At 35.0% G+C, this 72,089-nt stretch overlaps 5 protein-coding genes across 10 annotated transcripts; 3 read left to right on the top strand and 2 right to left on the bottom strand.

The window, feature by feature from the left end:
- The first annotated feature begins 24,433 nt into the window (after positions 1–24,433).
- LOC122599967 (long chain acyl-CoA synthetase 6, peroxisomal-like) lies at positions 24,434–36,714 on the top strand. Its single transcript, XM_043772592.1, has 23 exons — positions 24,434–24,798; positions 27,050–27,110; positions 27,182–27,259; positions 27,751–27,822; positions 27,918–27,999; positions 28,370–28,475; positions 28,559–28,635; positions 29,450–29,494; positions 29,592–29,678; positions 29,775–29,864; positions 29,949–30,028; positions 30,139–30,232; positions 31,488–31,576; positions 31,662–31,750; positions 32,613–32,742; positions 32,850–32,968; positions 34,094–34,217; positions 34,685–34,771; positions 34,874–34,977; positions 35,401–35,486; positions 35,707–35,793; positions 36,317–36,403; positions 36,533–36,714. The coding sequence occupies exons 1-23, from the start codon at positions 24,678–24,680 to the stop codon at positions 36,608–36,610; spliced, it is 2,073 nt and encodes a 690-aa protein (XP_043628527.1). The 5' UTR covers positions 24,434–24,677; the 3' UTR covers positions 36,611–36,714.
- Positions 36,715–42,262: 5,548 nt separating this feature from the next.
- LOC122601210 lies at positions 42,263–43,487 on the top strand. The gene is made up of 3 exons (XM_043773974.1): positions 42,263–42,459; positions 42,564–42,894; positions 43,011–43,487. Exons 1-3 carry the CDS (start codon positions 42,263–42,265, stop codon positions 43,485–43,487), a joined length of 1,005 nt encoding a protein of 334 aa, XP_043629909.1.
- Positions 43,488–44,033: 546 nt separating this feature from the next.
- LOC122601209 lies at positions 44,034–44,756 on the bottom strand. The gene has a single exon (XM_043773973.1). It carries the CDS (start codon positions 44,754–44,756, stop codon positions 44,034–44,036), a length of 723 nt encoding a protein of 240 aa, XP_043629908.1.
- Positions 44,757–46,856: 2,100 nt separating this feature from the next.
- On the top strand, positions 46,857–57,699 carry LOC122601990 (ATP-dependent DNA helicase Q-like SIM). 3 transcript variants are annotated; one of them, XM_043774721.1, is made up of 16 exons: positions 46,857–47,041; positions 47,338–47,830; positions 48,450–48,669; positions 48,763–48,873; positions 49,140–49,329; positions 49,439–49,715; positions 50,474–50,673; positions 50,902–50,958; positions 51,814–51,894; positions 53,674–53,737; positions 54,694–54,793; positions 54,880–54,963; positions 55,247–55,334; positions 55,972–56,085; positions 56,581–56,673; positions 57,180–57,699. In XM_043774721.1, exons 2-16 carry the CDS (start codon positions 47,362–47,364, stop codon positions 57,474–57,476), a joined length of 2,445 nt encoding a protein of 814 aa, XP_043630656.1. In that variant the 5' UTR covers positions 46,857–47,041; positions 47,338–47,361; the 3' UTR covers positions 57,477–57,699. The 3 variants fall into 3 exon arrangements, with proteins under 3 accessions (XP_043630656.1, XP_043630658.1, XP_043630657.1); XM_043774723.1 differs by having other exon boundaries at positions 46,857–47,051; XM_043774722.1 differs by having other exon boundaries at positions 46,857–47,051; positions 47,329–47,830.
- Positions 57,700–59,534: 1,835 nt separating this feature from the next.
- Positions 59,535–63,090, bottom strand: LOC122599779 (urease accessory protein F). 4 transcript variants are annotated; one of them, XR_006323945.1, is made up of 4 exons: positions 62,901–63,090; positions 62,400–62,767; positions 61,429–62,297; positions 59,535–59,776 (listed from the first exon to the last, which is right to left on the bottom strand). XR_006323945.1 is itself a non-coding variant. In XM_043772353.1 (3 exons), the coding sequence occupies exon 3, from the start codon at positions 62,294–62,296 to the stop codon at positions 61,556–61,558; it is 741 nt and encodes a 246-aa protein (XP_043628288.1). In that variant the 5' UTR covers position 62,297; positions 62,400–62,767; positions 62,901–63,090; the 3' UTR covers positions 61,341–61,555. The 4 variants fall into 4 exon arrangements, 3 of the variants coding, with proteins under 3 accessions (XP_043628288.1, XP_043628290.1, XP_043628289.1); XM_043772353.1 differs by lacking the exon at positions 59,535–59,776 and having other exon boundaries at positions 61,341–62,297; XM_043772355.1 differs by lacking the exon at positions 59,535–59,776 and having other exon boundaries at positions 61,341–62,297; positions 62,400–62,468.
- Positions 63,091–72,089: the final 8,999 nt, after the last annotated feature.

Here is a 72,089-nt window from a genome sequence, read left to right as displayed (position 1 = left end):
AGAGAAAGATCATTGGTAAGAAGAATACCATAGATTGGCTGACCTCGATTCAAAATTACAAAACATGATTCTCTTTGTTGTCCCTGAAAGCTTAAAACCCACTCTTGTTTTACTTGACAATTCAAAATTAATGTGGGAAGAGTTATTGACTCAGTTTGAAGGTACAAAGGAAACCATCGTCACAAGAAAAGTTTCTTTAAATAAAAAGTATGAAGTCTTCTTTGCATTACCAAATGAAAGTTTAACAAACATATATTTGAGATTTACAAATTTGGTTAATCAACTGAAAGCTCTTGGTGTTTCAAAGGATAAAGAAATTTTGTTAGAAAAATTTTGTGATATTTTACCTTCTAAATGGGAAAATCTGATCATGGTGTTAAGACAAGGAAAAACCCTTCACAGCCACACTTTAGCCTCTTTATATGGTGCATTTAGATATACTAAGGAAAACAAAGCTGAGAGAGCCATGGCTGAGCAAGATGTCAAAAATCATGTTTCTACCAGTTCAACATTGGTTCATTATTCTGAACCACAAGACACGGCCCTACTATCTTCTGAGAGTGATCATTCTGACTCTGTAAAGAAGATGGTAGCTGAATTAATGAAAATTGGTATTTCTGATTATGCATCACATGAATGTGATGAGGATGATGGTGATGATCTTGTTGCAATGATTGCCAAAACTTTCGTTTCAAATTCAAATCTCAAAGAAATGGCAAACAATTTTCTTCAAACAATTCTGTTGATAAGTTCAATTTGGAATGTTTTAAATGTGGAAAGAAAGGACATTTTATGAAGGAATGCAGATCATCGCAACCCTCTTCATCACAAACTGCCCCTAACCATTCTATCTTTCAGAAAAATGATGATGGGTACAAAGCAAAATACAAAAAGTTAAAAGCCCACATTGCAATGATGGCACAAGAAGAATCCAACAAAAATAGCTGCATGGTGGCAGACTCTGAGAAATGGGAGGATTCTAATGTGTCCTCTGATGATGAAGAAGAAGTTAGGGACATGTGTTTCATGCCTTGTGAAGATCAAGGCCATGTTGTGAAAGCTGATGTGGAATCTGATCGATGGGTAGACATAATAATGAAGAAAGTTAGTGCTTTTGGTTTTGAGAAAGATGAGGAACAAAAATTGGATCTTTTAGTTCTGATAGAGGCCGACATTTCTTATGTTGAAACTGTGCGTTCAGAAAGCATTAAAATGTTTGAAATATTCATCTGAACTGAACGCCAGTCAGGCAAGGCTAAAAGAACTAAAAGATGTTCAACTGGCTTTGAAAAGTTATCAATCTCTTGTTTCCAAGCTTCAATTAGAAAAGGAAGAATTAAAGATTATTTTGGAAAAAGAACAAAAAATAATTAAATCTTGGATGAAATCACCTTTTCCTGAAGCTGCCATTAAGAAAACTTTTGAAAATCAAAGAATCGCATATGGCACTGGTGATCTTCATCTCGCATCTGTTATAACTGATTTAGATGCTTTTCCTAAAGAAATGAGGCTTGAAATTATTTTCAAAGAAATTGGTAAACAAAAGATTGTAACTGAACAAGCCCAGGAACAACCTGAGAATAAATCTGAGGCACGCCAGACCAGTGCTTCAGAAAAGAAAGCTAAGACCAAGAACTCTTCCCCTCAGTCTTCATCTAAGGTTTCTAAAAACAATCAGAAGAAGAAAACTGTCTCCCCTATTGAGCCTTCTACCTCAGATTCTGGTAGGGCTCAGGTGTCTAATGAAGAGTCTATTTTGTTAAGGATAGAAAATCAATTTCAAATGCTAGCCAGGCAAGTGCAAAGTTGTAATGCACGTTTGAAGAATGTTGAAAGCACTCCTATGAATCCTAAACAAAACCCAAAACCTTTTTCAAAGAAAGTCAAACAAAACAAAGACAAATCTGAGAAGAAAAAGGTTGAAGAAATCATTAAACCAACTATTTTTATCTCATCTGAGATCATGACCGACATCTCCTTTGATCCTTCTATTCCATATGTACCAAAGAAATCTGAGGCTTCTAAGGGAGAGCTTAGTGGACCCATCAAGAGATGGGTTCCCAAAAGGAACTAATCTTTGTGTATGTGCAGGGAGACCGCAAAAAGAATATATGGTTTCTGGACAGTGCTGCTGGCAAAACCATGACTGGTCACCAAACCCTACTAGAGGAATATAGGGTGCAATAGGAGCCCTCGATAACATTTGGAAATGATGAAAATGGACAAACTGAGGGATATGGTGTAGTGGATAATGGTCAAGTTAAATTCACAAAAGTTGCATATGTGAGTGGTTTGAAATATAACCAGATCAGTGTCAGCCAACTTTGTGATGATGGCTTCAAGGTATTATTTGATATTTCACAAGGCACCATATTCAACAGAGATTGGAAGGTAGTGATGATTGCTCCAAGGAAGGGAAACATTTACATAGTAGACATGAAAAGTGCTACCTCTGAACAATGTTTCTACACAAAGGCAGATGAGGACACCAACTTGTTATGGCACTAAAGGTTATCCCATCTCAATTTCAAAAATATTAATAAGTTGTCATGAAAACAACTTGTTGATGGGATACCAGCAATGTCTTTCAACAAAGACAAGCCATGTCCAAGGTGTGAAATGGGAAAAAAGAAGAGAGCATCTTTCAAGACCAAGCAAAATTTCAGCATCACTGAACCACTTCATATGCTTCATATGGATCTTTTTGGTCCTGTGAATGTGCAGGCAAGAGCTGGGAAGAAATACTCCCTTGTGGTAGTCGATGAATATTCAAGATATTGTTGGGTGATCTTCCTCAGAACCAAAAGTGAAGCTGCTGCTGAAATTATTGTACTCATCAAACAAATTGAACTCAAGCACAAGCGAAAAGTTCGTCAGCTCAGAAGTGATAATGGAACTGAATTCAGAAATTCCACTCTGGAAACTTTCTGCACTGACACTGGCATATCTTAGAACTTCTCCTCAGCACACACAACAGAACAGAATGGTGTTGTAGAAAGAAAGAATTGAACGCTAATAGAAGCTGCCAGAAGTATGTTGAATGAATCAGGTCTTCCAAAATGTTTTTGGGCTGAAGCTGTTACAACAGCTTGCTACACCCAGAAATAGAAAACCGAATATTAGATATCTCCATGTATTTGGATGTCCTGTACACATTCTAAATGATTCTAGCAAATTGGGCAAGTTTGATGCCAAGGCTGATGAAGGTTACTTCTTAGGATATTCAACAATTCGTAAAGCCTTTAGAGTTTATAACAAAAGACTTGAAAAGGTTGATGAGTCAATTCATGTTACCTTTGATGAATCAAATTCTGCAATCTTTAATAAACCAGTCTCTGAACCACCCTCAGAAAGTCCAATCAGTTTTGGTGAATCTGATCACAATGATAAATCTGATCAGTCACCTGAACGAGTTTCTGATCATCTCAGTTCAGAACCAATTAATAATAAGCAAAGCAACACTCCATATTATCCTTCTGTCACTTTCAAGCTACCTTCAGAAATGACTATTGGATCAGATGTGCGTGTTGCTACTCCTCAGATATAAGCCTCCACTGAAGTACCTCAGAATGAAGAATTTCATGATGCAAATCGTGATTTACAAGATGATGAAGATGATGAAACTGAAATAGTTTATTCTGAACCATCTCCGGAAGTAAGCCAGAGGAGTTCTTGCACTAATATCATTGTTCATCCTGGTCATTACTCTAAATGGACACGATCACATCCAATTGATCAAGTTATTGGCGATCCAAGTAGAGGGGTTCATACCAGAAGAGCCACAAGCGATCAATGCTTATATGTCAGCTTCTTATCACTGATAGAACCAAAGAAGATTGACGAGGCTATGAAAGATCCAAGTTGGGTTGAAGCCATGCAAGAAGAGCTTAACCAATTTGAAAGGAACAATGTTTGGGAGCTTGTTCCATGTCCCAACAATCTGAAGAAAGAACCAATTGGGACAAGATGGGTCTTTCGTAACAAGGTGGATGAAGATGGCCATGTAATTAGAAACAAGGCAAGACTTGTTGCAAAGGGTTACTCACAAGAAGAAGGAGTTGATTTTGATGAAACATTTACACCAGTTGCTAGACTTGAAGCTATCAGAATTTTCTTAGCTTTTGCTGCACATCATGCTTTCAAAGTCTATCAAATGGATGTCAAAAGTGCGTTTCTGAATAGAGAACTGGAAGAGACAGTATATGTGCATCAACCATCAGGGTTCATTAATAAAGAAAAACCCCACTGGGTGTACAGATTGAACAAAGCTTTGTATGGTCTGAGACAAGCACCTAGAGCCTGGTATGATACTCTTACTAAACATCTTCTGAAGAATGGTTTTATTAGAGGTACAATAGATAACACTTTATTCATCTTACATGATAAAGGTGATATCTTGCTTGTACAAATTTATGCTGATGATATTGTGTTTGGGTCTACAAATGATAAAATGTGTGATAAGTTTTCTAAAATCATGTCTTCTGAGTATGAAATGAGTATGATGGGTGAACTGACATACTTTCTGGGTCATCAAGTGAAACAAACCAGAGATGGTATTTTTATAAATCAAGAAAAGTATGTCAGAGATCTTTTAAAGAAATATAAAATTGATTCAGTTTCATCCAAAGATACTCCTATTTCGGCACCACTTTCTATTGACTCAGATCCAAATGGAAAACAAGTGGATCCCACACTTTATCGTGGTATGGTGGGATCCCTCATGTACTTAACTGCAAGTAGACTTGACATAATGTTTGTGACATGCCTTTGTGCAAGATTTCAGTCTGATTCCAGAGATTCACATCTAAAAGCTGTGAATAGGATTTTTTGATACCTGAAAGGTGTCCCCAAACTTGGGTATTTGGTATCCCAAAGGCTCAAGTCTAGATCTAATGGGTTATTCAGACTCTGACCATGCAGGTTATAAGATAGATAGGAAAAGTACCACAGGTGGTTGTCATTTCCTTGGTGGCAAATTGGTTAGTTGGACAAGCAAGAAACAGACGGCAGTATCACTATCCACTACAGAGGCCGAATACATTTCTGCAGCCAGTTGTTGTGCTCAGATTTTGTGGATGAAAAACCAACTAACTGATTATGGTGTTAGTTATACAAAGACTCCAATCTTTTGTGATAACACAAGTGCCATTGCAATCTCTCACAATCCTGTCATGCACTCTAAGACCAAGCACATTGATCTCAGGTATCATTTCATCAGAGACCATATTATTAAAGGTGATATTGAGTTATATTTTATTCCCACTGACAAACAACTAGCTAATATTTTTACAAAACCCTTGGATGTTAAAACTTTTAGACATCTCATCAGCGAGTTAGGAATTTTAAATCCTGTGTAGCATTCAGGGGGAATTGACAAAAATATTTTTACAAGTAAAGAAAATTTTTCTCTGAGGGGGAATTTTTGCCTTAGAAAATATTTTGTCTGAAATAGCTCAGAATCTGAGAGGACCCCAGAACTTTAGAAAATGAGAAGGTTCAGATTGCACTTACTAAACCTCTCTCAGAATTAAATAAATCAAATCTGAAGTCAATCAGAAACTTTTGTTTTATAAGTGATATTTGGTTTGCAAGTGGACACAAAATTTTACTGTATAAAGATACCTTTTTACTTAAGTGTCATACCACTTGCGCCGTAAAGAAAAATGATCATTGCTTTTGCATTAAACAAGGTTGAATACTTTTGGAAAATGTGGGGTCATGGTCGTTGTTGCATTAAATGCGGACGTGTAACCAAAAATTATTTCCAATTTCAAACCCAATCAAAATTACCTGTCAATAAAATATTATTTCTTTTAATTGGGTTTGAATTTCAAAATTCTTTTTATTTTATTTTCTTTGGAAATCCTTGGTATTCCCTTCGAAATTATAAATACTCTTTCCAAAAATCATTCCTTCATTTACTTCATTTTTCATTTACTCCTAATCATTCATCCTCTCTCATTTTCTATTCCTTCAAATGCTCAAACCCTAAAGCACATTCTTTCCATCTTCACCTTTCCTCAATCAAATCATCATGGCAAAACAACCATCCCAAGCCAAATCTCTCATCACTTTCGAATATAATCCTCCAAATCCTGCAGTCAAGGCCAGTTCAAATTGGCCAGAGAAGTTTGAAGCCAAGGCCATTCGTTTTAATATGAACAATTTTAAAGTCGCCCTCAATGCCAAAAATAAAACTCTCATGGGTCGAATAAATAAATTTCTTGAGGAATGTCCTCTTTCTTTTGTCTTGACTGTAGATCCAGAGATTCTTTTCCATAGATATCTCTTAGAATTCTGGTACACAGCCGAAGTAAGCAAGGATGATAAGTCCATTGCTTTCACTCTCAAGGATGGCACGAAGAAATGTGTCATCACTTTGGATGGATTCATAGAGGCTCTCTATCTAAATTATTTGCAAGAATCCGCCGTCTTTGTAAAGAGGTTGAAAGGTGTAAACTTCAGGGAAGTATTGGTGGAGATGGGGCATGATAATATGGTTGACAGTGAAGGAAATTTGAAAACCTCAGGGCATATTTTCATCTCGGGGTTTAGAAATTGTTAGAGATTTTTCTGGACTCACATAGTTGAGTGCCTAGGTGGTAATTATGGTGGCCTGGATTAGATCTCATTGATCCAAGTGGAGATTGGTTATTATTTATGGAATGTGATCACTGTGGACTATGCTGAGATGCTTTTCTCTCAGCTGGTGGCTAAATTGAAAGGAAAGAGAAGTCCACATATCTCATTTTCCAGATTTCTGAGCGTCTGCTTTATCCATATTCTGGGAGACACGTATATCTAGAAGGAGGACCTGAGCAGTCAGCCTAGAGTTTTGCAAGGATCTATCAAGGCTTTCTACATCTGATCCAAAACCTAAACTTTTTGCTGCAGGTATTTACTAAAACTGACACAGCATGACCGGCTGACTCAGAAAGGTCACTGGGCGGGTCGCAAAAGAATGCGAGACCCACCGGTGCACCTGGTGACAAATTATTGAGGTTGGTTAAACCCAAACCAGCCTCAACCACCCAGTCACAACCTTCATCCAATGACCAACCTAAGGATCTCCCAAAAGATCCCTCAAGATCTCCAAAGGGCGTTTTAAAACGACGAAAACTTAAGAAGTCCTCATAGCCCAAGGATACTACCACCGAAGCACACCCTTCTGGTACCTCCCAAAAGGTACCAGAAGAATCAAGTCAAAGGGAAAACCCACAAGCAACCATCTCCAAAATTTCTGTAGGAGGAGATGGTGAAGAAAACTTAAGTGTGTCAGCCCAACACACAATAGAAGTTGAGTCTGCATTTGCACTCCCTGAAACCTCACAAATCTCATACTCTTTTATTGCACAAACTGTTGATGTTTCTTAGGTGATACCCAGAGAGACTGAGGTTTCAACTTCTACGGCCAATAAAGGGATTCTTGGAGATAGCACAAGAATTACTGAGGCAACCCCGGTATCGACTATTGCAGGCGAAGATGCTACGGCGGAGCCTATCTCTATAACTGGTAACGATGCATCTACTCTTGAAGTAGTTCTTGAACCAGCATCTGGAACTGGCACCAATGGTCAGGTACAGGGCATATCTGATTAGGATGAAGTCTTGACTTCATTCTGGGATGAAGATGAGACACTTTAGGGGAATCTTGATTCCCTTGCTGACTTTGAGTTTGATTAGGACCTATTGGAGGAGAAATTGGTTCTGAGCCAACCTTCAACCTCGCAAACGTCCCCCCCCCCCCCCCCGGAAAATCCAAATATTTTTGATGAACAACCTTATCACCCACCACCAATTTCACATTCACACCCTTTGTTTCTTGAAGGCTCATCTCCTTCTTTTATCACTTCACCAACCTTTCAACACTTACACCCCCAAATTCACAATGTTCCACCACAAAGGACATATGATGTGCCAGAAGAGCAAGAAAAGGAATTGGACTCAGAAACTGAATCTGAGGGTCCAATTGATGCACAATTAGAAAGAACTCTTGCTGGCCTTCGTACTTTGCATTTTGTTGCTTCTGCTTCTGCACAACCACCACCTTCTTTGAGTGTGGAAGCACAGTTAGAAAAGAATCATACCGAAGTCCAAAACCTACTTCTCAAGGTGGAGGACTTATCTAAATCTCTAACTACCAACACCAGGTCCTTAAATGATTTGAAGGGTGCTCAGATATTCCTTAGAACTAAGTTCACCAAAGTAGCTGGTAATGAAGGACTGGTGGGTGGGAAGCTAAATGAACTGGTGATGGCTTGTAATAAGATCAGTTCAGCCATCGGAGAAGCTTTCAGACTGACCAAAAGAGATGTGCAGAGTTCAGTTGTTGCGAATCTGACATCTAGTGTTGAAATTATGAAACAAGAGGTTCTGGCAGTCGGAAAAGAGGTGTCTGAATTGGTGTAGAAGCCAAGTGTTGATGATATGATTGAAAAGGTGTATTTGGAGTTGTCTCATAATTTGGTTGCTCAGCTGACAACTGCCATTGCATCTAAATTTGAGGACAAGGTCAAAGAGATGGTCGAGGACTTCACTAATAAATCAAATGAGAGAGTGGACAAAGCTGTTGAAGAAATTAAAAATATAGTGTCTACTCTCAACAAAACTGTCCAAGACCAGTCTCAGAAACTGGATGACATTCTGACCATCCTCAGGAAGGAGCCTGCAGCTGTTGTTCCTCCCACTCCTTCTTCCCCATCTTTTACTAAAGCTGATAGAAAAATGCTAAAGGAAGTTTTCGAGCATGAGAAGCTGAACCTTAACTCATCATTCAGGTTAAGGGCTCGGTTTTCAACAATGACAAAGGGGATTTCTGATAGTTTGACACAACAAAGTTGGGAACCTCTGCAGGGCATGCAAAAGGCAATTGAATTATACTCGAAGATGCCTGCACATATCCCCAAAGGGGGAAGTGAAGTGCCAATTGGTTTGCTTGCCAGCTCACAAGAATTAATTGAAGCAACCAAGAAGCATTCTGAAGCTGAGGGGGAACTTCAGAAGAAACAAACTGAGCCACAACCATCTGAACCTGCAAAGAAAGATAAAGGAAAAGCTCAGATGGTTGAAGATCCAAAGATGAAAGGGTCAAAGGATTCTAGCCTAGTTGTTGGTGAAAATGTGGATGAACATGGTTATCCATTGCATGATCTAGCTGCTGATAGAAACAAGCTTGTGGCCCTGCAGAAGCAAGTCTCCAATCAATTCATCATTTGGAGAGAAAACAAAGAAAAGGAAAGGGCACAACACTTGGCAATGGGTACCATAGATCTGGTTGATGTTGCATCTCTTGGATTGCCAGATGAAAGATATCAGAAGATTAAGAATGATCCAAGAGTGCAGAAAGCATTGGGGGAAATGACTGAACATGAATATGGAATGAAATACTCACCTCTGGAACAAAAGCTAGACCATCTCACATTCAAGTTGTCCATTGAGGACTTGGTGAAAAATAGAAAGAAGGAGATGGACATTAAAAAGAAAGAAATTCTGGCTGGCGTTCTAAAGGTTGAAAAAGAATTGTCGAAACCCCCATTGAAGCCCAAGGTAACTGGACCAAGGACCTCAAGAAAGAATGTTTGTGATGCGGATCTTTCTACCTTTGTATCAATGCCTAAAGATGCTGCAGATTTACAAAAGAAAGCTGAAATGGCTCAGTATGAGCATTATCTGAAGCATCGATCTCATCCTGCCAAGATTACTATTGTTGAAATTACAAAGGAGGATGGATTAAGGTTATTTGATATGGTGGTTTCAAGAGTAGGAAGGACTCCATCAGAATATAATCAGGTTTCAGTTTACGAATTCGGGATTTCAAAACACAAGGAAATGATCCCAATTATGAGGTAACAAATAAACCGAACATGTGAGGGCATTTTCAAGTAAAACTATCAAAAAAAAGGTTGTATAAAAATGAGTTAAGATTAACCTCCAACTGGAATTATTAAAAAATACTGAACCAAACGAAAGATATGATTTTTCTACTGAAACTGGTCAAAACTGTAATTTTGTATGAATATTTTATAAACTTTAACAATTTTTATCTCCTAAACCAAAAGGATCCAGGAGGTCATACTTGGTGGAAAGTAATTTCAATGTGACCTGCACTTAAAATAAAATCATGGGATTTTTCTAACAATCAGAACATCGAGAACTTTTATAAAACTTCTGATATCGCAAGCAGTGCCCATTCGGGACAGTTTGTGTTTGGATAATTTTTAAGGACACCAAACATTATCTAAAAATTCACCAAAAATTCACAAAATACCAGATACACATAAGTCTCTGTGTAAAAATCATGAAGGTCCAAATAATTCGGCTTGACCCCAAAATAGTAGCCAACATTTCATAAAAATGTGAAGTAAAAACAGAAAATTCTGAAGTAAACTAATCATTTATGTAATGGGCTAAAAGATGCACTAAGGAGTTAATGGGCTAGCCCAGCCCAATTAGTGGACCCAAAGGACCATAAATCAATAGGCCATTTGGCCCAATAACCACTATGATCCAATAATCACATAACCCAATTAAGGTTAAGCCCAATAACTAAATTAAGCCCAAGTCACTTAAAAACCCATCACATTTAGGCCCAATTGATAATGGCCCATAACACTTAAACGAATTTCATGAGATAAGTGTAATCAAAATAAAACAAAGACAAGTAAGTGAGATAGACATAAGTAATTATGTTAACCAAGCTATATATTGATATCACAAATGCTAATTTGCGCTAAAATCGGTTACACATCAAATGATGAATTAGGACAACATAACTTAATATGGCATTTCTATATGATAACCTAAGATGCCTAGTGAAACCACAAATGAAGCTAAGTTACTGAAAATCTAACAACTTATAACTACGCATGTAATTAAAGTAACGTTTACACCGTCAATCTCGACAACCAAAACGATGCGAATGATAGCAATATACTTGGATCCCACAATTGATAGCAACATAATGAAAGTGGCATTTCTAAGTAATGGCTTAAGATAGGAACTTATGTATATTAGTCCTCTCGTAGGGATAGTCTTGGCTTTGAAATGTGAATGAAGACCATGATGGAATATATGATCAAGGAAGTAATAGATGGGAAGTACCCATTTTGGATAAGTATATATAATGCTCTGCATATCAAGGTGAGTCATAACCCCCTTTCAAACTCTTTTATGTGTATTACTTTCGGGGTGAAAAGCATGATAAATATAATTGCTTTCTATATATGAAATGATTCTTGAAAGAATGATTATGATATGGGATTATGTTGTATGTTCAATGTGATATATGTTATATGATGAGCTTGAGTACTATCAAACGGTAGTCCCCTGTACACTACTATTAACTCATTGAGGCATGTAGTTAGAGGGTTGCGCAACTAGGATTCGTCCCCTCACTCACATCAGCGGCGACAGGTTGATTGGTCGCCTACGTGGCCGCCTTCAACGGTGTCGGTCGTGGGGTGCTCTAATCTACTTTATATTTGGCGTCTCCATGGTACGACCCCCTTCATTATTGTTTGATCAAATAATCGCACTATGACTCAACCGGAGGTGTGAGCTGGGTTGTGGGTGTTGAACGGCGATTCCCTTACGGTCAGAGGATCCGAGAGACCGCTTTACGTCGGATGGTTTGACGGCCAAGTCGATTCGTTCGACTTAGGATTTACTCGGAGGATGAATAAACCATATGTTAGGATTTTGGAATTATGTAAAAGACTTATTCGGAAGTCGAATAAGTTGTAAGGGTTTATAAGTCGATTTGTGCTCGACTTAAGGGTTTAAGGATGATTAGAATGAATATGCCGTGAGGTTCCTCTGCTATTTATATAGAGGGTGGATAACTTGGAGATGAGGGGAAAAGAATTAGGGTAAATCTCTTCCTCCTTTGTAAATATCTTGTTTCCTTCTTGAGCAGATTTGTGGTAATCTTGTTACCTAATTATGTCCGAGTATATCGGAGCTTTAGTATATATCTTTAATAAAATTAATTGCGGAATTGATTATATCCGTCCTTTATTGTATATCTCCTCGGAGCTCGGTATTTATTATCTTCGGAGCTCCGGGATGATCATATTAATCAGAGGTTAGGCTCCGTTATGGGTTTACTTGTACGAAGATAACTTCTTTCGTTGCTTCTGCTTTGGGTACGGAGCTAGAGCTCCGTATGGGTATATCATCAATTATTAATTATTACACATGGTTGACAGCATGTGCCTTTTTGTTATAAATTCATCGGGGCAAATTACTATCAATACTATTATTTTGGACGTGAAAGGGTCTTAGTAGTGGTTCAAGCACAAACTCATCAAATTATGCCTTTGGTTAAATGTTATTGATATTATTATGATGGATATTATGGAATGAACATACGGTTTGGGTATTGGACCTTATACGAAATCTTGAAAGTTGTTAAAGTTGGCGATATTGAAATCTTGATGACCGAATAGTTTTGATGTGATACATGATTTACATAATTTTTCTCTCACGATGATTTTGACAAATGAGAGCTTTGTAAGTTACCATGGATTTCTCCAAGTCTTGAAATGATATTATGGTATTTGAAAAACTTGATATTTGGATATGAGAATTTTGTCGGTCATATGGTTTGGGTATTTCGAAATATAACAATAATATGTTTTCTAAGTGTTAAAATGGGTATGTACCAAGGTTTAGTTAAAAACATATGCACTCACCAACTACGTTTTCGTAGTTGACACTTTTTCTTCATGCTTTTCAGGAATTAGCATAAGCTTTGAGGATTTATATGCATCATGATTGTTTGCATTGCACTTTGGAGTCAAAATATCAAACCTTGTGATGGGCATTGGAATCCGCCTTGATCATTGTAATATACTATTCATGTGCTTGATATTTGTTTTGTGAACTTTATATCCAAGTATGGTGGACGCATTTGTACTTGGAAATTGGTTCACATGCTTGTACATTTGTAAATTCTTTTTATCAAATAAAGCTATGGTGAATGTTATTTATAATCCTTTGTTTTGAATACTCGACTTTCTGTACATCTCATCGTCCCGCCTTAGTTGGGGTGTTACAGGAACCAAGTGTGTAATCTACACGGATCACAAGAGTCTACAACATATTTTCAATCAACAGGATTTGAATATGAGACAACCAAGATGGCTTGAGTTACTCAGTGATTATGACTGTGACAGTCGTTATCACCCGGGGAAAGCAAATGTAGTGGCCGATGCCTTAAGTCGTAAGGAAAGGGTTAAGCCTAGACGAGTACGTGTTATGAGTATTACAATGCAAAGAAGTGTTAGAGATCAAATCATAGAAGCACAATTGGTGGTTGTTGGCGATAAAGATCTTCTTAAGAAGGAACTACGAGGACTGGAACAACATTTGGATAGAAGAGATGATGACGGCTTGTATTTTGTGGACAGACTATGGGTTCCTTCCATTGGTGATTTACGAACATTGATATTGAACGAAGCTCATAATACAAGGTATTCGGTACATCCGGGCACCGACAAGATGTACTATGATCTGCGTGAGTTATATTGGTGGCATGGCATAAAGAAAGATGTTGCTGAGTTTGTAAGTTGATGCTTGACATGTCTACAGGTGAAAGCGGAACATCAAAAGCCTGCTGGATTACTCAGACAAACAGAAATTCTTGAATGGAAGTGGGAGAACATAACTATGGATTTCATTACCAAACTACCTAGGACGAAGGAGGGTCATGATATGACATGGGTGATCGTTGATAGATTGACAAAGTCCGCTCATTTCTTGGCCATTTGTGAAAAAGACCCTACAGAGAAATTGGTGAGGAAGTATGTAAAAGAAGTCGTGTCGAAACATGGCGTACCAATTTCAATTATCTCAGATAGAGATACTCGCTTTAATTCTCAATTTTGGCGAGGGTTCTAGAAGGCCTTTGGGACTAGGATAGACATGAGTACGGTGTACCATCCTCAAACTGATGGTCAGAGTGAACGTACGATTCAGACTTTAGAAGACATGTTGAGACCCCGTGTCTTAGATTTTGGTGGTAATTGGGATGACCATCTACATTTGATAGAATTCTCTTACAACAATAGCTATCACGCGAGTATTAATATGGCTCATTTCAAGGCAATGTATGGACGGAAGTGTAGATCACATGTCGCATGGTCTGACTTTGGCGATAGCTAGTTGGTTGGGCCTGAGCTTATTGAAGAGATTGCCGAGAAAATAATCCAGATTAAAGAGAGACTTAGATTAGCACGTGAACATCAAAAGAAGTATGCTGACGTCAGACATAGACCCTTGGAGTTCAGTGTCGGGGACCGTGTACTTCTTAAGGTTTCCCTGTGGAAAGGAGTGGTTAGATTTGTCAAGAGTGGAAAACTCGAACCAAGATTTATTGGACCTTTTGAAATATTAGAAAGAGTTGGCGAGGTAGCTTATCAATTGAGACTTTCGAAAGAGCTTAAGGGAGTTCACGACGTATTTCATGTGTCGCATCTTCGAAAATGTCTAGCTGAAGAAGATCGTCATGTGCCTATGGACGAAATCCAGATTTACGATAAGTTGAATTTCATTGAAGAGCCTTTAGAGATTGTGGATCGCAAGGTGCAGAAACTAAAGAAAACCAAGTATACACTTGTCAAGGTTCGATGGAATTCAAAGCTAGGGTTTGAGTATACTTGGGAATGGGAAGATCATTTCAAAAAAAAATACCCCCAATTGTGTAATGGGACTAGTTCGAGTTGAATTTCGGGACGAAATTCTTTTAACGGGGTAATGATGTAACAACCGTCATCTGAGCGTTCGTCTGACTGTACTTTTACGTTCGAATAAGATTAGTAACCGACAAACATAAGTCTAAAGACGTGAGTTTTTATGGATTAAAGTATGATTAAGACATGTCATTTTATTGTGTACTAGTGTTTTAGACTTTTTTAAGACTTGGTGCGAATGTTTGAGGAAGACTAGTTGTTTAAAAAAAATGCCTAAATAAAGACTTAAAATACTTTCGTGAGTCAAATATGGTCATTTGACTAGTCGTTGTGTTCGTAATTCAAAAATATATCATAAAATATGGTCAAATCATTTCTATGACATTCGGTGTTCGTCCGGTAAGCAAAAAGGACTAAAACTGTCAGGCATTCCGTTAGTCTGACGAACCTCCCCTCCCTTGAATTTCCCTATAAATAGAAGGCCAAGCCTTTTGTCCTCTTTTCCTTATTTTGGTCGTTCACATAGCTACACACACACTCAAGGTTTTCTTTCAAGAATTCTAGCAATATTTTCTATTGATTTTCGGTTCTAAACGCGTGTAAATCAATCAAGGCTTCAATCTTTGATCAAGAAACAAGTGAATATTATCTTTTTCTTCATCAAAAACTTGTGTAAGTTCTGTTCTTAATCTCTTTAATTCATTTTTATATGTATATATATGTTTACCTTTTCGAAAAGCTAAGTAAATCATGTCGTTTGATTGTGGATTGTGCATCTTTCGGTTACATTTGTGTGTAAGAAATGAATTGAACCTTGATTAAGGCTTTGATTTGACATATTATGCATTCATGTAATCGGTTTTGTGCAACTACGTATTCTTTTACTTGGCTAAAAGACTCAAAAACTAGTCGATTTCGTATCCTAGATCAAGATTTGTGCAATTGTCAATCACATGACGTATGAAATTCGTCGAACATCACCCTTTTTGTACTGATTTGTGTAACTTTTGTGCATCCAAGACCTACGGGTATGAATTGGCTAGCCATAATCTTCGTCGTTTTAACAAAAATCGCATCGAAATCGTTCGTTTTTGCTCAAAATGCGTTCAAATCCGACCCCGAACAGGTCTAGATCGACCTCTACCTGGTCTAGCTCGACCTCAACCAAGTCTAGCTCGACCTCTGATGGTCTAGGTCGTCCTCCATAGGTTTTTGTCGCTTAAACGGCTCGTAAGGTTCCTAGTTTGACCCGAAATGACTTGTTTTAACTCTCGGACCTTTAAGACTTGGGATAAAATCATTTTGACCTGTGTCCAGGTTGAACTACACCTGTCATGGTCGAGTTCAACCACTTCCCTACTCATATTATCGATTTCTTTGGCCCTTCGTGTCCATACGCGCTTAATCGGTTCTTAAACTTGACTAGTTTCTCAAAAAGTGTAGTTTTGGTCCAATGGGTTAACGTATGATCAAATGATTTTGAAATAACATTTTTGGGCTCTAGTTGATCGAGTTCAACTAGATTGAACTCAACCTTTATTCATTTCGGCTTCGTAAGTTTTTCGGTTAAAATCTCCAGCTTTGTCTAGTTTGTTAGAATATAAGCACATAAACATATAACAATTCACGAGTACGCAGCGGAAAGAAACGTATATGCAATCAAATTAATTAACAAAGAGAGAATCGAAACGTGTACCTTTGCGCAAAGCTTCCAATAATATTAATAATAAGATTATTATTATTAGTTAGGGTTTAAAGGAAAACTCCTCTACGATCGCAAACTAGACACCCCTATACCGCATGCTAGTACCCCGATCACGAACTTATAACCCCTTATGATCCTCAATGTTCGTCGAAACCAAATCCAATAACCCTTTGTTGCCGTTGAACAAAGCTGGCAACAATTCATAAAAATCCATTGTAATTGTTATATAATAATATTCCAAGATGGAACAATTATTATTATGGTTTACTACGTCGCATGAAACCAAAAGTGAAATATAGAGACTTTGGTTTCTTTTGGTTCGACCGAGAAAAGAGAAGACAAAGATTAATTTTGTTTTAGGATTTCTTCTACATTGTGAATTTATGAAAAACCCCTAACTTTAATCTTCTATTTATAGGCTTAGGTTTAGGGTTACTTAACTTAATGGACAATTTTAGTTTAAGGCCTAAAACCCCTTAAATGGTTCGGCCCCTTCACCATTAATTAGAGCCCAACTCTAATTATCACTTAAGCCCTTCTCCTTTTAATTAATAAACATATTTATCTTATAATTTAGTTTATTAATCATTTCGTGATCAAATTAAATAATATATTACTTTAATATACTAATTAATTATATAGAGTTACCGTGTCATTTCGTGTGACCCCGTATGCTTAAATTATTTCCGGACATACGTTTATTATTTAACATGATCACACTCCAACAGCCCCACTTGAGCATGTTATTTATAAAAGCAATAACATTGGTTAGCGTCTAGCAACACGTCAATGCTCCCGGAAATACTTAAGAATAGTTTCTTAAATTGCCAATTTAAAACAATTTAGTCTTTAATATCCCTTTGTTCAGATACCCTTCTTAATTATGAATATGATCAATGTCATTTCATAAATTAACGATTATGTTTCTCATTTCTACAGTTAATCAAGATTACCAAACTAGTCAAGACATTCTCTTGAGTTCATTTGGGTATGGCCATACAAACATCTTAATTAATTAATGAGAGGCCCAAATGGTATCATACTTCAGTTGCAAATTGAAGGAACAAATCATGTATTGACTACAAGTGTCTGGCCATGTCGTTTCTTAACATTTCTGAAAATAGCCCTTTATTACTACCTTGTTCAGGACAATTAGGTACTATATCAAGAAATGCAATCCACACATGCATAACTCACTTGTATCTCAAGTCAAAGGATAAATAAAGTAACCATTTCACGAATTTCATTTAATGACGCCGATCCATAAAATGATAATTCGTTATGTGGGGTAAGTCCAATATTCACCTTTTGAATATCATGTGAGTTTGGTACGATCCACCATCTTCAAAATATTCCCTTAAATATTTTCACCAATCTCTCACAATTGTCTTACTTTAATTATATTCCCATATAATTAATTGACAATGGACGTTTAGAATATTCAACTAATATTCATGGATCTAAACATGCAAATATAGGACACAATTATTATAAAAATGAAACCACTTATACCGCGTATAAAAATTCATTTATTGAAAATAACAATTGTTTAACATCCCATTATCCGAATACCAACAACAGATTTACATGATATAACTAGCAATAACCTATGCCCAAGGCATACTTATTGACCTTTCCTTTTGACAATACCTTTATAAAAGAATCCGTCAAGTTATAATCTGTGTGAACTTTGAGTAATTTGATTTCACGCAATTCATTTTGCTTACGAACGTAGTGATATTTTCTTAGGTAATGTCTGGAACCTTTCTGAACCCCAGGTTCAATGGCAATGATAATTTCTCCCGAATTATCACAGTACAAATTCATAGGTGTGTTATTTGAGGATTATCATGTTAAAACCCAAAAATAAACTTTCTAATCCAGACAACCTTCATGTCATCTTCTCTGAGACGACAATATACTCAGACTCTGTCACATACATAGCAACTGTGGTTTGCTTTTAGCGTAAAGCATTCCATCGTGTCTTCATTTAAAATGAAGATTTATTCCGACTGATATTCTTGAAACATCTTCATCAGTCATGAAATCCAACATCACAAATTCTATTACCATTTGAATGTTGATTATGATTTCAACCATACACCAAGAATAATTCTTTAGTAGCTCGCATGTACTTAAGAATATTTTTCACAGCAGTTCACTGATCCCCTCCGGGATTTTGCTGATATCGGCTAACAGTATTTTAAGCAACACAACTTCAGGTCTAGTGCATCTTACCCTATAAATGATAGAACCCACCGCCGAAGCATAAGGAATTCTTTTCATACACTCCACCTCTTTAGGCGTAGAAGTACCATTCTTGTTAGATAAATTAAGTCCTTCTTGCATAAGCAAATTTCTACACTTAGAATTTTCCATCTTGAATCTCCTCAAGATTTTATATAAGCACTTAGACTTAATCAAATCAACCGTTTACTTCTATCTCTATAGACCTTGATTCCAATAATGAATGTCACTTCAACCCAAGTAACATTACTCCCACTAGCTTTGCGATATACACATGGCTCATCAGGATTTTGAGCAAAACCAAACCTTTTAACTTCCTCATCAAACCTTTTATTCCAACTCATTGATGCATGCTTCAATACATAAATGGACCTTTGAAGTTTGCACACTTTGTCGGGATGTTTTGGATCGACAAAACCTTCTGGTTGTACCATATAGACTTCCTTGTCTATAAAACCATCTAAAAAAGCGGTTTTAACATCCATTTGCCATATCTCATAGTCATAGACGTCGCTATGGCTAAGATGATCCTAATAGCTCCAATGTCCGCAATGGGAGAAAAGGTTTCCTCATAATCAACTCCATAAAGTTGAGTATAACCTTTTGCCACTTACGCCGCTATGGCTAAGATGATCTTTACAACTGTTCATGGGAAATGGCCTACCGGCAGTTGTTAAAGAAATTGGCGAATATCATTTGGTTTTACCTAGTGGTTTAATAATTGTTTTAGACAATTGTCATTATGCACCTTCTATTACTTGAGGTGTCATTTCAGTTTCTTTGTTGAAAAACAACGGATTCGTTAATGTTTTTAATGATTATGGAATTTCAGTTTCTCATAATAATGTTCATTATTTTAATGCTATTGCTTGTGATGGTATTTATGAAATTGAAATGCATTGTTGTGATTCAAAGGATAATTCAATGTATCAAGTTAGCAAACGAGTCAAGTCCAATTCGGACTCGACTTATCTTTGGCATTGTCAACTTGCTCATGTTGGCAAGAAACGCATTGAAAGACTTCAAAATGATGGTATTTTACAATCAAATGATACATCATTTGATCAATGTGTCTCTTGTATTTCGGGCAAAATGACAAGGAAATCTTTCAAAAATAAACCGGAAAGATCTAATACTTGGACTAATACATACGGATGTATGTGGCCCATTTAGACATGTGTCAAGGAGAGGTGCTAGCTATTTCGTCACTTTTACGAATGATTTTAGTCGTTATGGTTATGTTTATTTGATTAAGCATAAACATGAAGTCTTTGAAACATTCAAGGAATTTAAAACTGAAGTAGAAAATTAACTCAGTCGAACCATCAAGATTCTTCGGTCGGATCGCGTTGGTGAATACTTAAGTCAAGAGTTTAAAGATTATCTTAAAGCTTGTGGAATTATTCAGCAGCTTACTCCTCCATATACTCCTCAACATAATGGTGTTTCGGAGAGGAGGAATCGAACCTTGTTGGAAATGGTCTGATCTATGATGAATCATACAACTCTTCCTTTTTCATTTTGGGATTATGCCCTTGAGACTGTTGTTCGCATTCTCAATATGGTTCCAACCAAGAAGGTTGGCAAGACACCGCATGAATTGTGGCATGAGAGTATTCCCATATTGTCTTACTTAAAGGTCTGGGGATGTGAGGCACTCGTGAAACGAGATACGCCTGACAAACTCATATCTAGATCTATCAAGTGCATCTTTGTAGGATACCCAAAGAAAACTATGGGTTACTACTTCTACATTTCTACGGAAAACACTGCCAAGGTATATCGATTTGCTGAGTTTTTTGAAGAGAAACTCATATCTCAAAAGGATAGTGGGAGGATTGTTGAACTTGATGAGCATCAAGAAGATGTATCAACTTCTGAAAGCACTAGGAATCTTCAACTTGGGGGGGGGGATGTTCAAAGAGATAAATCTCTAGATGAATACCAAGTTGAAGATGAAGCGATTCCACTTCGTAGGTCCTCAAGGAAAATACGTGCTCGTGAAAGATTAAATCTTATGATTGAGTCTGAAGAACACGTAGTAGGAGATTTGAATGAACCTCCTAATTTCAAAGCAGCATTATCAGATCCAGAATCTGACAAATGGCTTGAAGCTGCGAATGTGAAAATGAAATCCATGAAAGATAATCAAGTCTGGAGCTTGGTTGATCTTCCACCAAATGGTAGAACCGTTGGGTGTAAATGGATCTTCAAAAAGAAGACCGACATGGATGGAAATATACACACCTATAAAGCTCGCCTTGTAGCAAAAGGTTATACTCAACTTTATGGAGTTGATTATGAGGAAACCTTTTCTCCCGTTGCGGACATTAGAGATATTAGGATCATCTTGGCCATAGCAGCGTACTATGACTATGAGATATGGCAAATGGATGTCAAGACCGCTTTCTTGAATGGTACAACCGGAAGGTTTTATAAATCCTATACATCCCGACAAAGTATGCAAACTTCAAAAATCCATTTATGGATTGATACAAGCATCAAGGAGTTGGAATAAAAGGTTTTGATGAGGAGATCAAAAAGTTTGGTTTTACTCAAAATCCTGATGAGCCATGTGTATATCGCAAAGCTAGTGGGAGTAATGTCACTTTCCTTGTCTTGTATGTCATTGACATATTGATATTGGGAAATCACATTCCAATGTTGAAAGACGTTAAATCTTATCTTGGAAAGTGTTTTGCTATGAAAGACTTGGGTGAAGCGGCATTTATACATGGAATCAAGATCTATAGAGATAGAAGTAAACGGTTGATTGGATTAACTCAAAGTGCTTATATAGATAAAATCTTGAAGAGATTCAAGATGGATAACTCTAAGCGCGGGAACTTGCCTATGCAAGAGGGACTTAATTTATCTAGCAAGAACGGTACTTCTACACCTGAAGAGGTGGAACGTATGAAAAGAATTCCTTATGCTTCGGCGGTGGGTTCTCATGTATGCGGTAAGATGCACTAGACCTGATGTTGCGTTTGCGCAAAATATAGTTAGCCGCTATCAGCAAAATCCCGGAGAGGATCATTGGACTGCTGTAAAGAACATTTTGAAGTACATGCGTGCTACTAAAGAAATGTTTTTGGTGTATGGAGGAAATCTCGATGCTGAGCTTAAAGTCACTGGATACTGTGATGCTGGATTTCAGACTGATAAAGATGATACAAAATCTCAGTCAGGATATGTCTTTGTTTTAAATGGAGGTGCGGTAGATTGGAAGAGCAAGAAACAATCTACAGTTGCTATGTCTGCTACAGAGTCTGAGTATATAGCTGCTTCGGATGCGGCCATGGAAGCTGTCTGGATCAGAAAGTTTATTTCTGGACTTGGTGTAATGCCATCAAATAACACTCCAATGGATTTATTTTGTGATAATTCGGGAGCAGTTATCATTGCCAATGAACCCGGGGTTCAAAAAGGCGCCAGACATTACCAAAGAAGATATCACTATGTTCGTGAGCAAATCGAATCGGGTGAAATCAAGTTACTCAAAGTTCACACAGATTATAACTTAGCGGATCCTTTCACAAAGGCATTGTCAAAAAGAAAGCTCAATCAGCATGCCGAGGGCATAGGACTTAGATATTGCTAGTTATATCATGTAAATCTGTGATTGGTATTTGGATAATGGGATGTTAAACAATTGTTATTTTCAATAAATGAATTTTATACGTTGTATAAATGGTTTCACTTTTTATAATAATTGTGTCCTATATTTGCATGTTTAGATCCTTGAATATTTAAATATTTTAAATATTCTAAAAGTCTATTGTTGATTAATTGTATGGGAATATAAATTAAAGTAAGACAATTGTGAGAGATTGGTGAAAATATTTAAGGGAATATTTTGAAGATGTTGGATTTTGTACCAAACTCACATGATATTCAAAGTGAATATTAGACTTACCCCACAGAACGAATTATCATTTTATGGATCGGCGTCATTAAATGAAATTCGTGAAATGGTTACTTTATTTATCCTTTGACTTGAGATACAAGTGAGTTATACATGTGTGGATTGCATTTTTAGATATAGTTCCTAACGATCCTGAACAAGGTAGTAATAAAGGGCTATTTTCAGAATTGTCAAGAAATGACATGGCCAGACACTTGTAGTCAACACAGGATTTGTTCCTTCAATTTGCAACTGAAGTATGATACCATTTGGCGCCCTCATTAATTAATTAAGATGTTTGTATGCGCATACCCAAATGAACTCAAGAAGATGTCTTGACTAATTTGGTAATCTTGATTAATTGTAGAAATGAGAACATAATCGTTAATTTATGAAATGTCATTGATCCATATTCATAAATAATAAGGGTATCTGAACAAAGGGATATTGAAGATTAAATCGTTTCAAATTGGCAAAAATTTAAGAAACTAATCTTAAATATTTTCGGGAGCATTGGCGTGTTGCTAGACGCTAACTAATGTTATTACTTTTATAAATAGCATGCCCAAGTGGGAGCTGTTGGAGTGTGATCATGTTAATTATAAAATGTATGTCCGAAAATAATTTAAGCCTACGGGGTCACACGAAATGACACGGTAACTCTACATTATTAATTAGTATATTAAAGTAATATATTAATTAAAATGTAGTCACAAACGATTAATTAAACTAATTAAAAGATTAATTGGATTTAAATAATTAAAGAGGAGGTGTTGGATTAGAATTAGGAATTAGGAATTAGAGTTGTTTCCTAATTCTAAACCATAGGGCCGAAAATTTGAAGGGTTCTAGAACCCTTTAGATTGCTTGTCCACCAAGGTAAAAACCTTTACATATTAGCCTATAAATAGAGGGCTAATTCCAAGGGTTTTACACACACAATTTGCAAAGCAAAATTCTCCTCTCTCCCTCTCTTTGGTTCGACCGAAACACCCCTTCACAAAGGGTTTTCGATTTTTCGGTTTAGCTAGGAAAACAATTGGGTTTTCGGGTTTAGCTAGGTTATCGGTTTTGAGCAAAGGGTTGGTTGGTTTGTGATTCGGGTACTAGCATACAATATACGGGGTGTCTAGTGTGCGATCGTAGAGGGGTTTTACTTTAAACCCTAATTCATCTTAATAATAATATTATCTAATATTATTGGAAGCTTTGCTAAAAGATACACGTTTCGATTCCCTTCTTTGTTAATTAATTTGATTACATATTTGTTTTGATTCTTCCGTTGCGTACTCGTGATTAGATGCTTATATGCTAACAATAACCTCATTAATTACCCATCAATGAAAGACTAAAAAGCGGAAAAATGTTCCACCTCTTAGTCCTACTTTTAGTTATATATAGATGGGGTTAACAAGTATGCATCTAGCTGCATACTGCTACCCAGATTTTGAGATAGGGGAGATTTTATATTTATACACGTGATTAGCAGAGGGAAATTGTGAGGGAGAATGCTAGAAATAGGTTGCTTCTAGCAGAATATTTGTTTTTCCCTATATAGATATAGATATAGATAGGGGCGGTAATTTAAATTTTGTCATGTATTTTTAAATTTTTCATAAATTTTTTTAAAAATTCTATAGGTTTTTAACATTTTGCCACCTTTTAGATTTATTTTTCATAAGTTTTCTAAGTTTGACTTCTTTGGAATTTTTTCTTGGTACCGCCTCTGGATATAGATGTTTTATGTTTTATTTATATAAATATTATACTTTTAATTAATAACAAGGCTAAAAAATATATATAAAAAATATTGAAATTGACGGCATGACACACCATGCATCCTAAAACCCCCACCAATTTTCCAATTTTTTAGGGGCTAACTAGTTTTACCCATGCCACGTGGCGTACCCCTACTGCCCCATCACCACTCCTTTTAGTCTGAAGGAGGGAAGTCGAGATCCAAAAAGACAACTTTGTGTTTGTTTGGTCAAAATAAAGAACAACTAAACAGTCTGATTATTGATTGAAATTTGGAGCTACTATTAATCATCATCATCAGAAACCCATTCTGCAAATAAGTCAAGGTACGTGGGCAACTTCAGAATTTGATACAATTACAAGACTTTAAATGGAATCAGCAAGCCAAAGGCGCCTGCACGTGATTCAAAATCATTTTCTTGCCATTTCATCTTCATCCGCAGGGGACACAACTCTCACACTTAATCAAACTGCTAATGAATTCTTTTTGGGTAAGTAAATCATCCACCAGATGTGTTTTTCATAAACGTGATAGTAGTTAGTATCTATGCTTTTTTTTAACGTATGTATCTGACCCATTTTGTGAGCCGATCACTCACTTTGCGAGTGGGTTGGTAAACCGACACAAGTATATTTATTTCCTTAAGGATTTGAACTTTACTTCTATCATTAGGCCCCCACCTTGTGGTAATATATTTGAATATTTCTAATTTTCTATCTTATGTTTGATAACATATTTTTATGAAAGCTTTTTATTACTATTGTTAAACCTGCTTGTTATTGCAACTTAGTAAGTATTGTGATTTAATCTACGTATCCATATCTATCTATATCTATATATATATATATGGGGACAACCCATATTCACTTTTCCCATATGTATATATAATGAAAAGTTTAGAATTTTTCTTTTTTTTAGAATTTTAAAAATTATAGGTTACGTGTTATATGTCTAACTACTTTATAAAAAAAACTACCCTCCTAAGTTTTTTATCCCCAAAACACCCCTTTAGTTCTAATTGTTTACTCACTCCTATTCTACCAAAACTACCCAAAAAAATTATGTGAAGTTGCGACTTGTGAGAACTAATTGTACCAATTTGCTAAAACGGTCAATCGACACCGCTGCCACCACCACCATCTAGCTCTGCTGCCATCGTTATTACATCACCACCGCCACCGCTATCCTCGCACGCCACCACCACCCGTCCCTGCCACCCCATCGCCACCATTACATTGCCGCATCACACAAGTATCCTTCTAGTGGATTTATATGTGATTACATTTGTGAATTAAGGATTAGTTGAAAAGATGGTTTGTTTCATATATTCAGCGAACCTTTATCTGTTGGAAACCATTAGTGCTCACCATTTTATACATGCACAATGCTAGTATAAATACAAATCAGTTGAAACCAAAGGACAAGTGCGTGAAAATGTGTTAAAGTCGTCATGTTTTGCTATTGTATGTATCTAACTTTTAATCATGTAACATGTATTTCTCCAAATGTGACTACCATATAAGCTGCCATGACATTAGATTACAAGTTATAGGAGGTCACATTATAAATCTTGTCCCATTTTGCTATTATACATGTCTAATTTTCAAAACTCTATTCCATGTATTTTTCAAAACTCTATTCCATTTTGCATTTGTATGGATAATACCGCTTATAGCATGTAAACTGCTGACGTAACACCAATTTTGATAACCTGTCCGGTAACGTGGCAACTTATCTGGTTGGCACGTCTAGAAAAATACTGGTTAATGGACTAAAAGGTACTTGGGTTCTTAAATAAAATTAGTTGAAAGCTTGATACATACAATACAGGTTGTCGGAGTTTGATACATATAATAGCAAAACGAGATTAATTTAATACATTTTTGTGCACTTGTCCCTAAAATCAAAATGGCCAAATGTATTTTAGTTTTACTTTTACCATTCAAGGCAAGTTTCTAGTAGACTTTCAGAATTAGAGTTTGAAAATATCTAAAGAGGTGTTGAAATATGACTACTTTTAAGATCCAGCTGGCACGCAAAAGTTCTTTGATTATGAATCTGGATGATTTACAGAGGCAAAAAAAAGTTAAAGTTGTTTATACATGTTTTGCAAGGTCGCCTAGTGGTAAGAGATTTCAGAAGAGACTTGCATTCAAATATCTCTGGTAATATCTTGGGGTTGCCAGGGAAAAACTCTAGGAAATGGCCACAGAATACCGGTTAGGCCATGTATATCGGATCCCTTGTTTTCCTTGGGTAGCCTGAACTCGTGCACTTTTCCATTTAACCATTTACCTCTATATCATTACAATACCCAATCCCTCTAAACATGTTCTCTATTATGTATTGTTTCTAACTGAACTATACTCTATTGTATCTTCACTAAAGTGACCTTTTCTTTTCACCACAAACAACCATAGGACTTTTAACTTGATGCATATATGTCCACTGCCATGACATTTATGCTTCCTGTTGCACTTATTTTCTCAACAGTTGAGACAATTTAATAATATTTCCCAAAAAGAACTCTGTTGTATATAGTAAACAATTATTGAATCCATGGATTCTGTCCAGATAGCGCAGCTGATTAGGATTCAGAATGTAATCCAAACAGCACTGCTGTTCTCTTTGTTTTATATATGTTTATATATTGTACATTACTGCATCCGTTTAATCTTGCATTCTTCTGTTCAGTTTTCTTTCATTCATTTAACATATATGAGGGTCTTCTATCATGGCAGAGCAAGGTTACAGTATTGTTCTTCCTGAAAAATTACAGACAGGAAAGTGGAATGTTTACAGGTCCAAGTCATATCCTTACACTCGGCCATTCGATTGGCTAAAACAGTCACTTACCTTTTTTTTCATGACAGATCCATTTTATCACCGTTAAAGCTTGTGAGTAGATTTCATGATCATCCTGATATAGCTACGTTACATGATAACTTTGTGTGAGGCTCCATTTACTCTATGCAAGTTTTCTGCGTAGATATAGTTATTGTATCTTATAGTTTTAGAAGATCCATCTTATGTCATCTCAAGATGGCAATTTCTACCCTTTTACTTATATGTTGATCAATTCGGTAATGTTTTATTTCAAACAGATCAAATAGGTAAAAAAAAAAAAAAAAAGGACAAAAGATAGCTTAAATGGCAATGAGGCAAAAGTCGCCCAATGTGTATGCTTAATGTATTAGGTCCTAAACCATTTACTTTTGTCATCATATCTGACTCAATAACTGTTAATATTCTACTCGTAATTAATTTTTTTAACAAAAAGTATTTCAGGTCAGCCAACCCAACACAACCTAATTCTTTTTGACCATTGTCAAAATTGTACCCAGTTTATCCAAAGCCCATTTTACCTGCTCTTAAAACTGACCATTTTGACACTTATAATTACATTGATAAGTATCCAAATTGTTGTCTTCACTCGATACAGGCATGCTGCAGAGACTTATGGTGATAACAAATATCTTGGAACTAGAGTTGGAGTAGATGGAATAGCTGCACAGTAAGTATTTATGTATATAATTACATCAAATTTTGTATTTACATCAAACTGTATATATTTTAGATTGATTAACATATTTATATTATACATTATAGGTACAAATGGATGACTTACAGGGAAGCAGGTATTGCTCGCTTGGAAGTTGGTTCGGGTTTAGTGCATTATGGAATACCCAAGGTAAGCTAATCATCATCACTCCTTTACATCAATGAAAGTGACTCTGAAGTGGCAATTTCGCCCATTCAACTAAGAAGTAAGAATAGGTCGATTCATGTTATCACCTTAGTTGTATTAATTCCTTTGAACTACAAGGAAAATTGATGTCATAGGTTAAATAGGTGAAGTTGTTCTAAACTTTCCTCATGTGTTAGGTTTGTGCATACTTCATTACACACAAATGTCTTATTTAAGAAGTTTGAACTTTTCAAATGGAAGAAACCACTTTTTAGCTGAACTTGTTTTAACTCCTTCCCAAGCTGCACATTACATGTTGCACATATTTATTAATCATGTTTCATAATCCTAATATGGTCTTTCGTTAAAATAGGGTTCCTGTGTGGGAATATATTTTAACAACAGACCAGAGTGGCTGATAATGGACCATGCTTGCTCTGCATATTCGTACATATCGGTTCCTCTATATGATACTCTTGGTGTGTTATTTGTGTTCTCATGTATAGTTTTGATAGTTTCTTTTGTGTTGTTACTTACTCTTCTGTTTTATTTTGTATGACAGGTCCAGATGCTGTGAAGTTTATTGTAAATCATGCATCTGTGCAAGTTATCTTTTGTGTGTCCGATACATTAAAAAATGTGAGTTTACCTTCACTTCCACACTGGAATGCTTTTGAACAAAATGCACCGCAATTAATCTGTACTGTTTTCTTGTAATCAAAGTTCCAAATTTCGATACAGAACCACTTAAATGTTTTTGAGATTTCTTAAGAATTTGGAGCTTGCTTATATGTAAGCTCTTTTATTACTTCTATAATGTGCCATATAAAGTTCCAACGATGGAAACTTTGATCTGGTTGGGTTGTGTTTATATCTTTAAAGGCTCAATGAATTTAATATTTAGCAAAAGTGTGAATAGATTATCAAATGAACAATGCCAAACATTTTTCCATGCTGCACACAACCTTCAAAAATTTGACTTATTACTCTATTATAATACTGTTTGAATTGGAGCATAGTTATTGATTTAATTGGAAGAGAAAGTATTTTCATAGTATCATTTACTATGGACCCACTTCAGGCCTTGGGTTATAAGCAGCGTGGTTTGGATCAGTGGTAAAACACCTTGGCCTCTGGAAACAGAGGTCAAAGGTTAGATCCTCATCCCATGCAAAGGCCGGAGGTCCTTTTCTACCATTTAGGTAGAATGTGGAAGCAACCTCTCTACCTAGCTAAAGGTAAGGTCTGTCTACATCTTAACCTCCCCATACACCGTTGAGGTATTTGGGCCCAAAACATGTGGAAGATGGCAGTGGGCACTTCCTTTTCCACTTCAGGCCTTGTGTTAAAATTATTATTTTTTTATCTCTATTGCAATCTTTAGTTTTACGTTAAAAGTATTGAAACTAGGTTTTGTGTTAACTGTTTATCTTATACTTGTGCTACTGTTTAGTTGCTGAGCTTCTTGTCAGAAACTCCTTCTGTGCATTTGATAGTGGTATGAAGCCCAATTTCTCATTAATATTAATAAATGTACTAATACAATTTGATGGAAAATGACTGCTGAATAAATTAGTTGATTTACCATTGTGAAGGTGGTCGGATCAAACGATGCTCAACTGGCATCTATTCCGCAGCAAACTAACGTTGAGATCATAACGTATACAAAACTGCAAAGTGTGGTAAGTTTACATCGTTTTTGATGAATATTTATATGGGTACCCCTTGAACTTTGTTTTTCTTAACTGAACATTTATGTTTCCACTTGAAATTTTCAGGGTCACAATCACTCAAAACCATTTGTTCCACCAAAATCAGAGGATATAGCTACCATATGCTATACAAGTGGAACAACTGGGAATCCTAAGGTTTGCTTTTCATTTGGTATGTATTGCCTCAACATTTTGATGTTTGACTTTATTAATAGTATCAGATTTTCTATTCTTGTCAAGGGCGTTGTGCTTTCCCATGGAAACTTAATTGCAAATCTTGCTGGTGAAAGTCTTCGAATCATTCTCAACCCTTCAGATATGTTAGTTATTCAATTATAAGCAAGTAAAGCTATATTTACGTGATTTTGTTTTTGTTATGCCACAGTAATCTTTATGATGTTAAAGATTTAATTATTACCTTGTGTCACAGTTACATATCATATCTTCCTTTGGCTCATGTATATGAACGATCTACCCAAATCATGCTGGCTTATTTTGGAGTCAGAGTTGGATTTTATCAGGGTGTAAGTAACTCCTCCACAGCTTGTGTAAAGTTTTTGATATTGATGGATAGGTCCAAAATGGGCGGGCCAGGGAGTTGGACAAAATGTCAAAAGTAGTACATTTTGAAGCTTTTATATCAAAATGTATTAATTTTTGTAAAGGTAGATTGTCTATCATATGATTGTGATAATAGAAATTGTATTATTTCAGTAAATATCTAGCCTATAATAGAATGATTTAGGAGTCTTTGACGTTTTCTAAGTTATAGTACACCTTTGGCGGCTTTTGACGTGTTAGATTGTCATCCTTTTATGCAAAAGTAATCGTAATCCAAATTAACCCATATATAAGTAGAGAGTCGAATTTGCCACTTCTGGTAGCTTTTGAACCAGTGGAAAGGAAAGACTTGTTTCTGCATTCCTTTCTTTCCCTGGAAGTGTCTTGAAGTTCGCATTGACGATGCAGTGTTAATGAGAATCCTATTAAATGGAACATTATATTAGAACACTTACGTTACATATATTTCAAGTTATGAGCTCAAATTGAAGATAATGCAAGTGTAATTTTGGCATTACCATATGACATCCATATTTAAGCAACAACAGGACCCCTTATTGTATAATTGTAGTCAAAGCAATGTAAGTTATCATGACGTGAACTAACGATTGTTCTCTTTTTAAATTGTTCATCCTATATCAAACCACATTTTTAAATTGTTCTTATATCTTTTTTTTTTTTTTAAGATTCTAGATTATGTTTTAATTTTATGCTTATCATCCATAATACTCAGTATTGATGACAAAAGGTATGTTTTCAGGGAGTAAACTAATGTTTTAAGTTCTTTATGTTCATTTGCTTACTATTTCACTCCTTGAAATTGCCTCTTTAAGCACATGACAAAGTGGGTGGGTTAGATAGTGGATCATACCAGGTGACATTGGGTGTACCGACCCATAAAGTGTTTTTTATTGGACTATATAATTAATGTGTTTATTATGATATCAAAGTTATATTATAACAATAATTCAATCTTTATTTATGAAAACTGTTTAGAAGGTTAATGCATTTGAATACCTCTAGATGACTTTCAAGCCACTCAATCCTCTCTTTTTTTATTTCTTTTTTCTAAATGGCAATATAAAACTGCTCAATCCATCTGACCCGATTTCTTTTTTCTTTATATCCTTCATTTTAACCCATATGCATATAAACAACTTATAAATTTTCCTCTATGGAATGTGTTTGAGATTTTGTTACATTTTGTGATGGGTGTAGGATCCTACGAAATTAATGGATGATATGGTAACTCTTAGACCCACTGTGTTCTTTAGTGTACCTCGAGTGCTTAATAGACTGTATGCGAGGTAAGAAGGTTTGTTGCTGGAAGTATATTACATAGTGACTCATATTGTTCTTCACTATCTTACTAAAATGATTTGGTTTTTGCAGCATTATAAATGCTGTAAAATCATCTGGTGGTCTAAGGCAGCGATTATTCAATACTGCCTACAATGCTAAGAAACAGGCAATATTGAATGGTAAGAATTTATAATATAAATCTTTACTTTTAATGCCATTCATTGTTCTCGATCTTCTCTTAAGAGTGAAGGCTTCAGATCTAACATTAAATAGAGTTGATCTGAGATTCATACTTGATGACAGTTTACTAATTCATGTGATTTGTCCTAACCAATATACCTAGGATTCGGTTATTTATGTTTCCTTTTCCAGCCCATGAACCGACCTTATGTACTTCAGATATATTTTCATAATCATATTCAATGTATTAGTTACACAACAATTTCAACAACAATACAAATCCTATCGTTGTAAGCGTATGATGGAGGTGTGATATAGATAGTCATACCTGAGAGATTGGTTCCAAAAGGACCTCCATCTGATAAATTGTCATGCAAAGGTTGTGCATAAAATAGATGAGTTCTAAGAAGTTTTCTATGATACTAAAATGTTCTACTGATTGGAGATAACTTTAAAACATTTTATTAGATGCAATTAATGTGCATACTATATACACTATCTGTCCATCAGTAAAAAGTTATCTCCAATCCAGATATGTGCACATTAATTACATCTATATAGTGTATATACTATATAGAATCTCTGATCATTATTTACTAAAAGTGTTGTGTGCATACTATATACACATGTATATGCAAAAAGTTAGTAAATGGCTTAGTGGTGCTGAAAAAAAGGGAGGAGCAACCGCCTTGTGTTCTACGAAAATTACCCATCTCGAATAGGGTTTTCTATTTTTTAATCGGGGATTCCCCTCTTGGATTGGGCTGCATAATTGTCAAATCTATCCTTTTGTAACGTTGAATTTTCATATTCAATCACAAGCTGGCACATTCTTTGCAAAATTGTTGAATGTACTTACAGGAGAGAATTCATCTACGATGTGGGATCATTTGGTCTTCAATAAAATAAAAGGAATGCTTGGGGGGCGAGTTCGCTATATAGTATCTGCTGCCTCGCCATTGTCTCCTGATGTTCTAGGATATCTAAAAGTGTAAGTCAGCTATCTATCCATCATTAGTTTTTATTCAAAGCCATCAAATTTATATTATTTGATAACTTGTTTGTCTGTTATCATAATAAGTTGCATATGTTCAACAGGTGCTTCGGTTGTGTATTTATAGAAGCTTATGGAATGACCGAGAATTCTTGTGCCATAAGCTTGATGGATGAAGGTGACAACTTATATGGCCAGTTGGGGTCTCCAAGTCCTGCATGTGGTTAGTTCTTACTTAGCATACTAATGAGATGGTTTCTTACTGTTAATTTACATAAAGCCCATCCTTTAAATTTAATCTTTTAGTAGAAGCGTATTAGTTTTTTGTGCGACATATCTGGATTTATTATTTCATTAGTTGATCAGAGATTCTATAAGAGCAGTTGTTTTGATAATGAAATAATGATATCCCGGAAATAGGAAAATCATTAATATTAATAAGGGATAAGAGCATCGGAGTGTAACCATCTATGACCGTATGATGTTTTGTAGTGACCTACAAGATTGTTTAATCAATGGTTATGTTTTGTAGTGACCTACGAGATTGTTTAACCTTTTTATTTGGGTCAATCAATGTAAGGACCTATGCTTTTATTTTGTACAAAAAATGTAAGGGTTTGAACAAAATACATAGCTTCTTACATTGATTAAACAATTTCGTAGGTCACTACATAAAATAACCATTCGGTCATAGTTGGTTACACTCCGGTGCCTTTATCAATATAAATAATTGATTTATTTTTCTTTGCCTGTGTTTTCATTAGTTGTCTTTATTTGTTTTATTTTTGTCAACAAGACCACCCAATCCCATTGGTTTCTGTGGATATAGACATTAATACCCTTGCCCAAGATTAGACAAACTTCTTCAAAGAAGACCCCCAGCTGTTTTATCTTTTTCTTATGCTCGATTATTTCATTGTTTGATACATAATTAACCAACTAGAAATTCAGTTTTCATTTATGAAAAAGACGTTGTGTTTCCTGATAATCAGTCATAAAGCTATCAAAATATATCCCCTAGATCTGCCATCTTTGGGTGTTCAGTTGTATGTCGTCTTCCATAAGTGATAAGTCCCTATGCGGATTTCTGGGTAAAGTATGAGTCCAGAACTTATTATTAGTAGCTAGATTATCGAGAAGAACATTTTACTGGTATTTTATTAACTCATAACAACCAACTAAGAAGAAAGTGGCCTTGTGATTATCTCCAACATATTATGGTTTATACGTAGTTATAATGCTTACTATTAACATATACTGAAATGAATGTGTGGTTCAGCTTGATCTTGAAGTTCATAACTATGATGTTGTGCTTTTAACAATCTCTATGGATCAATTATTGTTTCAGAGATTAAGTTAGTAGATGTTCCCGCAATGGACTATACGTCCGAAGATCAACCTTATCCGCGTGGTGAGATTTGTGTAAGAGGGCCAACTGTGTTCCAAGGCTACTATAAAGATGAAGCACAAACGTACTTCCCTTTGATTCATACTGCTACTTTTATGATGCAACTTCAACTCATTTAATTATGAATGAATCAGTTTTGGTTATATTTGACATTTGACCACTAACACGTAAAATGGAAAATACTTCTAAACCAAGAGATCAACATGAGGCACGCCACCTGGGTTGGAAATTGCTGAAGTGAATTTTAATACTGAAACTCCTAAATCATTTTATTTAATAAGTTGTATTAGTCTATTACTATAATAAACAAAATTCCGTGATAATTTCAATGTAAAAATTACATATTACTTTTAGTTAATTTAAACAAGAATTGTTTCAGGTTGACCTGAAACGTAATAAAAAAGATACACAATCTGATATTTAACTCATCACTGCACACTTGTCCATTTTACGATATCTTCATCAACCTTTCTTTATCTAGTGTGGTACTACGTTTAATTATATCTATGTACATCTTATTAAATTTGTTAGGAGGGAAATAATCGATGAAGATGGATGGCTCTATACAGGGGATATTGGGACATGGTTGCCTAAAGGTCGCTTAAAGATTATTGATAGGTTAGCACATGATATAGGTTGCTGAAATCCAAATTTACCATGCTAGTTATTTCTAATTTATATATAGCTTATAAATATCTTTAACTATTGATACTGTGACAGGAAGAAAAACATTTTCAAATTGGCACAAGGAGAATATGTAGCCCCTGAGAAAATTGAGAACGTATATGTCAATTGCAAGTTTATTTTTCAGTGTTGTGTGTTTGGTAAGATCCATTTTTCATTTAGATATGGTTTGTTTGGTTTCTGGTTTGTAGTAGTGGTGGCAATATAAACAAGTTCGTATGGGAACACGTCTATTTGGGTTTTACTTTATGATGTAAAGGGAAGATGGGGTAAATATATATAAAAGTTGGTAAAAACTAAAATGTGTCAAAAGTTTCTTGATGTGTTTTCAAATACTTACAATGTGTCAATGTCCCAGATCATACATTTATAGAAATATCAAAGTTGTTTTAGTAATCAGGTGTTTATGTTTTGACATCCTGAAAAGACATGTTTTAACTTTCACATACCGTATAAATTAGTCGAGGTTTGTCACAAACCTTATTCCGACCTCTTACCTATCTCATGCCACCCCTACTAGCATTTTCACCTTTAACAGTATCCTTACCTTTACTTTTCGGTAGGCGATAGCCTGAAGTCCTCATTGGTTGCTGTTGTCGTGGTGAACCAAGATGTACTCAAAGCATGGGCTGCAGTAGAAGACATAAAGGTAAGTTCTATTGTTGATAATATGCATAAACTAACTATTACGCGCAGGAAAATACAAATAATATGTGATGTTTTATTGTTCAAAGTAGAATGGCTTATGTAGAAACCTTTCGATTTACAAACTTAAAAATGAAGTGAAAGTAAACTACGTGCTTTTGCTGTGTGTGTGTGTGTGTTGGTTATGCTAATAGTTACCTTTTTACCACAATTGTTCATTGTAGTATGAAGATTTAAAACAGCTTTGCAATGATCCTAGAACAAGGGCAGCTGTCCTGGCTGACATGACTCTCGTCTCAAAGAAAGCTCAGGTATGCCAATGTCCACCAGATCGTTCAACACTGCAACATTTAGAGGGCACTTTAAACCCAGTTATGTAAAGATGAATCAATTTATGGGTTATAATTTAAAAATGGGTCAAAGGGTAGTGTTAAAGAGGATCTAGCTAGAATGGGGGTTTAAATGGAAAGGTTTTTAGACTACCCAATACGTTCCAGATCGGGTCAAGTTGAACCGCCATTCTTTATTCCTTTCTCTCCTTTTTTTTTTGATTATAACATGACTTAATTCATTAAGCATAATTAATTATATATCTATAATATAAAACCAATATCTAATGTTTTGAATAAATCAGTTTATTGGTTAAAAGCATTTGACTAAACCTTTGTGTGACTTTCAACCCGTTTGCCACATCTATGAGGTCTGGTTGATCTTTTAACTTGACCCATTCGACCCATTGAACCAAATTGACCTTTTTTACAACAAATGCGTTGAAACTGTCACTTCAGTACTAATCAATTGTATCTTTTACTAATTTGACGTATTGATTTCCAGCTAAGAGGTTTCGAATGTGTAAAAGCTGTGACCTTGCTGGTTGAACCTTTTACTATAGAGAATGGTCTGGTCACTCCAACATTTAAGGCATGTATACTAACTTCAATAATTTGTATATTCTTGTCGGACGTGTGCATGGAAGAAAATTTCCTTCACACGCTTGAAATTTTATGTAGGCGAACTAACTGATAAAACCAATCTTCTTATCATAATTAGGTCAAGAGACCTCAAGCAAAGGCATACTTCTCCAAAGCAATAGCTGACATGTATACAGAAATATCAGAGTCTTCATAAACAAGATTATTGTAGATACTGGCAAAAGAATTTCATTAATTATGTAATTGCTAAGATAAAGGTTATTGAGATTCCTTAACTTATAAATTGGTCATTTTTGGATATGTTTGATCTTTGTCTCATCAATGAGCTAATCCAAAAGACTTAACTAGAAAGGAAATAGGTCAACCTGAGAGTCATCTAAAGTATGCATAACTAAGAACTAATAGATAAAATTGTTTGGGCATCAGCTTAGTCCAGTTGGGACCAACTTGACCACGTATAAAAAGGTTAATGTCACCAAAGTGTAAAGAAAATTATTATCACGTGTCATATCCTTTTCTGTTATTCATTTGAGTCCACTTCAATCTTACTTTGTGAAAAACCTATGATATTTGTGTAGAATTTATCTGGTTATTAATGCAGTTCGGTTACTATTTTGAAACAAACGAAGAACATAGTGATCCAAATATATCTAAAAAGTTAAATGACTACTATAATCTTAGTGAAAAGGTATAGTGACCAAAGGACTTTGGAATAGCCGTATGTAAGGTTACCATGGAAATCTAGTAAGAAGTTGTGGGTTCTATTCCAATGGTAGACGCTAATTATTTATGAATCTATGTTGTCTTTCTAGTGGGTGTGAACTCTAGTTGTGCTTGAGTTGCGATCCTCACAGGAAAAGACGGTTTGTCTTTAGTCAACTTTGCTTCAAGTCTATTTTTGACCCAAATGAACAAAAATAAAGTAAATTTTACACACGACATTATTGACAAGAATTTTTTTTTAATTTTGCAACTATTTGTTCTACCTAAAACAGCTTGTTGATTTTTACCTTGAATTAAGTGTTTGTCCATATATCAGGATATTGTAGGGTATACATAAGGTATTCGGAAATGTTTGGTTATTGTTTATGTTAAATAAGGTTTTATGATGAATATTATGCCATTCTGGTGTAAAATTGGTGTTGTATATCATTATACGAGTAGTATTTATATATATCATATAAACATCGTCTTGTCTTTCTTCTTTTGCTTGTATTTGACAAATGAAATTGCTTCCATAGTCTCGTTATATTTCTCAAATTCGGATGAAAAGGACTCCAAGGGCACAAGTAATGGAAGAACTACGATTGGGGGCCAATCAAATTCCCCTAAACTTATGTTAGCCATCTTCAACATAAGTGAGACTTATAAGGTTCGTCTCATGCATACGTTTAATTTATAAGTAAGAGTAGAAGTAAATTAGATTACCATTAAAAAAAAAAGGGAACATGATGATGAACTTGAAAAATAATTTAACTTTAATTTATACGTTGAACTAGTATCTTAATTTTTATTTTTTTTTCATTTTCAAAATTTGTAATTTTTTAGGGCTCTTTGAACAAAAGTTGTTGCTCTTGTTGGTACACAAGACAAACCGTTCATTCCATGGGAACAGTTGTCTTCACCTCCAATTCTTATTAAGACTATAGATGCAACTTACGACCCTCTATTCTATAGCTGGTACAACCCATCTACCATGCTACGATGGGACTGAGCTAATCGATTCGGCTAGATAGCTCAGAGTTTAATGTATTGTAATGTCTTTTGATTTTTAAGATTTATAGTTTTTTTTGAGTATTTTAATGCTTTCTTAGTAAAATATTACCTTAAGAATTAATATAATATTTTGTAATAACAAATAATAAAACATTATCCCACTTTCCTCACCGGGTTCCTCTCTGTTCATCATGGGGTTGTTGGGATAAAGGTGGGTTTGAGACGTGCGGGATATTTGATGATAATGGTAAAATATAAAAATATATATGGTAAAAGTTCTTACTCTTCCCATGAAAGCTTTACATTTCAAGCAAAATCGCAAGGAGTGCTTGCGATCCACGCCTAGAAATGCAACACCTCCTTGCATTTATGGGCAAAATCGAAAGTACTCCTAGCGATTTTGCCTTGAAATACACAGCTTTGCGGTGTTGCGATTTTTCCTGGAAATGTTACGATTTTGTAGTTAGTTTTTTAAAACTCAATAACAACATGAGTATTTTGGTACATTTAAGATAAATTATAATTATTTAGGTTTTTTTTTTATATATAAAAAGCTTGTATGTATGGTGACAATCGGTAGACAAAAAGCTTATGCCCATTGGTCTTTTACCTTTTGTTATTTTTTTTTCTAATATATTTGACTTATAGTAAATCAATGTGTTAATTGCGTAGAAATGTATCAAACAACTCAAAATCTATAGATTATCAAATAAATGTGTACCCAACTTCTAAAACCTAGTATTTTATGTATCCAACTAATTAACTAATAACAATTAAGTCTAAAAATATCCCCTCTTAGTTATAAACAAAAGAGTTTTTAATGTGAGAGCATTTTGTTTACCTTAATCATTTATTTAAATACTAACAATAAGATAAAAATTAATTTCTACATTTGTAAAAGTGGATAACTAGGGGGGTTTTGAGGGTCTTGGGTTTCATTCCAGATACGCGTGGTTCGAGCTCCGCATATATTCAAATTGGATGTCACTATGGTGTCTTGAATGCTAACCACTAACTCGTTGTTAAAGAAAGAAAGATGATATACAAGATGTAATAATATAAATGGGGATGGCAAAAAAAAAAAACTCCGACCTAACGGGACAACCCGATACTCCATGAGAATACCTGACACCCAAACCCGTTTGGGAGGGGGGGGGGGGGTCCTACTCCAAAACAGACCGAATCCATATCAATACCTATATCCATATACTTATAAGTGATTAGTTTTGAATGTATATTCCATCTCTATATATATAATGTTCAACACTAATATCAATTAATTTTGTATCTATATTCCTCAATTCACATATTCATTTCTCAAAGCATCAAGAGTAAGTAGTATCATTTATCAAATTATACAAGTTTAGGTTATTATTCTTAAAAAATTAGATATCCTTATCGGGTAGGAATTTGGGTTTTAGACATAATTTTAGCCCCGATAAAGTACCCGATAGGTATCGGGAAGGGTTTATGTCACATATTATTTAACAGGTTTACACTATTCATCCCAAACCCGAGCCATTGCCATTTCTAAATATTAAGACCATCATCATTCGCAATCCAACCCACCCACATTATTCATTAGAAAATTAATTGTTTTACCATCCCCATCGTTTGAAATACTTTGCTTCGGTTAGATCATGTGTTATTAAGACCATCTCCATCATTTGAAATACTTTAGTTCGGTTAGTTCATTTGTTATTAAAATGCTAATAAACTCATGTCCACCCAACCGACTCGTTGGACACACCAAACAATGTTGGTGATTAAATATATTAATGTGGACCATTCCTGTTGAAGAGCAAATGCTACAAGAGAAGTGTACATTTGCTTTACTTTTTAATTTATGATTAATAATTCAATTGTTATTGGATTCAATCAAAACGATAAACTATATATTTCTTTTTAAAAAAATAAAATATGTGATTTTCATTTTCAATTAATTGACTATTATAAAAAAAGTAACTGGATGTATCATTTGGTACCTACTAATCTCTAACGTGGCTAGTATTCAGGTGATTCTCAACTAGTTAATAATATATTGATTATATCAAGTTTGCTTTTAACAAGACTCGAACATAGGATCCCCTGAAAAGTAGTGAATGATGGCCACGAGGCTATTACCCAATGGTTTAATTGACTATTAGCATGCATTTTCATAACATTTTAAATTCTTTTACTCTTGTTTTTCTTTTCTTTACTTTCAAAACAACAAACATATATCTAGATAATTATTTAATTTTCATGTAAATATCATAAAATGAGTTATCCATTTTATAAAATATGTGTTGATGATGTTAAATATTTTTTAATCTATTTATTTTTCAAATTTTTTGTTGACAAATAACTTACTTTTTATATTATAAAATATTTCTATTTTTTTAAAAAAAGTTCATAATAAAAGATGCTATTTGTAAAAAAAGTTATTATTTATTAAATAATAGTTTGATTTGGTTGTTAATGAGAGCAAAAAATTTTGTTTTAGTTAGGTTGGATAGATATTAAAAAGAGATTTTTTTTTCTTTTTACAGTAATAAATTATAGTATAAATAGCCTTAATACCCAATTTTTATAAATAATATATCATTTTACCCAACTTTTTTTGGTTTTTCACAAAATACCCACAAAAATCGCAATAATTTGTGAAAATCGCAATGAGATTATACAAAATCGCATAAAGAGTTTACATAATTGCATAAAGAGTTTATAAATCTCGTAAAGATTTTGTAAAATCTGAAGTTCTTTATGCGATTATAAGTTCTTTACGCGATTTTTAAAATCTTTATGCGATTGTCATGTCTTTATGCGATTTTGATAATCTTTATGCGATTTTGATAATCTTTATGCGATTATCAGGTTCTTTACGCGATTCTGAAGTTCTTTATGCGAATTTGTAAATCTTTATGCGATTTTTATATCTTTATGCGATTTTATCCATTCAGGATAAGATTTTGTGCGAGATTTTATGACAATTTAAGTACATAAAGTTACAAAAACTTCCTAGTACATCATATGAATTCTATCCTTTCTAACAAAATAATTAGTTCAAAGTTTTCAATATTTCTCCCAATATTTGAGTGTACAACTAATTACAAGTATGTTTTTATTAATTTACTAGTAATTATTTGTTATTGAGTTTCATAGTATAATGAAATCGTCCACTGTTGAGAGTGTTTGGGTAGATTTATGTTTTGGTGGATCATGGGAGAATGTGAATGGTAGTTTATAGTATATACCATTATCTATGAATGTTTCACTAAAACTATCATTTAAAAATTTAACTTATAAAGGTTTGATGTTACGTGTTGCAAAAAAATTGAGTTTGGAGCCTCAAAGCGGGTTTAAGCTATCTTATTTGAAAGAAGGCGAAGTCTATTTATTAAACGATAATGAAGATGTTGATGGTTTCATGGCTTATATTAATGTTTCAAGAGATCTTGCTACATTATATGTTGTTGCACCTAAAAGTAGTGAATTCGGGTCAGGAACCGAAAGTAATCAAATTAGTTCTTCAACCCCTGTTTATGGAGATCACAATGAACAACAAAATACCTATTATCAGCATCAAAATTTCATGATTCCACCACATTTTCAAACACATACAACTCATTTTAGTATCCAACCTCAACAATCTCAAAATCCACAATTCTTCTTTGATAATTCAAATTTCAATCAAGTTACAGACCCAAATTCAGGTTTTCGAATAGAAGACTTAGATGATGATAATGAGCCAACCGAAAAAAATGTGAATAGTATTCATTTTGGTTTTGATCTTAGTGAATACGCTGATCTTGAAGATAACTCAGATCAAGTTTGGGGTAAAAACAAAGTAGAAAAATCAATGCCAACTTACAACAATCTTGAAGAATATGAAGATATGGATGATGGAGCCACGGGTAAAAATGATCTTCATTTTGATGGTTTTGATCTTAGTCAATACTCAGATCTGGAAGATAATTATGATAAGACTATGCATGTAGATGTTGTTAGTGAAGAGGAAGATATGATAGTGAAAGAGACAGTTGAACACCCATTCTATAACTCGTATAACTAAGAAGAAGAAGAAGAAGAAGAAGAAAAGAAAAAGAAAGTTGGGATTGTTCAGAAAGAGCCACGGGATTATAAATGGAATATGCCAGAATTACTTCCAATACCCGAAGAAGAGTTAGTACGAATACTTGTTGATTGTTACATAAAATTTATTCGTATCAAGAAAGATGATTGTTTTGATACAAAGAAAGATTTGAAGATATCTTTGTATACAAAGTGTGTAGAAGATGGCTATCAGCTAGTTGTTCGCAAATCAGACAAACATCGTTTTGAAACAAGGTGTAGGCACGATAAACATTGTACGTCGCGTATGGTTGCAAAGAGGATACAAGATTGTGACATGTTTCAAGTTAGGATTTTATTGATAAACATACTTATTCAAGGACACAAGTTTATCCTCACCACAGACAGGCAAACAAAAAGGTGTTTGGTGGATTTTTAGCCGAGTTGATGTTTGTGAATGGTAGGGTATATCGGGATCATGAAATTATGACTGACATAAATGCTTGGTTCAAGATTAGTATTTCATATTCTCAAGCTTGGAGAGCCAAAAGTTATGCCTTGGAATTGTTAAGGGGATCACCAGAAGCATCATTTGCACAATTGCCAGCTTATTGTCACAATCTAAAGTTGAAAAACCCCGGGTCAGTAACTCATATCAAAACAGATGGAGATGGATGTTTCGAGTTGTTATTTATCTCCATTGGTGCAGCGGTTAGTAAACTAATATAATTTTTATACTCCTTTGTTGTGTTTATTATATTTCGCATTTAAATAATTACTTTTTGGTGTATATTTTTTTATTTTGGTGTATATTTTTTATTTTGCAGATTCGTTCATTTGTTACTTGTCTGCGGCCGGTTATTATAGTTGATGGGGCTCATTTGAAAGGTCGATATCTTGGAACAAACTTATTAGCAGTAGCCATGGATGCTAACAATGGGATACTACCTATAGCATACGGGGTTGGGAAATCGGAAACATCTGATTCATGGACATGGTTTATGGGGCATCTTAGAGATTGCATAGGTCATGTTAGGAATTTGACAATTATATCAGATAGGGCAAACTCAATTGATATGGCTATTAGAAGATGTTTCCCCGATGCTTTTCATGGACTTTGTGGTGTTCATTTGTTCAGGAATCTAAAAACAAGGTGTGCTCGTATAAAAAACCACAAATGGACATATTGGAAGGCTGTGAAAGCTTATCGAGAAGTAGATTTCAATAAACACATGAATCGTCTAAGACATGTGTTGCCTCAATGTGCCGAAACCTTAGATAATGTTGGGATTGAAAGATGGTGAAGAGTACACGCCCTTGGAGCAAGGCATGGTTTCATGACATCTAATAGTGCAGAATCAATCCACTCTCTAAGTCGTCATGCAAGAAAACTACCCATTACTATGCTAATGGAGTTTTTTCAAGCATCAGTTCAGGATTGGTACTATAAGAAAAGAAATGTTGCAGGCATTGCTTCCTTAACATTGTATATTCTATATATAAATGATGATGACTTTTAATAAGTAAATTACTTGTTTTAAATGTATAGAAACATTGGAACGTCGTGTTACACCATGGACCGAAAAAAAGATTGCAAAACGTGTTGTGAAGTCAGCATCATGGAGAGTTAAACCATGTTCAAACACATTGTTTGAAGTTTCAGATAATAACTTGAATGGGCTTGTCGATCTAGATGCAAAGACGTGTACTTGTGAGAAATGACAAATTTCAGGTTTTCCTTGTGGCCATGTTATAAAAGTTGCTCTTCATCTAAACCAAGATGATTCCACTGTATACGCAATGGACTGCTACACTTCAGATATATATTGACAGACTTATGCTGAGATTGTCTATCCCATACCACATCCGTCTGAATGGGAGATACCTGATGACTTACAAACAGTTTTGTCACCAGTCATGGACAAAAGGCTACCCGGCAAAACAAATCCTGACAAAGTGTATTTGACTCCATTTTGATGCACATGAGGACGTTTAACAATAGAAGCGGATAATTGTTTCCGAGTAGTTTCCCATATATATGAGCCCCATGGAAACAAGTTCCATGCATCTAAATTCTCTGCCAGTAATAACATATCCTTAGAAATGGGCTGAGAGTCTTGTCTTCCTGAAAAACCGACATCAACAACATACAAAAGGCACAGTCGAACAACATCAATGTCACTCATCATGGTGAAATCAAGTTTTTCATATGATCTTTTCAAATCAATGACTTTCACTCTTTGACCATCTGCTAAATCAAAAAAAACTTGCTCTGGCCATGACGCTTTAGGGATATGTTTGGTGTACTCACTAAATGTGTCATGTCGTCCAAATCGTAGACCCGTGAATAGACAAAATTCTTCACGGCCAAAACGTGTATATGCCGGAGGAAAATGAAACCACATATCAGACGGGTGTGTTGCTATCCCCACTGGTGGTACATTATCAATCATACCTTGCAAAATTAAATGGCACAACAAAGGATCTCCATTTGGATGTTGCACTTTCAACCATGGTCCGAAACAAGTAGTCTCAAACAACTTTATCTGGGCAGGCATAAGTTTCTCTTTCATGGATTTGAATATCCTTACATTATTCTTCAACGTTACTGTTGCCGAAAAATATTCCTACAAAAAACTAAAAAAAATGGCTGAAACATAACACATATCTAGATAGGCTAATGGGCATGTGAACACACAATGATGTGTTAATTAAGATAACTCAGCATACATATATTCATGACGAAAATTAAGACCTAAATGGTTACATAAGTCCATGATGATCTAGTAGCCTAAGCAAATAAGTAATTAAATATTATAAGTACGTAACATATGATCATAAACTAATGTGGCAATTTTGTTTCAAAAAGAAGCTTATTAAGATAATTAAAGAAACATGATTTTGGTTTAAAACAGGAAGATTGGTGAAGTTTATATGGAAAAACAAGGACGACTAGTTGAGTAACTAATTATACATAAAAAGAAAATTTATAAATTCAAAATAGAAGTTAAGAAAACCAACCCTAGGTTCTTGAATTTCCATAATGTATGAGTATTTATGTTAGAGTCGTGGCTGGTGGTGGTGATGCATCCGTGAACAGTAAAGAAAGAAATAGGGCGTGGTGGTGGAGATGCAAGCAGAATAGAGGGGCGGTGGGTGGTGATAGTTGCCACCGACCCACCGTGGGTAGATTGAAGAGTGGTGTAAGCCTGAATAGTTGCTGCCGTTGATTATTCAGAAGGTGAGGGCAGAAGGTTTGTCGTGGTAGATTGTGGTTTTGGGGGGAAGAAAATGCGATTTAGGGTTAAAAGAGGGTAAATATCGGTTTGTCTATGGGTCGGGTTTGGGTCTGGGTCGGGTTTGAGATGTGCAAGAATCTTTATGCGATTGTGTACAAATATAACGATTTATGTTCATATTGCGATTTTAATAAATCTCATAGCTATTTTCAATGTTCTCTACGCGATTGTGCTAAATCTTTATGCGATTATGTTAAATCTTTATGCGATTTTCAATATTTTTTATGCGAATTTAATCATCTTTATGCGATTTTAACAATCTCATTGCGATCTTAACAATCTCATAGCGATTTTCGAAAATTGTTGCGATTTTTGTGGGTATTTTGTGAAAAACCAAAAAAAATTGGGTAAATTGATATATTTTTTTTATAAAGATTGGGTATTGAGGTTATTTTCTCTAATTATATTGTTGGGTTGAGTTGTGAATGGGGATAACCTAAGAATCTTGGAAACCCATTAAAACCCAAAAGCTAGCCATATCTGAACCCGGCCCAGCCCGAGTTAATACCCAAAATGGTGTGTTTGGAAAAAGTAATTACCAAAATGGTGTACTTTTAAAAATATTTGCTAAAATGGTGTTTTTCTAAAAGTTATTTACCAGAATGGTGTTTTTGTAAATTTTTGATTATTTTGCCTAAAAAACTAGATTTTACTAATTTACCATCTTTAATAGACCATTCAAACTTAAAAGCTTAAAACCATACTAATATTTTAACCAATATATTTAAGAACTTATCATAAAAATAAATTTTAATATTTCGTGATGTAACGATATTCGATCAACGTAAAAAAATAAAATCTAAAATATGATACATATTAATGTATCATTCTCTTCTTAGTTCTATAGATAAGTAATAATCTCAAATTACAACATTCTACCAAAAAATGTTAAGCTAAATATATAATAAAGAGAAAAATCCATAAAAATCAATATTTTTACCAAAAGTTCCTAATAGGTTATTAAATAAGTTCCTTTTAATAAAAGTTAATGTAAAAAGTTATCTTTTATGAATTTTTCCATATAATAAAAAACAACAAATTAAAGAATACTTCAGTTTAATTTGTAAATAAAATTTGAATAAAAGAAAAGTAAGTTAGCTTTTATTTAATAGAACAAAAGTTTCTAACATATGTTTTTGTAAGGACAATAACTATTTTAAAAAATTGGTTTCAAACTTTTAAGTTTTAATGGTCTAGTAAAGATGTTAAATAAATAGAATTTAACTTTTAAATAAAATAATACAAAACTTACAAAAACACGTAAATAATTTTGAAAAAAACAATCATTTTAACAAATATTTTTAAAAGTAGACTATTTTAATAATTATTTTTTATAAACACACCAATTTGTTCATTAACTCGCACAGCCCAGGCTAGCAGCACTTTCAAAATCGGTCGGGTCTTCACTTTTTCACTTTTTCGGGTCTCCATACTCTCACCCGGGCGGGAAATAACCGAAGAGGATGAAGATGAAAAACATTACTGGAAGTACCTCTTCATATTCAAATCCAAATTGTTAAAATTTTGTCTGTGTGGTCTTTCTTTTCAGTTATCAAGTTGTAAGTAAAGGTTATCAATCAAATACTCCCTATTATATTATTATTATTATTATTATTATTATTATTATTATTATTATTATTATTATTATTATTATTGTCATTATTATTATTATTGTCATTATTTATTATTATATTATTAAAAAATTAGGATATTCATCTGATAATTAGCCAGTTAGGAGTGATGTTGGCCTCAATTAGTGTTCATCATCAAATTCATTATGTAAAAGTTTCTTTGTTTGTCAATTCCTTTACTTTATACATAATTTATTTATATTAATGTATTATAGATTTTACAGTTTCATTTCAAATTCGTCTACGCGATGGATGGGGGAAGCAATGTAGCTTCTGACCAAGTCATTGCAGAGCTCATAAGCATGGGATTTCAAATTTCCGAGGCGACCAAAGCAATCAAAGAAGTGGGCCCATCGTTAGACGTTGCCGTTGATTTCATTTTAAATGCCAATGCCAACGCCAAACGAAAAACAAACTTACCGGGCACTGGAAAACTTGGGCGTGTCCGTCATTCGAGCATCATGGATCATCTGCAATCAGGAAGATCCAAGATTATCAAGACATCTGTCTCGATTGCAGATACACATGGAGAGAAATGTGAACCTGTGAATACGTCGTTTTTGAAAGATGAAGATGCTGGATCAGATTGGGAAGTCAGAGCTAATACGTTACTGCATCACCATTTTGGATATACATCCTTAAAGCCGTTCCAAAAGGAAGCCTTGGAAGCATGGATAGCCAACAAGGATTGCCTCGTTCTTGCTGCAACAGGATCAGGTATATAACTTTTATGTCTGGCCCATTTTCGTTTAATTTTTTGCTTATTTTTTTCGGATACGTGTGTAAGAGTTCCTTAAAAATAATCTCGTTTTTTTTTGTTATTGTATGTATTGAACTTAGAAAGCCTCTATTTTATGTATCCTATTAGCGCCCTCGATGGTATCCTAGTGGCGGGGGGACATGCAACATAAAAAGTGGAAATCAGGGGTTTAAATTCCGGCCCCGTGTCTCTTTAACCACAGTGTTACATACATCGTTTACTTTTTTTCTCATGTTTGTCGTTGGACCAGTCCGTGGGGGACCGATGTATCGATTATCCATTTCTATATTTCCGATTACCTTGTGGTCCGATAACAAGTATTTATTGCTGATGTGGTAGCTGTATTAGTTGCCAATTCATTTGACACATTAGCAAAATTGGTGCCATTACACTGTTTACAAGCTATAAGAGTCCACGTACATTAAATAGCAAAAAGTAAAAGTTTTAATATGTAGACACTGGAGGTTTTGAAAGTTGATACTTATAATTTGGAAACAGTAACAGTTTAATATCTTTTCATGAAATTCTCCATTATTATTATTTTTATTTGAACTCAGACTTGGTTGTTATTTTTAGGGAAATCTCTATGTTTCCAGATTCCAGCATTACTAACAGGGAAGGTTGTGGTGGTGATCTCACCCTTGATAAGTTTGATGCATGATCAGTGCTTGAAACTAGCAAGGCATGGTGTGTCTGCCTGTTTCCTTGGATCTGGACAGATTGATAATAGTGCTGAGCAGAAAGCAATGGAAGGGAAGTATCAACTGATCTACGTATGTCCTGAAACGATCTTGAGGTTAAATCAGCTGTTTGATTTTTGTTGTACGTTTTATGTGTTCATGTTTTCTAATATCTTATGGAAATAAAGATCCTACACATTCTCCTGCAGATTAATTAAACCCCTTCAAACCCTTGCTCAGAGTCGCGGAATTGCTTTATTCGCGATTGATGAAGTTCACTGTGTCTCCAAATGGGGTCATGATTTTCGACCAGACTACAGGTTTGCATTTTTATCCTATTTCTTGAGGTTGCTTTTCTTGTTTATAGAATAGGTAATGGTTTAGCTTCAGAAGCACTTTTGTGTTGATAACGTTAGCCCATACATAGTAGCTTTGTGATCTAATGATGTTTTTTTTTTCTAAATATACTCAATTTTATCACTTGTCGACATGTAGTGTGTCTTTCAGTTCTGAACTTGCAAATTGTTTCCCAAATATACGTGTTTGGTTTGGGAAGGTCTGTAGTTTTATTTGTTTGACGTTTCAGGCGATTGTCTGCACTGAGAGAGAACTTTAATGTTGAAAAGTTGGCATTCCTGAAGTCTAATATACCAATAATGGCTTTGACTGCTACTGCCACCATTCGAGTTAGGGAAGATATTCTCAAGTCATTGAAACTGTCAGAGGATCCAAATATTGTTCTCACCTCTTTTTTCCGTCCAAATATTCGGTTTTCAGTTACGTCATTTTTTTAGTTGTGCTTTCTTTCTTTATTTTCTTTTATTTTATTGAAAAAGTATGACTTCATCTTTTATTTTTGTTCTGACTGGCTCTCTGCTTTTGTAGGTAAAGCATAGTAGAACATCACCATCATCATATGAAAGGGACTTCTGTGAACTGATCAAGGTATACACTAACAATCAAAGTTACAGTAATACAAATATCTTAGAAGAGAGCGAAAAGAACTGGTTGGGTTTTACAGAAGAAAGAGATTCTTTTGAAAGTGATGATGATATAAGTTTGTCAAGTGGAAGTTTTGTAGAAGTTTCAAAGAGAAAAGAACTATCAGTTGAATATCTTGAAGATGATTGTGACCTATCTGTGGATGTTGATGATTTTGATGGTAACTATCTTAATTTCATTTGCTCTTGACATGAATCGTAAATGATGTTTTGATCTGTTGATTATCTGTCATGCTGTTTACTTGTTTTTTAATGGAGATGGAAAATGAAGGTCAATTACTAAAGTAATTAAGGAGTTCTATACATTTGTGAGTGGAAGCAGATATTGTACTAAATTGATAATACATACTAATTTTGTAGAGTAATCATCTCAGTTTATTATTGTGTCAGAAATTTTGATGGAAAGTTTTGCTGCAACTCAAATAATATCTTTGATCTACAGAATTATTCGAAGTTATTGAACACGATTTGAAAGTCTGTTGAGATTTCTTATGTTCGACGGGGTTGTTTGGATTTGCGTTTAAAACTGATTATCTTATCAATTTATTATTGCTACTTGGGTTCTAAATCACCAGTTTTTGCTGTTTGGGAAAAGTTATTATAATTATTTGATTATTTAGATGTCAACTGATGATATGTAGATAATCAGTTCCATAGATGTGGCAGCAAAACTGATAGTTTCATAAACATTTAGAGTACTTGTATACCTTTCTTTTTACACGCATTTTCATTGCCGATAACAGCTCAACTTATGAATTATGATTATTGGAATTGTATGGTTAAAATTTAACTTTTATGTTAACATATCAGTTTGAGTTTCAAAATGTATACCTGACAACCTAAAACGCTTGTAAGTGTATTGTTGAACACATAATTTCCTCTGGTTATATTCATTTATTCATAACCAACATTACTGCAGTTACATGCGGAGAGTTCGATGGGTCATCAACTAAGGATTTGGATGCTTGTGGCTCCTCTAGTATAGCTGGTGGAGGGAAAATGAAGACAGAACTTGAGCAAGGTTCAACTATCATATATGTTCCAACCAGAAAAGAAACATCAAGCATTGCAAACTACCTCTGTAGACGCGGTTTAATAGCTGCTGCTTATCATGCAAAGGTATATTTTAGCTTTATTTGTTTTATTAATATTTGACGCATATATGGGTTAACTGCATAACATTGTTCTCCCAATAGAACCCGACAAGCTACCATTAGGTAGTTTGGGTTGTGTGGAAACATTAGAAGGTTTAAATAGTTGACATGGACTTGCAATACTTCTAATGAAAGCTCATATCTGCTATGACTTGTTCTTTGATACTTATTGTAACGGAATTTCATGTATCAGCTGCCAAAATCACAATTGAGGAAGGTGCACAAAGAGTTTCATGACAGTGCTATACAGGTATGGCTTAACTTAATAGTTTTGTCGGTTGTATTTTTGTATTGATTGTGTTAGTTGGAAAAGTCTAAATCCCCTTATGCTACATTCTATAAATAAAAATACTAAAAATACATAAACTAAGATACCTCTGTTTTAAAGGCAAATTTCAGAAAAGGTATAATTTCACAAATTTCTTAACAAGGGGAACGAAGCATGATTTTGATTAAAAAAAGTATATAAGGTTAATTTTAGTCAAAAATAAAGGGACACATTTACAGAAGTTTCGGAAAAAATGAACATAATAACCGATTATTTTTTATTGAGGGAACCAAATTTGGTGTTCAATAAATGAAATTTTCATTCAAATTCCCTATTTTGTTATAAATTTGAACTTATAATCCTTTTCTTTTGTTCAAAATCAGGTTTTGTTTCCCATATTTAGAGAATTTAAGTAAATACTATAATTTTATGAAGTTCCGTTCTTTTAAATAATGCTCACCAAGACGATAGACTTGAACCGTAGAAATGTGAGATAGGTGTGACATATATATTGATACTACTTTCTCTCAACATGCAATATTAAAACTTTGCTTATAAAGATGTGACACATACATTGTTACTATTTCCTTTCACGATGCAAAGTTAACACTTGTTTTGTAGGTAATACCGTGGTATAGATGTTACCATATACATTGATAAAATATGCCCCCAAATGTGAAAGTAAATACTTGAGTTGTAGATAATGAGTTGGCATAAAAAGTTCATGGAATTATACTTTTCACTTCAGTGTCAATATGTGTGAATCGGTGTTCGAATTGCTAAGCAAAAGGGAAGTTTTTTGAAATCAATCTACTAATTGTCGCTTCTATGTCTCAGGTCGTCGTTGCAACAATTGCTTTTGGCATGGGTATTGACAAATCAAATGTTCGTAGGATCATTCACTATGGTTGGCCACAAGTATGTTCATCAACTTGTAACTTGTAAGGTTTATCACATGTGATTTAAAACGTATATTTTAGTTTCAAACCCTAGCTTCACATGTGTTTTTAATATTGTATAATTTTTAAAGACCAAGTAAATAATAAAAATAAAGTTGTAATCACATTTCAATAGATACGGTAAGACATTATATTAGCCGGGTAGAGGCTTAGTTTCTCAAGTGTAAACCAGGGTTGCAGAACTCATAACTCGAATCGCGTCGGCCAGGGTCCTTGGTAAGAGTACTCGGCTACTCAGGGAGTACTCCGATGAGGATCTATTGTATAAATATAAATATCGTAATTTGTTGAAATTTTTATAGTGAATTGTGTATATAAGTTTTGAAAAAAGTTTACAAAATGTACACGACAATACCAATCCCATCAAAGGCGAGGCATGTGGAAATGAGATGTAATCGGTCATACCTTTACTCGAGGGTACATCTATTGCTTCTAGAAAGACCTCCAACAAAAGTGTGAAAAACGTACAAGTGTTATTGTATGTGTGAGTGTATGCTCATATGTGTGTGTAAGAAAACAGATAGTTGATACCAACAAAAGAGAAAAAGTATACATGCAAATGGGCATAAATAGGTATTTAATCAATTATTATAAAAGCATACCAAGTATATAAGCATAATGACATATAGTGAAAAGTTATTTTAGGAACCCCAAAAATTGCAGGAACTTTTAGGAACTGTTTAAATTAAGCTTAATCATTGATTATTGTTTACATGGTGATTGTTTTTTTGATTGTTTTTGAGTTATCTAGGTGCAATTTTGGATTTTATAATTATGTAGAAACATGGATTCTCGTCCATTATACAATTTTTGAAGACATGAATTTTGTGATCACATGTGCACGAATAGTGCTATGATCACATGTATGCATGTCGATCATATGTATGCAAGTATTTTGTAAAATAATGTTTTAATGAGATTGATGATGATCAAATGTATAAATATGGTTATATGAACATCTGTAAGCAATTATATAGTCATATGAACATGTGTAAGCAATCAGATAGTAAATAATTCTAATTTAAAAAAGGTTCCTAAAGGTTCTTGCAATTTTTGGGGTTCCTAATATAACTTTTCCCATGACATATATATATATATATATATATATATACACACGGTCACACACACACACACACACACACACACACACACATATATATATGCGAAAAATACGTCCAACTCTAAAAGTAGGAGGCCACCTGTCCTCTATGTTAATCTATCCTTTTAGGCTGAAGGTAGTACCCTAGAATTTAATGAGTTAAATTAAGGAGAAAGTTGACGAGTTGTATCAGTTGTCTCAATGAAACAGCTGAATTCTATCAGCTGTCTTGTTAGTATTGTCTCAGATTTACAAACAAAAAAACTATGAGTCGACATTGAATAAAGTGTCTGATAAAGAAGCAACAAAGTCAAGTGGAAAAGACTTAGATGCTTACAAAATCAATTAGGATACAAAAATCCATTAATCGACAGATGCTAGCTGATGAGGAAAGATGGTTGATTTGGGTTATGTTTATCTAAAAATATAAGTATCATCTACTTTTCTTGTACGGAGTTTTTTTTTTAACAGCAAAAAGTATATATATAAATATAGTAGAAAATGACACTAGCAAGATGCTAGTAGCCTATAAGTGCAGGTACAAGTCTAAAATATTCAAATTTACACTTCCTAGACTCATACAAGCCCCGAGGACACGATCCAAAGCTCGCAACTAATAGCAAGTAAATTTGTGTACAGAGTTTGGAAGCATATTATCAAGAAGCAGGTAGAGCTGGAAGAGACGGGAAGTTGGCAGATTGCGGTGAGCTGACTTTCTTACGTCACTTTTATTATGGTTAAGCTTGGCGCCACTAAACTTCCTGATGATAAATGTTAGTGTTTACCTTTGGTTGTCAGGGAGTTCATCTACGGGGAAAGGGTCATCCCTTTCTTATAGAAGTGGTTAAGGTCTGGCTAGGGAACCTTATATTGGGTTATTCTGTTCGTTGACTTAGTTTAATCCTAGATATGACTATGCAACAGCTCACTGCTTAAGTTATTTTGCCAGTGGAGTTTCTTTAATCCTAGATATGACTCTCACTCTGCTGTTTCAGTATTGTGCACAGAAACTATGTGTCTTGATTATAGGAAGTGGGCTTACTAGTGCACTCCCTACTGCTTAGATCACTGTAGAGTGAGGAAGGGTTCTATAAAACAAGCAGAAACGAAGCTTTTGAAACTAGCATATTCTGTTTTCAGCCACTGTTGGTTATTGCACTTCCATGAGATCAACAATTAGGAATTGTAAAACTAAATACTGCACATTGAGGTCAACTGACAAAACAAATAAGTTTGCCAAGTCTGTGTGATGTTTCATATAAAGATACGGTCAACTTTGATAAATTAACCATTTAATTTTATCAATGAGTTGGTTAATACTTAATAGGCCATGATTCATTAGTGTCTATGGTTGTTATTAGGATATTTTTGTTATTAGTTATGGTTTTTATTACCATAGTATATTTTTATGAATAAATTTTGGAAACAAGTTCTTTTCCATCAAATAAATGTAGCCGGGTATATTAGTATAATTATTGGGCTTTAAGTTTGTAATTCTTTTCGTCATTAATATTATTATTGTTTTCATATCAACTGGGAGAACAATCTCAAAAGTACGCCAACCAGGACTCCCGTCTTAGCTGTTCCTTGAACTCATTGGTTAATTTTTTAGTCAAGGTTATATGTGGTCTAAATAATGTTCTGTGCTTTATTGAATAGTTCTATATGCAAATTTGTCAAGAATGCCATCGCTTCTTCCAAGCCGAAGAAGTGAAGAACAGACTAGGCAAGCATATAAGATGTTATCTGATTGCTTCAGGTTGACATTTAGTTTTCCTTTACCAGCTCTTCATTCTTATCATCTCTTGACTTTGTACTTCACACTACCATATTTCTGCTTTGCAGATACGCTATTCGTACTTCTAGATGTCGAGCCCAAATGCTGGTACATTATTTTGGGGAGGATTTTATAGACGGAAGTTGTCATTCGTATGTCAAATTACTACTTCCAAGCCTGCTAATATTTGGTTGTAATATGCATATTTTACTTTTTGTTATTTAAAATATTAGTGGTGTGACACATAAGCGTGGATCAAATACTCCGCATTTCCTGATAGCCAAAAATAGACCAGATGGAAAGTGGATATGTGGTTTAAAACTAATGTTAGTCTAATCACATGACGTCAAACTTTTTGAAAAATTTACATCATATTTTATTTTTATTACCGTCTTCAATTTTAGTTGCATATAATTTCTCAAATGTATTTTTCAGGTGTGATATTTGCATTAAGGGACCTCCTGAAAAGCAAGATGTGAAAGATGAAGCTCGAATTCTTATGCAGACCATTTCTGATCACTACGTAAGTACTATAATGTTGGTTGTATCTGTTAATGTGCAGGTATAATTCTAGTGAATGTTTTTCCCTTATCCAGTTATATGCAAAGTATGCTGATAAGACCTGATTTTCAATTCAAGTGAATATGAAATGAAAATGAACCGACAAATTTCAGAAACAAAGTAGTTGAACAAGATAACAGGCCAACACTCTCAGTTCAACAATTAAGCTCAGCATAAAAAGAAAGTACATCTATAAATCCTATTTATAGGTTCTATAAACATTACTTACCTAATGTAACTATGATTCTTAGCCTTTATCTAAAATATAACTGATCTACCAAATACTAAATGGCATATATACTTGCCTAATTTCAGGTTAGTAATATAAATCATGATCACCTCGTCTTGATATTTATTTGGATCGTATCATATGCACATAATAATACAATGGTTGGCAATATGTCAAGATAGTACAACTCTACTTTACATGCATGATATTCCTTAAGTAACGGTGTTTATAAATTTCCATCCTCCTTTCTGTTGTGTCATTACAATTCATACCTTCTGCAGCTTGATGTATCTAATTCATTTTTTGTGATCATCATTTTAGTTTAGATTTTCATGTTCTTTTAAGTTATGATGTTCATGTTAATATCCAGGAAGAAGGTGATGTGGAGGGATCTTATGATGATTATAACTTTGATCATAATAGAAGTCAAACATGCACGGAGAAGCCAAATGTCAAAATGTTTGTTAGACAAATCCGGGAACAGGTAATCTCTAATTGTATATTTGGAACCTCGGGTCAATCATACTTTTCATGCTATGTGCATGTATCCCGTAGGCCATATCAAATATGAATGCTATGTGCAGTTTCTTCTAATATTGAGAGACCTGTTCCCTCTATGCTACTTGTGAAGTAAATGAACGGGATGGAAACTGTTGAAATTGATATAGGTGGTGTAACATATATATTTCAGAATTTTTTTTTTAATTTTTTGGTGTGTGTGGGTGGGTGGGGGCGGGGGATGTTATATATCGATTTATCCAGATCTAAAGGCCTTGGGGTTATGGGCTAAGGAACTTCTATAAATTTGAGCCTCTAAACAATCAGAGATCAAGTGTATGCACTGCCTTTTTACTATGTTTTATGTTATTGTTTGAATTCGGTTTACCCTTGTAACAATTTTAGTAGTTATTCAATATATCGGTCCGGAATCTTTTGACATTGAGTTCAAAGATATTAACAATATATGGGTCATGTGCAGAGTCAACAACTAGCCACCACGGATCTCTTATGGTGGCAAGGTCTTGTACGTGTTCTTGAAGACAAAGCGTTCCTTAGAGAGGGAGATAACCAGGTAATGTATGGCTTATACACACCAACACATATATGAATTTAAATATGAATTTAATGTAAGTTACTTGTTACGTGATTTTACATAGAACTGGAAATTCTTAGCCATTTACCATGAACTGGGTTGACATGGGTTGCATTTTGTTCCCAAAACATGAAGCAGGGGGAATTTTTAAACTTGGCAGGTTGAAAGTCACCACATGGTTGTTTTCAAATTCTTAAAAGGTCTGGAGTCGTTTTTATTTTAAGTTATAGCTTTTATAATCTTACTTAGTACCTACATTATTAGTAAGAACAAAAGATTAAAAAAGAACATGTTGACGGGCCTAACCATCCTGATATAATGTGAGGTTAGTCTTGAGGACTTAACTGGACCAAGTATTTACCTTTACCAATCAAACATGGGTTGGAATTACTTTTTTTTTTTTGAAAGTTGGTTGGAATTACTGAACCAACCAAGCTAGCATTTATTTTAATAAATAATCATTTTATTTTTGACTGTATCTACAGACTCATGTTCAGATAAAATTTCCTGAACTAACCAAACTTGGGTTGGAATACCTAAGGACCAAGTCGGAGCAAACATTTTATATTTACCCGGAGGCTGATATGTTGCTCTCCCAAAGTATGCCCAAAGCTTACGCATCCTTTTCAGAATGGGGAAAAGGCTGGGCCAACCCTGAGATTCGGAAACAGAGACTTGCAAGAAATAGACCGTGGAAAAAGCCACGTCAAAGAAAAAAACAGAAATGCCACACGGATATGAAAACAGTTAGAGGGAGGTTAGCTGCAAAACTCTCTAAATAATGATAGTTTGTTATTTATATGTTCAGCCATATTTAAAACTAAGATACATGTTCGTTATCAGATTAGAGGTGCCACTTTTAACCCGTTTACTTGTAACTTGTAAATTTGGGTTGCGTCAGGTAGTTTTGTAGTTATTTCTTTACTTGCTTTTTTTCCGGAAACACATGCTAGGGAAGCAAGTCTTGTGGGTTCAATGGAAATGGGTATGACCATGGCTTTTTCATTGTAGCTTCTTTATTATAATGAAAGTTTTCCTGTGGTTATATCCCCTTCACCAAAAAAAAAAATAATAATAATAAATCTTATGTATACATAAAATGTAATATTTTAGAAAATCTGCGCCAGCATGCGGGCATTTCTAAGTCAGTGTACCCTAAAGATTAAACTTTCAATTTTTTTTATTTTTTGTTTTATATAAAAAAAAATGAGTTAACAATTAAATGTACATAGTCTATGCACTTAAAATGTTTTGATGCATGTATCAATGCATCCCGCTATTATTAGCAATATCATATAATTATATGGTATCAAATTTCCATTCCATAACAGCCACTCAAATCAACTTGTGATTTGATTTAAGATTTTGCAACTTTCAATTTGAAAATTCGCTTTCAAATTTTATTTATTTAACGGCTAACGAAGCCTATTCGGGAACCGGAATAACCCAATGGTGAAAGGCGATCTCATTCGCCGTGATAGGAGATTCTTGAAATGGTTGAGGAACATAAAAGCTTCCATAAAGAAATGGAGAAAAGAGAAAAATCAGTAATGAGAAATTGAAGATGGAGTTGGAGGTTAAGTGGCAGAAGATGGATGGGATACACCTGCTTAAAATTCTCATGAGATCAAGAAAGACTCAAATGCAAAGAGATGTACGAACAGAACTAGAGCCTAGAGGTAATAAAAGTATCGCCCAAAGTTAAAGCACGGATAAAATGGGCTATGGAAGGTGACTAAAACTCGTCTTTTTTATTAGAACTTTTAAATATGATATGTCCTCAAATAGAATACATTGGCATAAAAGTACATGGTGTTTGGTCGGAGGATTGAGGAAGTGTTTATCAAAATTTTGTGATGAGAACTTTGATCGCCCAATCATAATGGATGGAGGCTTCCAAAAACTTACAATAGCTGATTCTGAGTTTCTTATTAGACTTTTCTCAAAATCTGAAATTCATGGCGGATTGTGATGGAAATAAAGCACCGGGCCAAATGGTTTTACCTTTTCATTCATTGATATATTTCTCATAATATTTATTTAGGTCTTCCAAGGCACTCGATGAATGATCTTTTGGTAACTATAAATAAGATATGGTTAAAAAATAAAAAGTAAAAAAGATATGGTTTTTAAAAAATGCCATGGTTTCTTCCACGTTTGACTTTTACAAACAAAATAAAGTACTTTTATGGATAAGCACATGGATGTATGTAAAAGTGTTTACATAGATCATTTTAGTGATCCAGAGTTTTATTTTCAGCTGTTATTGTGACTCGCATGTATTGGTGAGTCCAGAATTTAAATTCAATGAAGTCGGACTTTGTTAATGCCATGATTTGGCAATATAAACAGGTGGTTTAGGCCGAAAAAAGTACAAAACGATTGGGTTAACTTTAAATGGTCAACACCATCTTCTGTGTGTTAACTTGAATACAACTTTTAACTGTTTCTTTGTGGTTCGTCCTTCTGTTCCCGGACCAATTATAACATTTCATGGAATACATTGAGAAACTCAACCACACTGTACATAGTTGGAGAAGAAAGAGTGCCATACATAATAGGGAATACCTAATTGTGTTGGTTGCGAGTAGCATTAATACTGATATTTTTTTTTTTGAACGGCAATAAACTTTATTAATAATGCTAGCAGGAAACTAGCTAGTGCAAGAAGCATTGATACTGATATTAACTACTACAATATGATATCTTGTTTTATGCTGATCTGATGGTATCGTTAGTTTCCGACTTCATAGAGGCATTTAGCCGTTAACTGTTACATAACTGCTCATTCACGTACAACAAACCATATACAAATTGCATACATATATTTTCTCCATGGCTAAAAAAATTATCTTTTTTTTTCAGACTTACAAACACGTAACAAATTGTCCATACATATGAACACAATAAAATCTGATATTTGAAAAAAAAAAAACACATTAAAGGACGTATACATGCTTGGAGCAAGATAATTTTGTGACATATAATTGGGTATTGGCATGATTAAATTAGGATATATACAAACTCGGTGCAAAAAGAATTGGAGTCTTCAGTGTACCTCCATTGGGGTGTTTCCCAACAACTGATGGAACAAGAGAGTGTTACAAGAGCATTACAAAGCCGGAGAAATATTAAACAAGTTACAACAAAAGCTCAGGCACCTCAATAGCACTCTTTCTAAGGTTGTAAATATCGGTTTCGGTATCGTATCGGCCGACCCCTGATATGCGATATATCGGATATGTCGGGGATATATCGGATACCCTAAATTGTAAAGGAATTCATCTAAATATATATATATATACTAACAATATATACAATTTGACATAACTTTACATACCTTTAATCTTAATTGCTATGTTATGAAGCAAATTTTACATACCTTTTAAACTTAAAGTCAAAAACCCTATTTTTGGTTTATAAAAAGAAAAAAAAAAGTCAACTTTTTTGACCGATATTGACCGACATTGGCCGATATTGACCGATATTGACCGACATTTGATCGAAATGATAAGTTCAGCCGATAACCTATATATCGTATCAGTTGAAGGCCGATATCCAATATATCACCGATATATCGGCCGATATGGCTGATATTTGCAACCATGACTCTTTCACAATCCAGGATTGTTTTCATGGACATACACAAACCCTGGCTTTCTATAATTGAAAACCATCTTAAAGATGATACTAGACAATAATAACTTCCGTAATTTGCAGTCATGTTATATAATATATAATAATTAGGCTTTTAAATTTGTTAATCCGACACGTTCACTCTCATATTCCAGAACTAGAAGTCGTGGACAGAGGTGGTTGTGGCATGGGATACATAGACACAGAGTCGGTATTTTTTTTTTGTAACCTGTTACTACCTACATGTCATGATGATTCAAAATACAACAATGTCTACAACATCATCAATAATCCAGTGCTAAAAATATACATTGAGGATTTCTTCTAAGTGAATATAGAGGTTGATAAGTAACCATTTTTTAAAGCTTGTAATGCTGACAGTCAGTGACTATTTTCTTAAATCGATGGGTTAATTGCCTAGAAATGTATCAGACTACAACTCAAAATCTATAGAGTAATATGAGTTTATTGTGTACCCAACTTCTAAAAGCTACTATTTATGTATCCAACCAATCAAGATCTTCAAAACTAAAGATGTGGAACTTGGCATGCCAGCCTATATGGGCAGCACGATACCCGAATGTATAAACCAGTAATTTTAAACTATATTGATCATCGATGTATAGTTTAATACATTTTGATGCACTTAATCATAAATTGATAGTATGACATCTTATGGTACTCTAATGTAGTATATATCTGTTGTAAACTATAGGTCGCAAGACGAGTGGGGTCGAAGGGATTATATATGAAGTATGGTTTTATGCAGTTTATTCGCAAACATACTATCGAAAACCATTAGTAAATATTAATCTTAACTTAGCAACCAAACAATGGCTTTTTAAATAATACAATGTACCCTTTCACACATAACTTGGAAGATTTTAATTTAGAGCAAAAATATCCTTTTGTAGAATGTTATTTAATAGTTTTCTTCAAATCTGCATAGGTATACTGATTGAACTCTCTTTGTTAATTTTACAATTGATCAAAATGAAACCATTCAAGCATTTTAACTAACAGAAATAGAATGCATTGAGGCCAGTAATCAAAAATATTGTATGAATTAGCAACTTCAAAAATGAAAAAGAAGCATACCAGGTCATCCTCATGAGTGATATTTCAAAAGTGCGGGCACAATTTTCTCTATCATTCATTTTGCCATTAAGAGAACTGCCATCAAATAACTGAATAACGAACAAGTGAATGAGTGCTGCATTTGTATTCATGAGCAAAAAAGTCTTGAAAATAAGTAGCTATGACAACCCTGTACTGTATCAAGCAGAGGATTTGTTTGGCATGCTTCATCTATTGATCGGTTCTTCCATTTCTTTAAGAGCTCCTCAGCAACAAACGAAATCTGGTGTTGCAATACAGCAGCACCAAGGGGTCCCACCAGGTTGAGTCTGGTTGCAGCAGATAAAATATCTCGCACGGTTATAAACATATAAGCCCTCTGCGACGTGTCGGTATCCAACCCAAGAAGTCCACAAACAATCCCAAAGATAGGAGCATGGTGAAAGCACACATTCCCGTTGCTTAAAGAAGAACTTCTCATTATCTTCAAAGATGGAATCTCTGAAAAAACCGAAGAGGACACCCTCATGAGTGCCGATCCTTGTGACACTGATGCCTTACGGCTTATTTCATTTGTTAGTGTTGCATCCAAAATCATGTCAAGGTGTTGCCATGTTTGAAGATCGGGTGATGTGGTGGCTGAGAAAACGAATGGAAGGAGTAGGCTTCCTGTATTCTCCAAGACATGGATTACATATGTTTGAAGGTCTTCCGGGTGAGAGACAATACGGGACTGCATTGCTGCCTCGAGACCAAAGGAATGAGCGAAGCCACCTGTTGGAAGAATGGAATCAAGTAATTGCCATTTGCTCCATTGAAGAAAATCTGATTTTGCTGATGAAGGTTGGTGTTGGTCGCTCTCATTGTTAACATCCGCCTTGTGTTCCATCCTGATAAAAACCAGTATATCAAATCTGGCACAGGATGCAAAAGAATTTGCCTAAGCAACATAAAGAGAATGGGCTTGCCAAAGGTTGAGAATGGAAGCTAACCATCAATACAAAAAACTCAGCATGGGGGTCTCGCAAGTATCAATATGGGATCAAGGGGTTCACATCGATCTACAAAGGAAAATCACGAAAACACACACGAATTTGACACAAATTTGGATTTCGCTTACGTATTGTCTGATTCTCTAAGCACCATACAACTGATGTTTAGAGAATCCGTGCATCACTAATAAGAAATTACAAACTAAAATATGCAATATCTATATCTATACTATCTTATAAAGCATTTTGCCCTTTTTTAAAATCAAAAGATGATTTGAACTACCCATAGTTGTCAAAGGCGAAAGAGAACTCAAAGCGCAATGACCCCAAATGGGGCCAAGGCGAGAGGCGCAAAAAAAAACGTGGGCCTGAAAAAAAGAAAGCGTACAAGAGTACATAATTTCAGTGTCTCTAACAAATGATAATGAAGAAAATTTTGGCGAAGAGGGTATATAAAATAGCAGAAGAGTCTTAATAATATACCAATAGAAGAAAACTTACCTAGTATGATGAATGATGATATTGATGATAATGATATCTACCAAGTGATTTTTGGAACAAAGTTTCTGTAGTGATATCCCTAAAATATACGTGATTTTTATGTGGAAGGCGCTTCATACAGTTAGTGGGCCTTTGCCCTTTGGCCTAGGGTTTCAGGCGTTAAGGCTGGGCATTGCCTGCATTTTGCGCCTTTGACAACTATGCAACTACCTAAATTAACCTCATTATTTAATAACTAATTTAAATATTTCTACCTAATATACTTATAATATCCTTAAATCCCAACCATTCATTTTTTTTTTCTCTCCATAAATAATTTTATTCCTCTAATTTATTCAAAATATTTTATCTCAAAAACATAAATTATAAAAATTGTATGAGTGTTCTTAAATTTTCAAGCTCTTTCATTAGGGATGTCATTTGATATACTTTCGACAAATTTTGAAATCCGAGTACGGAGCCCGTATGGCTAAAGCATTTGAATATCACACTCTATGACCTATCACCCCTATCTCACCGCTGCATTGTGCGGGTAATATTGCTCGTCATATTGAATGAACTTTGGGTTACACGATGGTTAAAAAAGGACAAGTTTTATGGCTACAATGGTTAAATTACACACAAAAAAAAATGTAAGTCTTTAGCAAGGGAATATCACAATCGAAAAAGAGCTCAAACACAAGTTTGTCGAAATTTACAAATTAAAGAGACGCAGAAATCTCGTATTATACTAAACCAATTCTCACATCTTTTTAGCCTAATCAAACACCTAAACGGATGAGGTTTTCCTTGTTCTAAGAGGGGTATCCCTGACTATTTCCGAACCCTTACCCTGGTGACCCGCAAGATAGTTAACTAACAAGGTTCAAACCAGATACTTTTTGTAACGACAACAGGACCACTAGGTCACCTTTGATAGTGGTTTTTAATCGAACACCACAAAGGCATAATATGTAAGCAACTTATACACGTTGGGACTAACAAGACTTTGACATCATAAAATTAAAAAAATAAAACACTTACAGAGGATCACGGATTTGGGAGTTGAGTTCAGGAAGAACATACAAAGTGAGTTAGTGAGTGACAACCAGTCTTGGAGAAGAAGTCCAATTTGATGATTTGGTCAGATTGGTTTATTTTTTGGGAAATGATAAACATAGACTAACCTATGTGTAAGAAGTTATTACATGGTATTACATGAGTAGCACATTTTATATGTTAAGAATTTTGAGTAACATTACCTTTTTATGTAATTTTCGCTTTATATAACTACCTCTTAACTTCAATTGTTATTTGATATGAGTGAAATAATTAAGTGAAAACTAAAATCATAGTGAGATTGGGATGACAACGGGTCGGGTATGGACCCGATTTAAAAAACTTGTCCCAGATCCGCCCCCATACCCGACGTGATACGGATTCGTATAAGCGGAAGCCAAGTACCTAGGCAGAACCCTAGCGACGATAACGCTTGGCCAACCAAGTCGTCTTCGACGGATGTTAAACTCCGGCCAACCGGATAATAACCAGAGATATATTATTAATAAGACTTTTTGTATTTCAAATATCCAACCAAAGAGATTACAATGGTCTTTAAATAGGAAAACAACCAACGACATATAAGGAAAACAAATAAATCACAATCTCCACAAAATATAAAAGATACTGAAAGAAATAAACTCTCTTTATTTGGTTGGAGTGGATCGCAACTTTGGGCCGGTCCTAGCCACTTTGGACGCCTGTTAGTTGAAAGCCCGGTGGGTCTTCTTTTGGTAGGGCTGGATCCGTACCATCCTCCCCCTCTAAAAAACGACTCGACCCCGAGTCACCTTCGAAGTCATCTTCAGCAGTGTAAGGTGCTAGATCGGCGACATTAAAAGTAGCAGACACCCCATAATGTCCTGGCAAGTCAATCTGATACGCATTATCATTAATCCGCTTGAGCACACGAAATGGGCCATCTGCCCGTGGATGTAGCTTCCCAAAACGGCCCTGCAGGAAATGTTCACATCGCAAAAAGATCCATACAAGGTCACCCTCCTGAAACACAACACGTTTGCGATGCTTGTTTGCGCGGGCTTGATATTGCAAATTGTGTTTTGTAATTTGATCACGAACCTGCTCATGTAGTAATTTAACTTGAGCAGCTTGTTCATCGCCATCGGCATTGAATGAATCGAGACCCGGTAAGGGAGCAAGGTCCAGAGGAGTGAATGGATTTCGGCCATAGACAACTAAGAAAGGACTGCGCTCGGTCGAACTATGAGTGGAGCGATTGTAAGCAAATTCTGCTTGTGGAAGAACAAGGTCCCATTGATTTATATTGCTTCCCACCAAACAACGTAACAGATTACCCAAACTCCGGTTTGTGACTTCAGTTTGGCCATCCGTTTGAGGGTGATGAGACGTGCTGAACTGAAGTTTCGCCCCCAAACGCTTCCAAAGTGTCCTCCAGAAATGACTAACGAACTTCACATCCCGGTCCGATGTGATTGTTTTTGGAACCCCATGTAACAGAACTATCTCTGAAAAGTATAGTCGAGCAACCTGTGAAGCATCATAAGTTTTAGAACACGGAATGAAGTGTGCCATCTTGGAAAAACGGTCGACAACAACCATGATAGAATCTTTCTTGCGTTGAGTAAGTGGTAACCTGTAACATCTCGAACTCTTTTATTCATTTTGTTGACTTTGACCGTCAGTCAATGTTGACGTAATGTTAGGTGACCTTATATTTTATGTGGTAATTAAGTAGAAAAATGTGTGTTATTATTATGTGTTCCCTTTAGTGTGAAAGTGTCGATAAATGTTTACCATTAATGCTTGTTAAGACGGTATGTATTCCCTATAGTGTTGAATTAATATTAGACGTCGTTAAGAGAAGTTAAATTGTAGTTATAATGGGCTTAAGTGAAAACATAAATAAGATATTAGTTGTGAGGTGTTTTAGCCTGGCCCAAAGAAAGAGAATCTGAAAGCGAAAAGGCTTGAATCTATGCGCAGCAGGACTAAAAAAAAAAGGGGTTTTGTGAGTTATTGTTCTTGGGGTTCGTGTGCTGCCGTAGAAACAAAAATAATAATATAATAATAATAATAGAAGGGATAAGTTGGTCTTGTTTTGGATTGGAGCACAGCAAGGTACACACATAAACAAAAGAGAGTAATAATATATATACTGGTGGGTGCCGCTCAAGCAGGTAGAAATGAATCTCTATTAAGGGGTGTTTGGTCTAGCTTTTATAAAATGGCTTATGCTTATAAAATATAAGTAGCTTATGGCTTTTTTGCTTTAAATTTATAAGCTTTTTTGTAGTGTTTGAATTAGCTATGGCTTTTGAAAGGAAAATGAAGGGAAATAAGCTAAAAAGTTTGGCAAAGATGGCTTATCAAAAATGGCTTATATAAGCTAATAAGCCTAAGCAAATAAGCCCACACAAACACTAAAAAGTAGTTTATTTTACTTTCATAAGCAAATAAGCAAAAAAGCCATGAAAATAAGCTAACCCAAACACCCCCTAAAGTTATCTTTTGCTCTGTATCGGTATATGTATAAAAAAAAATTATATAACCAATTGCTGTATTTTTAGTGATAATTATGATCTGTTGGATAATATGTTTTTGGGTTGCGTGAGCAGCAACAGGGAATATGATGAAACAATTATTGTCCAGTACTAGTTTTGTTATAGGGGGCTTGTTTTATTTTTATAATAATATACCAACATATATTTATATAATAAAGGTAATCTGATTACATTTGTTTTGGATACTTCTAAAGGTTGATAAAAATCATGTACATCTAAAAAGTGATAAAATGAAAGATTTGTCCTTCTGACTTGTGAGGTTCAAGATCATGTGAAAGGAGAAGAAAAGAAAAACATAAAGAAGTACATGTCTTTAGTGTTTTTAAAATACATAATAATAATTGGTGTTGTTTTGTTTTGGGAGGGTTTGGTCCTGAATAATAAAGAAAAGAGTCAAAAGTGTCCTTTGTTAGTCTTTTGACTTGGTTTTCTAGTTGTTTCTTCTTAAGGTCCATAGACAAACGGGTATATATATTATGCTAATAAATAAGAAAACACGTTGTATAAAATTGGGGTAAGGCTGTTTGGCGCAGAAGCAATGAAGAAATGGAAAATAATATTGATCATTGAGCTAGTGGCAATGTACTGCCTTGTTAATTAATATCCGTAAACAAAACTATATAAAATAGTATTACTAAGAAATGGTTTGTGACTTTGAGGATCACGTGAACAACAAAGTTGTTGTTTCATGTGAGATTCCATATTTAGAGTTTATTGTGTTAAGTTTTATTATGAAATCGAGTCTGTCATGTTTCGCCAGTTTGGTGATGTAGTTATTGTTCGTTTATAGATTGGGAATACATAACAAGCTCGGTAAATTATTATTATTTACGGTTTGTGAAGTTGCAAAAGGTAAGATAACTTACTTTTGACACACGAGGGACACAACAAAACATAGATTTTATAATTACTCTCCATGTTTAACTATCTCATGCGTATGTTGGGTATGGAATGTTTGTGGGGGGTTACTTGTGGACATTTTATGCATGATTATGTATTTATGCTTGTGATAAATGGTTTGTTGTGTGATAGTTGTTTGTTGTTGGCCTATACACATAGTACACTAGACTTATTTAAGTTGCCATGTCACGAAGCATGTTAAGGGCCCTAATAATTTAACGAGGAATTATCGTGTGTTAACGTGGAATTTATCGTGTTTTTAAGTCTCGAGCACAACGTGGAAAAGTGTTAAGCTTAACCCACGTATGTCTGATCCAATCACCAGTTTATGAGGTAAATTAAAACTGATGGATGGAAGGATAGAATGAAGGTATAACTGGTTCCAAGTCCTGGTGACTGGAAACATCTCTTGGTGTTTTCACTGATTGATGAACTTGATCAGATACACCAAAATCGACTGGGACAACTGGAGATAAATCAAAGCTTGGTCTTTTATTGATTGCTTCATTAGATTCATCGAATGTGACATGAACTGTTCTCATGTACCTTTTGGAGTCTATAATTATAAACTCTATAGGCTTTTCTTATATCTGAATACCCCACTAAAACACCCTCATCAGCTTTTGCATCAAACTTTCCCAACTGACTAGAATCGTTTAAGATAAAAACTGGACAACCAAATACATGATAATATCCAATATCCAATATTTGGCAGTCTTCCTATGTCTTTTGACATAAACTGACCGATTTTGGGTATGGCAAGCAGTTGTCACAGCTTCAGCCCAAAAACAGGTGGGAAGACCTGATTCAGATAACATACTTCTGGCAGCTTCAATTAATGTGCGATTCTTTCTTTCAACCACACCATTTTGCTTTGGAGAACGAGCTGACGAGAAGTTCTAAGAAATGCCAGTGTCAGTGCAAAATGATTCCAATTCTTTGTTGATGAATTCAGTACCATTATCACTTTGCAACTGACAAACTTTCTTGGTATACTTGAGCTCAATTTTCTTGATAAGAGAGATAACTTCACTAGGTGCATCACTTTTTGATCTGATAAATACCACCCAACAATACCTGGTGTATTCATCAACAACAACTAAAGTGTATCTTTTACCAGTTGTAGTTTGAACATTCACTGGACCAAAAAGATCCATATGAAGCATGTGAACAGGTTCAGTGATACTGAAGTTTTGCCTGGTCTTGAAACTGGCTCTTTTCTTCTTGCCCATCTCACACCTTGGACATGGCTTCTCCTTTTTAAAGGAAATTAAAGGTATCCCATCCACCAGTTGTTTTCTTGACAACTTATTGATATTTTTGAAATTAAGGTGGGATAACCTTTTATGCCACAACCAGTTGGTGTCCTCATCAGCCTTGACATAAAAACAATGCTCTTTTGGAGCTGGTTCCATGTCCATGATGTACACATTCCCTTTTCTTGGTGCAATCATCACTACCTTCCAATCCTTGTTAAAAATGGTGCCTTGAGCAATATCGAACAGAACCTTATATCCATCATCACAAAGTTGACTGACACTTATCAGGTTATATTCCAAACCATTAACAAATGCAACTTTTGTGAACTGGACCTGCCCATTGTCAATAACACTATACCATTCAGTTTTCCCACTTCCATCATTACCAAATGTCACTGCCGGTCCATCTTGGACAGTGAACTCTTCCAGCAGGGGCTTACATCCGGTCATAGTCCGTCCAGCAGCGCTGTCCAGATACCAGATATTCTTCTTTCGATCGCCCTACACACCCAAGCCAATGATTAGTTATTTTTGTGAACCCATCTTTTCTTGATGGGTCCACTGGACTCCTTCTGAGATATCTCAGGAGTTTGACTCGGGTTGGAATCGGAGGAAAAGTCTGGAGGATTATTTCCAGCTTTAGAAGTAAAAACAATTGGTTTGATGGGAACATTGACCTCCTTTTTCTTGCCAGATTTTGCTCCTTTTTGAGCAGATTGTTTAGCTTTTTGTTTCTGAGGAGGTGTTTTAACAATTTGTTTTTCACCTGAAGAAGTCGAGGCTCCTTCCAAATTTTTAATTCTGGCAGTACAACTTTGTACCTGCCTTGACAAATTTTGGAGTTGATTCTCCAGTTTCAGCAAAAAGTTCTTTTCATCAGGCTGCTGGCCCATGGACTTGGGCTCAACGGGGGGTTTTAGTCTTTTGAGTCTTGGGCTCTTTGGACTTTTGAGGTAGAGGAATATCACCAACTTCCTTCTTAACCGGAGCTTTAGCCTTTTTAGCTCCATTTTGAACCTCAACAGGGGTGGTCTTAACAGATTCTAATTTATCAGGTGTAGAAGAGTCATAAGAAGTCTCAATTCTAACTGATTCAGGCATCTGGTGGATTGAGGGTAAAACAGCTACCATCTGGAGATCACCAGATTTCCAGGCAGTTTTTTGAGCATCAATGGTTTTTGAAAAAGCGTCATAATTTTTACCAGATGCTTGTACCCATGACTTGATAACCATATGTTCCTTTTCCAGATCAAATTTCAATTTTTGGTTATCTCTCTCCAGTGCCTCAATTTTTAAATCAGATTCTTTTAGGGCCAACTGAACACTTCGTAAATCATTAAGTTGATTTTTCATGTTATTAAACTCGGTTAAAATAGTTTCCAAGTATCTTTCACAATCAGTTCTTAAAGTTTCAACAAATAACAGATCATCATTTAATGATTCAGCAATGTCAAGTTTTGATTCAGTGTCCAATTCATCATCATAATCCCTTACCTGTTTCAATATGATGTCCACCCATCTTCCAGAAATGACATCATCTTTCACCATCGGTTGCTTATTTTCCAGAGCCATAAAACAAACATCTTTAATCTCTTCATCATCATCAGATGAGTCATCAGAGAGTTCCCACTTTCCCTCAGTTTGAGCCATCATGCACTTATTCTTTTCTTTTTCTTTTTCTTGTTCAAGTGACATGAGGGCAATCTGAGCCTTGAGGTTCTTGTATTTAGCCTTGTAATCATCAGATTTAACATGATTAGGAACAGAAGGACCAGTTTGGTTGTTCATCTGACTAGATCTACATTCCTTCATGAAATGACCTTTTTTACCACACTTGTAGCAGGTAAGATTGGCCTTATCCAGAGAGTTGGAACTGGAAGCATTATTGAACCTGTTAAAGGTTTTAGCAATCATGGCGACCAGATCATCATCGTCAGTCTCATCACAACCATCACTGAAATCAGTAGTCAGGCCAGAATTCAAAAAGCTATTTAACATCTCCTTCATAGAATGTGACTGTACATTCTCAGCAGACATTAAAGCAGCACAAGGTTGCCCAGTTAAACTGGCGACCTTGGAATTCTGTGCATGGTTTAAAGCATCTTGCTCAGCTACCAGTCTTGCAGCATTATTATCTTCAGTGAATCTGAAGGCTCCAAAGAGAGATGCAAGAGTGTGACTGTGCAAGGTCTTTCCTTGTCTTAGGACAAGAACCATGTGTGCCCATTTGGATGGTAAAATATAACAAAATTTTTCAAGAAGAATGTCCTTATCCATCTCTATACCCAAGCCCCTCAACTGATTAATGAGGCTGGTAAACCTGGTATAGGTGTTGGTCAGGCTTTCATTGGGAAGAGCAAAGAAGGTTTCATATTTCTTATTTAAAGCAACTTTTCTGGTAGAAAGAGTGTCTTCTCCTCCTTCAAACTGGAGAACCAATTATTCCCACATAGACTTGGAACTGGGAAACAACACGAGAGTAGGAATTAATTCCTCTGGAACTACTGCGAGGATCATGTTTTTCAGTCTGGTATCAAGGTTAACCAGTCTGCGATCCTCATCAGTCCAATGTTCTTCAGATTTTTCCCTTGAACCTCTTCTCCCAGTTGGGTCAAGAAGAGGACTAACACCAATGGACATGGGTATATATGGTCCATCCTTGAGGATTTTTAACATATACCTCTCTATCCCACCAAAATGCAAGAGCATTCTAGCTTTCCATGTACCAAAGGTATCCTGGTTTCCATCAAATTTGGGAACAGGAGTATTGGAGTAATGCACATGGACGTGGCTCGCTCCAGGAGTAGGAGGAGGAGGAGGGTTAGTATTTAAAGGAGTTGTAACATTAGGATTAGATTCATTTGGACCAGAACCATTCTCACCTTCAGCAGCCATCGAAGCAGACCTAGGTTATAGAATTGAAACAATTCAACCTGCCCGCTCTGATACCACTTATTAGTCCCAACTATTGCTAGATGAGTGCTGAAGACACCTCTATGTCAATGGTGAGTGTACTTTGCAACACAATCACTTAATCTGGACGTGACCAGTTTATAGTGATTGTGTACCAGGTAATCTGGAAGTTAACTTATTAAGGTGACAAGTTATAAGTAAATACAATGCAATAAATAAATGACAAGTATTTAAATTGGTGAGACAATATGTATTTTTCAAGTGTATTTTATTTATAGATTGTTAAATAAAATACAAGGTTGTTGCGGAACCAAGATAATACAAGTATGTAAATATCCTAACAATCTATGAAATACAATTGATCTATACTTGGAAATTCTCTTAACAATCGAAACACTTAAAGTTGTGAAATGTTCCTTTTTGCGATTGAGAGAATATTGCACAAGTTCGCCAATATTGTAGAAGTATAAATTTGCAAAGTTGTTTTAGTGCTTGTGCAAGGACCTCTATTTATAGTCGAAGTATGAACATTGGGA

This window comes from Erigeron canadensis, chromosome 5 (assembly GCF_010389155.1).
Source record: "Erigeron canadensis isolate Cc75 chromosome 5, C_canadensis_v1, whole genome shotgun sequence".
Taxonomy (NCBI): domain Eukaryota; kingdom Viridiplantae; phylum Streptophyta; class Magnoliopsida; order Asterales; family Asteraceae; genus Erigeron; species Erigeron canadensis.
The sequence above is the reverse complement of the archived record's forward strand: the minus strand, read 5'-3'. Positions and strand labels throughout refer to the sequence as shown.

Coding starts and splice junctions, on each gene's coding strand:
- LOC122601990 (XM_043774721.1), top strand. CDS start 47,362: ATGGATGGGGGAAGCAATGTAGCTTCTGACCAAGTCATTGCAGAGCTC. Junction 48,670..48,762: donor TGTCCTGAAACGATCTTGAG/GTTAAATCAGCT, acceptor ATTCTCCTGCAG/ATTAATTAAACCCCTTCAAA. Junction 56,674..57,179: donor TTAGAGAGGGAGATAACCAG/GTAATGTATGGC, acceptor CTGTATCTACAG/ACTCATGTTCAGATAAAATT.
- LOC122601210 (XM_043773974.1), top strand. CDS start 42,263: ATGCCAGAATTACTTCCAATACCCGAAGAAGAGTTAGTACGAATACTT. Junction 42,460..42,563: donor AAACATCGTTTTGAAACAAG/GTGTAGGCACGA, acceptor TACTTATTCAAG/GACACAAGTTTATCCTCACC. Junction 42,895..43,010: donor TTATCTCCATTGGTGCAGCG/GTTAGTAAACTA, acceptor TTTATTTTGCAG/ATTCGTTCATTTGTTACTTG.
- LOC122599967 (XM_043772592.1), top strand. CDS start 24,678: ATGGAATCAGCAAGCCAAAGGCGCCTGCACGTGATTCAAAATCATTTT. Junction 28,636..29,449: donor TGTCCGATACATTAAAAAAT/GTGAGTTTACCT, acceptor GCTACTGTTTAG/TTGCTGAGCTTCTTGTCAGA. Junction 31,577..31,661: donor CTTAATAGACTGTATGCGAG/GTAAGAAGGTTT, acceptor TGGTTTTTGCAG/CATTATAAATGCTGTAAAAT.
- LOC122599779 (XM_043772353.1), bottom strand. CDS start 62,296: ATGGAACACAAGGCGGATGTTAACAATGAGAGCGACCAACACCAACCT.
- LOC122601209 (XM_043773973.1), bottom strand. CDS start 44,756: ATGAAAGAGAAACTTATGCCTGCCCAGATAAAGTTGTTTGAGACTACT.